The sequence below is a fragment of the Papaver somniferum genome, chromosome 6 (assembly GCF_003573695.1).
Source record: "Papaver somniferum cultivar HN1 chromosome 6, ASM357369v1, whole genome shotgun sequence".
Lineage (NCBI taxonomy): Eukaryota > Viridiplantae > Streptophyta > Magnoliopsida > Ranunculales > Papaveraceae > Papaver > Papaver somniferum.
Genome location: NC_039363.1, coordinates 113,543,042 through 113,615,130, shown reverse-complemented (window position 1 = coordinate 113,615,130; position 72,089 = coordinate 113,543,042). Strand labels below are relative to the sequence as shown.

The 72,089-nt window shown below is 36.5% G+C and overlaps 2 protein-coding genes across 2 annotated transcripts; both read left to right on the top strand.

Moving 5' to 3' along the window:
- The first annotated feature begins 37,676 nt into the window (after positions 1-37,676).
- LOC113288912 (protein NUCLEAR FUSION DEFECTIVE 4-like) lies at positions 37,677-41,794 on the top strand. The gene is made up of 3 exons (XM_026538065.1): positions 37,677-38,204; positions 38,869-39,737; positions 40,958-41,794. Exons 1-3 carry the CDS (start codon positions 37,863-37,865, stop codon positions 41,442-41,444), a joined length of 1,698 nt encoding a protein of 565 aa, XP_026393850.1. The 5' UTR covers positions 37,677-37,862; the 3' UTR covers positions 41,445-41,794.
- Positions 41,795-42,808: 1,014 nt separating this feature from the next.
- On the top strand, positions 42,809-45,695 carry LOC113291334 (anti-sigma-I factor RsgI6-like). Its single transcript, XM_026540881.1, has 7 exons — positions 42,809-42,843; positions 42,997-43,030; positions 43,143-43,311; positions 43,774-43,949; positions 44,060-44,161; positions 44,340-44,486; positions 44,592-45,695. Exons 1-7 carry the CDS (start codon positions 42,809-42,811, stop codon positions 45,564-45,566), a joined length of 1,638 nt encoding a protein of 545 aa, XP_026396666.1. The 3' UTR covers positions 45,567-45,695.
- Positions 45,696-72,089: the final 26,394 nt, after the last annotated feature.

Genomic DNA, 72,089 nt, shown 5'->3' with positions numbered 1-72,089 from the left:
AATTTCAAAATGAGTATGATTTCATACTCGATCTCAAAATGAGTATATGAATTTATACGTGAACAGAAATCGAGTATGAAATCATACTCATTTCAGATCGAGTATGATTTAAATTATGTTTGGTCTTTTTTTCTTTCCCATAATCGTTTTTTTGTGTACATTTGTAAAAACCGATTCTGGCTTTTTTTTGTGAATTGAAAAAATCAACGCAGAATCGGTTTATGAGAGCACGAACATATACCGATTTTGGTTTGATTTTTTTCAAAAAAAAAATCACGTTTTGATGAAGAATCAAGATTAGTTAATTTTTAGTTTAATTTGATTAAACATCAATTAATCACCCGATTAATGCTAATTAATCAAGAGATAAATTAGCCATTTTAAAAAAAAATGGATAAGGGGTGGTTTTTTTATTTTTCAATGACCTTTTTTGTCATGTAGTCGTAGGCCCAAATTAATGGGCATAGGCCCCAATTTAGCCAGGAAAAAATTTGCTCTCCCCTAGTTTCAACTAAAGTGATCTTATTTATTTCTTTTCTTTCAGCTTTTTCATTAAAAGTGATCTTATTTCTTTTTTTCCAAAGTAACTAGCAAAGTACAAACAACAACTATTTTAAAGTTTTTTTCTTTTTATCCCTCCACATTGTGTGACGCCAAGCGATAAATTTTGTTGAAGAAAATATTTAAAAGACCCCATTTAATGTTGAATGCCCTCGGAAAATAATTCCAAATCCACCAGGAGGATAGAATAATGGATTAAAAGGATGAAATACATGCCGACTTCTATAGAAAAGCTCTGCAACGTCATCCTGACGTATGCATTCTAGTTTCTCCTTTCATGTTCTCTGAAAATTTCTCCCAGAGATTCAACATTGCTAGTATTCTTCAATCCTTCATTCTCTTTGTAATTTTCATTAGTTGTTATATCATCTTCAAATCTCTACTGATTCTTATCACAACTCCAATTAGAAAATCAGTGCTAAACATTGTTCTTTCTTACATTAAGACATGCGAGTACTTCTTCATGATTCTTGACACAAAGTACAAACATTTCACTAAGTTCAACATTAAAAATTTCCAAAGTTTCATTACATATTGCAATCTATCAAACTTTCCAAACACTGAAACTCCAAAACACCAAACTACCGAATTTAACTTCAAACATCTGGATATAAACATTCAAATCCCAGTCACTACATATTTCCATACCACTAAAAAAAATACTCTCACCCCTTCCATCTTTATTACCTTAAAACAAAAACCCTCCCCGAACTTTATCACATATCAAAGCCAAAAACATCAAATAAATCTTACCAAACTTTAAAACGACAAAAGAAGAAGATTACTATCATCAGCAGTAGATTCAAAAAGGTCGGAACAAAGAATAATTACCAGAAAAGTTTTTTTGTTAAAAAATTATTGACCGTTTTCAAGCTGTATGCACAACCTGAAAATCTAGCCTCTCCTGGTAATTCTGAAGAGATTACCATAAATCCTCTTCATCGGTACCCCAACCTTCTTCCTCATAAAATTCGCTATCATCACTGTCAGATGGTGCAGGCGAAGTCCCACTGGAAGATGATGCATCCTCACTGCTACCCCCACCACCCTCTTCATCAGTATCATCTTCATCGGACTTGGCAATTAGCATCCTCACATTCACTCTGCTTGACTCGCCTTCATTCATGGTGCGTGCAAAGATCTTGGTATTGGCAAGCTCATATTCAAACCTTCTTTTCAAATTCCCTTCATGATAAGCCTCCATTTTGCGCTTGTCTTCTGCAGCATCAGAATCAAGGTCATTGGTGTCTATTTCTTCCACATTATACTCAAGCCCTTCAGAGGCCTCAAAATCACTCTCTGTTGCACTCTCATACCTTGGTGATTTTGTATGTTTCTCCGCCCATTCCTCATCCTTTCTATCTCGTCGCTCAAGGTATTTTGGTAGCCACACAACATAAAGATCATCGATCCTCCTCTCCTCCCTCCGACGAGCAGCCTCCTCCTCTTCCCTCCGACGTATTTTCTCTCGAATTTGATGATCGGTCTCAGACTGGACATCAATTCTTAACTTCTGCAATTCCTCTAAACCCAAAGAAGAAAGGAGTGATTTGGCTTGTGCATATCAGGCGATTCTGGTGGTGCAATGGGAAGCCCTTCACCGGCATTCAGTTGAACATTGGTTTGATTGGAATTACTGGAGCCCGCCATTCTCAGAGATCTTAAGCCTAATCTTTTCCCCTTCTGGTAAAATAACTAATGGATATGTTAATTCCATCCAAAACCAACCTTTTAAAGGGAAAATTGCCTTCATTAACTGGCATTTATGGTTGTTGGTAATCAGTCCCGTCGCCTGGTTACTCACGCCCCTTCAAAGCCATGCGTGCCTATTCCAACTTCCTCTTCATAGTTACTCTATAAACACCTATTTTAAAAACCTAACTTCTTCATTACCATTAACTTCCCACATAACTGCTTTCAAGTGTTGAATTGGTAGGTCACCTAACTCCCACAAAGTGTTTTGGGGTCTAATTAAAATTTTGTGTTTTATGCAGACTAGAAGAAGGCAGCATCAGTCGATAGGCACCATTGGGGTCTGGGGCATGTCTGCCAGATGGGTTACTAGCACCACAACCAAACCTATGTTGCCTATTGAACCACAACAATACCTTCCAAACCATCTTCAAAATTAAACATTTTCCCTCCATTTCTTTTTTACCTCTCTCCATATTCTTCTTCTACCATTAATACATTTGGCGGCTTGTATCAATATAATGATTTCTACCAAATAAAAGACAAACCAAATAAATATCCAACTATCTCAAACTACGTCATACATTTCTACCATAACCTACCACATAAAACACAACATTGTATTATTGGTTTTATCCATATATGGAGTGTTGTCCATACTACTCACGTGAATACTTCAAAATTGATAATGCCCAAGAAGCAAGGATATGAAAGCGACATTCTTTATGTTAACTCTATCCCCAAAAGTAAGCTTTGCAGTACAACAATAGCTACCTTACACCAAATTTCCCCTGAACCCTTTTCAGTTCATAGTCAATAATTTTCTTATTCCATTTTTTAAGGTTCAAACCCATAAACAAACAAACCCCCTGTCTCTCCTTCATTCATATTGTCTGTAACCAATATCAACACAGTACCAACAAGAGATTATTTTCTCTGCACCTGTATTTTATATTAGTTCTTTGGAGCATTGATCTCTATCAACCCATTGTCATTTATATCGAACTCTCTTACAGTATGGAAATCCCAAGTTCCTCAGAGAACACTCAAAACTTGAACCAAGAAATCCAAACCCTCTCGAATCAAATGGCTGAGAAACTAACTTTACCATCTATACTTGCTAAGCCAGTTTTCATCGACAAAAAAGTTGTTCTAGCTGAAGCCGATAGCAATTGAAAATGGTGTATGGTGGGATATGCTTGTTGTGAAACTTTGATTCCAACTTCTTCCATCAGGTTTTATATCTGCAATAACTGGCCTTTAACTCAACATCCAGCTATTACCACTTTTAATGGTCAGCGAAACAAAGTTCTCATCCGATACTTATCTGAAGAGGATTTCAACAGAATCAATTCTCAAAAGCCTTGGTTTGTTTGTGGTTATCTTATGCTGTTAAAAGTGGTACCAGTGGAAGGATGACCTGTAAACAATCAACTCTCCTTTGATGAAGAAATTATGTGGTTTATTCTGTGCAATATTCCTAACGAATATACAGAATTTGAGGATTTACAGAAACTCACTCTCAGTATGGGAGAAATACTTGAAGCACAAAATCCTTTTGGTAAACATCCCCTTAAAAAGAATGTCAAAGTGTGCATTAGGATTCCAGTGCAGAAAGCCTTACCAACATGTATTCCTCTCTTTACAAGTGGTAGAAGTGAACCCTTCCTTATTGAATGTAGACACATCATAGTTCCAAGGTATTTCTATATATCTTGTCGCATCCTTGATCATAAAGATCAGAACTGTCCTGCTTGGAAGTTAAAACAAAATAAGATCAAAGAACTTGATGCTTCCTGCAGTAAGTATGTTCTTCCAGCCGTTTCAAAGCTAATGATGCCCACTACAACCAAGCAAGTCAACACTTCTTCTGCAGCTATCAATGATACTATCATGCAACAAAATGACATAATACCAGAAACTCAGGTTGAATCACCAGCTATTGAGCTGCACAATAAAGGAAAAGCTGAAGCTACTGATCAAAGAATGGAAAACACTATCAAGAAGAGCTTGTCAAATGCTTCCCAGATGGGCCCTTTTGTCAACAGATCCACTACCCTGAAGATATTTGATGTAAGTCCTGTTCAACAACATTTAACTCATTTGGAGAATGGTCTGCCAATTATTCGCAAACAAGTTACCACTCAAAATGTTACTGTTGTTGCCTCCATCTCTGGTACTGAGCCAACCCCTAGTGGTCCGATTCGTACCACTAACTCATCAAGAAGGTTCAAAACTGCTGCAATCCCAAATACCAACCCTATCATCACTAGAAGATCAGTAAACTCAGCTGAACAAGATGCTCTAGCAAATCTCAAAAGAAAAATTAACCCCGGGGCTGATTTAAGGAAACGTACCACAGCTAATTCCAATTTGGCTAGCATTGTGGTTATCCCTGAAGAACAAGCATCTACTGATCCTGATTATGCTCAACTGTGTCCTCCAATTACCAAATTGGGGGATTTACCAGCTATTGACCTCTCAACATGTTACCTCAACACCCAACCGACGTTCAACTCCTTTGGAAGCTGTAATGTACCTGCTGACAATCCCTCAAGCAAAAATGGTGTTTATGACAACTCTCTTCTCTATGCTTCTAGTTCTAGTCTCGATTCCTCCCAACACACTTCCCAGAGTGGTTATGGTACTAGTACTTCTCTTGGTGGTAGATCTGACTCTACCACTCAGGTGGACTCAATACTCTCAAATCCTTCGTTTGATAATATCAATTATACTTTGAATGAATTCCCTATCAACAACATTAATATTGTAGCTTGGAACATTAGAGGGTTTGGAAAAAAATCTACAAATAAAGAACTTAGTCTGCTGTGTAGGAATGTTAACCCTGATATCATTTTCTTCTCTGAGACTAAAATGGGTAAAGATATGGCGACTAGAAAATTTAAAAATATGGGTTTTCCCTGCACCTTCAATGTCCCTAGTGTTGGTAGAAGTGATGGTCTGGTTTTGGCTTGGAAAAAGGACATTCACCTGAATGTTATCTCATCCAGCTTGAGGGGCATCTATGTTACTTCAACTGACATTCAAAAAATTGTCATATTCATTTTGTTTATGGAGAAACTAATAGTAGTCTAAGACCTGTTTTTTGGGAACAACAACCTAATGCCAACAATGCCAACAACCTAATGCTCCCATAGATGATCCTGTTTTCTTCATTTGAGATTTTAACACCCTTCTAGGAACTGAAGATAAAATGGAGGTCTTGAAGTAAATGATCCTGATTTTGAACATCTTAGAAACTTATGTTCTGTTTTTAACCTGTATGATCTTTGCTTTTCAGGTCCTAGATTTACTTGGTCCAATATGCAACAAGGTCCTGATTTAATTCTTGAAAGGCTTGACAGATGTTTTTTAAACCAAATTGCTGAAGATCTTTGTCCTAAATTTTGTGTTAATAACCTCCCTAGGGATTCTTCAGATCATTGTCCCATGCACGTAGGATTTAATTATGAGGATATTTGCATGCCTAGACCTTTCCATTTCATAGAAATGTGGATTGAGGATCCAACCTGCAGAGACATTATAGCAAATTATTGGTCTGTTAATGTTATATGATCTCCAGCCTCCAAAATAAGAGCTAAGCTTCTTAGTACAAAAAAAGGACTTAGAGATTGGAACAAATCTTCTTTTGGTAATATTCAAACTGATACATCTACCATCAGGAAAGAGTTGTTAGATTTACAGATTTCTGCCCCTACTGATACTACTGTTTCTGCTAGACTCAAATCCAAACTAGAGTACCTTTACACTCTGGAAGAACTCTACTGGAAAGAAAAATCTAGATAGGTATGGCTTATGGAAGGTGACAGAAACACACCCTATTTCCATAGAGTCACTCTTTTCAGGAGAAAGAGAAATGCTATCAGCTGGATCAAGATTCCTCTAATGCTATTCTAACTGATAGAGATAGTATTGGGAATTCTTTCATAGATTATTTCAAAAATCTTTATTCTTCTCAGCCACACCAGTTTTCAGGATGAAATTTTGATAATCTGCCTGTAAAATTTTCTGCTGAAGATAATGATACTCTAAACCTACCCCTTACTGCCGAGGAAATTAAAAATATTGTCTTTCAAATGGGGGGAAAAACCCTGGACCAGATGGTTTCACAGGCTTATTATATCAAAAAAATTGGGATATTGTTGGAGAAGCTGTTGTTGATATGACCCAAACATGCTTCAGAACAGGGCATACTAAAGTCTTCAATCTAACCAATATTGCTCTTATCTCTAAAGTCCCTTTCACTGAGTTGGTCAGCCAGTATAGACCCATAGGACTATGTAACTTCATTTACAAAATCCTTTCTAAAACTCTAGCTAACATGTTAAAACCCTTTATGAACAATATCATATCCCAAAACTAAAGTGCCTTCATACCAAAGAGGAGTATTTCAGATAATATTCTTCTAGCAAATGAAGCCATATATTCTGTCAATCATAATGAAAAAGTTGGGGATACTGCTGCAATCAAACTTGACATGTCTAAAGCTTATGATAAATTGGAGTAGTCTTTTCTTGAAAAAGTTTTGAGGAAAATGGGGTTAGCTGAAAATTGGATTAAACTCATAAACCAATGTGTCTCTACTGTCTCTTATTCTGTTCTTTTAAATGGTAGCCCTACTGGTTTTTTCCAACCTGAAAGAGGTCTAAGGAAAGGGGATCCTCTATCCCCTTACCTCTATATTATCTGTGCTGAGGATCTTTCCTCTTATATAGATAATCTTCAAAGGAAGGGTACCCTGAGTGGTATCAACGTTTGTAAAAATGCCCTGAGATGACTCATCTTCTGTTTGCTGATGATTCACTTCTGTTTACTTCTGCTACCATAGAAAATTTCAATACTATAAAAGACTACCTCCAAAAGTACTGTCTAGCTTCTAGGCAAGAAATTAAATTTGATAAATATGGTATTTTATTCAGTAGAAGAATTCCTGAACATAGGAAGTCCCTTTTGGCTAATATTCTGGAGATTTAAAGCAGAGATTTAGGGGAGAAATATCTTGGGACTCCTACTGTTTTCCAATCTTCAAAAATCCAAACCCATATGGGTATTCTCCAAGCTGTGGATGCCAGAATTACTGTCTGGATGCATAAGCTCCTTTCTCAGGCTGCTACTACTTTGGTCAAACAAATTGGTCAAGCCATTCCTTTATTTCAGATGGGGACTTTCTTAATCCCAAAACATCTTTGCAGACAGATGGATGCTCACCTTTGCAAATTTTGGTGGGGAGAGACTCTAGACCCAAAAGATAGGAAACTTCACCTTCTGGGTTGGGATACTCTCTGATCTCCTAAATCTGAAGGTTGGTTGGGATTCAGAAAAGCTGAAATAAACAATCTTGCTATATTAGCTAGGAATGTCTGGAAAATTATTGAAAATCCTGACTGCATGTTAGCCAAGATTTTAAAAGTTAGATATTTCTCTAAAACTGATTTTCTAAATGCTAAATGTCCTGATAAGTGTTCTTGGACCTGGAAATGCTTGCATGCTATAAAGGAGTTGATAAAACCTTTTATTTCCTGGATTGTTGGTGATGGAAAATTTATTGACCCTTGGTGTGATAAATGGATCCCAACTTTGGGTTCTGCAACCCCAAACCCTCTTGTCCCTCTTGACCCTAGTATTAAAGTTGATTATTTCATTGATGATAATACTAGAACCTGGAATGTGTCTATACTCATTACCTACTTTGATGATGCTTCTGTTAAGAAGATTGTCACTATTCCCTTAATCCATCTTTGCACTCCTGATAGGAGGGCTTGAGATCTTTCAAAGAATGGTAAATTTTCTTCAAAATCTGCCTACTTGGGACTCAGAGGCATCAAACCCTCTCCCCGTAAAAATCTTTGGTTGCATATTTGGAAAATTAGAGTTCCTTACAGAATTTAATTATTCCTTTGGAAAGCAGCAAAAAATGCTTTACCTGCTAGAATTGTCCTTCACACTAGAATGCCTATGCACTCTGTTGAATGTGCAAGGTGCAAGGATCCTCATGAAAACATCATGCATGCTTTAGATTTGTGCCCTTTCGCCTCTAAGGTCTGGTTTTTGTCCAGTTTCTGCATAAACAGTTCTTTATTTTCTCAGAAAATTTTTCATCGGTGGCTTATGTTTTGGCTCCTGGACTAAAATTCCAGATTGCCTGACGATTCTCAAAGTCTCTTTTTTGCCATCCTGTGGTCTCTTTGGACTAGTAGAAACAATCTGGTTTTTCAAAATTTGTCTGAAAATCATACTTTTGTCTTAGAAAGAGCTAGAGCTATGCTTCTCACTAGGAAAACTACCCCTGTAGCTACTCCTACTACCCCTGTTGTTCTAAGTCACAAATGGATGCCCCCATCGTTAGGTGGGATAAAATGTAATACATATGGAGACTTCGATGAAATTACTGGAGATAATGGTGCAGGTTATGTGATGAGAGACTTCACAAGCAAAGCCTCTTTCTGTGTTGCTGTAGTGTTTGAAGTTTCGTCTGTAGAAGAAGCGGAAGCTAGAGTTATCAGGAGAGTTCTTAAGAAAGCAGTGGAACAGAAGATGACTCATATCATCATATAAAGCGATGCTAAGAAGTTGGTGGAACAATTCTCTTCTGGTTTTTTTGATGGTGATCCTAGTACAGATGCCATATTTAAAGACATTAAGTTGTATTATTCTAAGCTATCTGCCCGTATCTTTAGTTTTCAACCTAGAATTTGTAATTCTGTTGCTCATGAGATAGCTCAATGGGAAACATGTAAGAAATCCTCTATGTACTGGTATGTGCCTCCTGCTTGGCTCGCACCAAAGGTTGAGAGGGACTATTAGCCTTTTTGAAGGCCTTTGATTATAAAAAACAAATTAAAAAATAATGGATTAAAATAATTTGATCTATTATTGCATCAATAATAACAATATCACGAAACTTGCATCCCACATGTTGCACCACAACATCCCTTGCCCGCATGCCCAAAAACTTTATCACCTTAAATTCTCGCATCACAGGAAGCAGAGAAGGACTTATCAGGGTGTTAATATGGCTTTTGCCTTAGTAGTAATCTCTCTAAAAAAAATCCTTCAAATATTTATTTTTAGAATTGGTTATTAATGTTAAAGAAAGTCCAACGGGAGAATGGAAAACGAATAAGTCTATCCCATGTGGATGGACAAACCTGAAACCCGGTTTTGGTCGGTGGTGAAAAGGTTTATTGTAGAAGATTGAGCCGACAATCGAAGATAGAGATGGTCATCTCAGCTTGAGACGAGTCTATCTTCTTCAATAATGGTTGAATTTCAAACGAGTATTATTTTTTTACTTCTATAAATAACACACCCCTTGAAACACTCAAATTACACAAAAATTCAATCTTCTCTTGAATTTTCTCCACCAAAATTCCTTCTAATTTTAGTTCTAGAATTTTGAATTCCTCAATTGAAATGTCTCAAAAAACTATTACACCTTTTTGTGAAGCCAAACTAGATAAGATATGTGTTAATTTTTTATTTTTTTAGTAAAGGGGGAAGAGTGGTACAACTTTTAGATGTTAATCCAGGAAAATTTTCTGTTAAAAAACAAAGAAGAGCTTAAGTTTTGAAAATTACCAACCAAAGTTGCAAAAACGAAGGAAAACTGTCCAAGAGCATATTAAATAGAAAATATGTCAGATGAAGATAACCATGAGGTCAAAGATTATTCGAGATTTTTATTAAAGTCCATATCTAAGGTTTTATTGTCAAAAAGTTTATATCTTGTAAAATATGAGGCAGTAATAAGTCAAGAATATTGTACGTTGTAATATTTATTGATTCAAAATATATATATATATATATAACTTAAGAATTGGATTTAGAACTTAATTCAAAAAATTGAGACTTCAAAATTTAATTAATCAGTACTTATTACATTTAGACTTATATTTAATTAACTTGGTTTAATAACGGCAAAAATAACACGAAACCACGTTTGATTAAAGCAATGAAATATGGAGTATTTACAGAGAATTCAAAGAGAGTCGTTGGATAACGATAATATCTATCACGGTTATATTTACAACGTCTAAATTTTAGAAAATTAACGACAGTATTTTTAAAATTACAAAACGGCTAGCTAATAACTGCTAAAATCTTTCTTATAAAAAAGCACACAAGTGAGCTTCTAAACACAACTTACCGAGAGCATTCTCAACCAAATCCATGTATTCTAAAAGTAAAGAAATATAGATGTTAGAGCACATCTCGGTCGAACTCGCAAGCGTTGCTATCTCAAGCTTGTCTGTCAAGTTTAGTTGATCAAAACTATATACTCGATTTCTATTCTACTTATAGCTATGTCTCGGATTAGGATAGAAGTATGTAGTTGAGCTTTAGACTTCACAGTGTTAACCAATTGAAGAAGAAGATCTATTGAAGATCTTGGAGAAACTTCATCAACAAAAGGTATGTGGAGACTAAAACTTATCTATCACTTAGAAGTATATTCTATTCTATATTCAATAAGACTAAGCCGTATAGCTATATAGACTTTTACATTATACACATTTGCAATTTCGATACGAGTTTATCTCGCTTCTCTATTTCTCGAAATATGTGTCAGAAGCTTTTATCTTTAACTAAGTTCATTGTATTCTTGACGAGTTTAGTTGGAGACAATTTATTTGTTGGAAACTAAATATTAAGTCAAAAGATGATCATGTGAAAATTACCTTAAACATCTTATATGATTTGTGCGAGACAATCATTTGATGTCAACTTGGGAAGTTTCGTATTGATCGATTAATCACTTGAAAATTACTTGAAGCTAGTTGTGACGGACCGCAAAATTATACCTTTGGCGCGTTTCCCCGCAGGCCGTAACTTCCATGATGCGCCATGATGAAGCTACGATCCGGGCCTTTAAATATAGGATTCCATTTACCCTTGCAAGCATGCTCGTGGAGCATGATGCGGCTAACTTAGCTTCCACACTATTCCAAACTTACCCTTATCCGCTAAAAGGTCTAGGGCCATAAGTCCAAGGCCGATGCAAATTGCTCGCATCTCTAGCTCTGCCTCAACGTAGGGAATTCATCACTGAATTTCCTATCTAGATGACCAACCGTCATACCGCCGAGTCTTGTCCAGGCGTGAGCCTTGGACTTTGGCGTAAGTCGCACCAAGCCCTTGTCATTCCCTACCTTATCTCATTTAACAACTCTACGTAGATTGATAGGAAGTATGAGCATCCATTTTTTGGCATGCAACTAAGCCTCGTCAAGCATGGCCGCAATCATCTCTTGCATCGAGCTACCGAGCTTAGATGATATGAGGGGCCAACGTGCTGGACCGGCAATGCTACAACTCATTGTGGATGCCTACGTACCCTTCCCTACTCTAAAGGTATCAAGCACATACCGTAGTTCATCCACGAAGGTACTGAAACTTAAACCAACTCGTTTGGGAGGCCGTGGCCAAGCACTAAAGGTAATGACCTAGTCCGTATAGGTTGTTTCGTCAAAATACATCCAAGTGATGCATGTTTGGTACGCAATATGGCATAACGATGCATAAGAATCAAATGCCCTCTTCGCGAGGCTATGCAACTATAAATGAGTCCTAAGCATCATTTATACTCTTCCGGCTAAGCTATGAAGCTTACTTGGTGCATAGTCCGCATATGCATCATCAACCAACTACCCTTCCCTATATATGTTAATTTGACATTTTTACAACTCAAATTGGGGGAGAAAAAGTCATTCATCAACTTCCCAGGCCATGATGGTCGCACCTTACCATTCTGGCCAACTGTGATGTACGGCCGTAATGGTTGTACATTCAGTTTTGGCTCACAGGCCAGTTTCAATGTCCGGCCATGACGGCTGAACATTTACTGAGTCGGGTCCCTTGAAGGGCCGTGATGGCTGTACTTCCAGCTTTGGCCCATAGGCCATTCCAATGTCCAGCCATGTTGGCTGAACATTGTCAACACATTGGCAAAGGGCTAATATTCCTTTTCCTAAGCAACGGAAGCTTTGGATGAAGTTTCATCTCGGGTCATGGCGCATCCTTTAGCATGCGCCATGCTAAAAACACGGGGTGTTACATTATTCACCCCTTTAAAGAATTTCGTCCCCGAAATTCAAAACAAAATTATTGTGGACAAACGCTTCGGTTTGGATTTCCTGAGCAAAAGTCCCATACCAGATGCTCAGAAATCACGGGTTTCTTCAAGTTATCGTGAACAACAATTTAGACCTTCTGAGAAATCGTCCCATACCGCCTGCCCAGGAATCCAAAAGTGCCCACAACAATACCAAGAATCGCAATTGTCCAGTGCCAAGAGGATATCTCGACCAGGTATCCCAAATGTGCATCCCATACTACACACTCAGGAGTCCCTAAAGTTCACAAGGTTGGTGCCAAAGGTTTGGCACGATTATAACGCAGCGGGCCACTTATTTTTGCAATACTGTGTGGAACACAACTTCCAATTGCCCTCTGTCCCTAACGGTCGTCCAGGTTGCCACTCGTAAATGGGATGCTAGCCGGACCTGACAACACACACCATTGGCCAGTTGCCAATATGTGGGGATGATCAGCCCCATTGTCTACCCACCGTCCCAGACGGTCTTCCGGATATCCACTCGTAAGTGGGGTGCCACTTAGGCCAAGAAAACTCACAACACTCAAACAATCTCAACTCGATTCGCATAGTAACTCGCATAACAGTTACAAACTCCTTTCCGAGCAAAAGTTAGCCTACTCTCCAACTTTATTTCCTTTAGAAGGAAACAGTGCTTGTTTGACGAGTCCACTCCGCACAAGTCCCTAGAGTTTTCTCAGAACTTGCTCTGATACCAACTGTGACGGATCAGAAAATTACGCCTTTGACTTGTTTCCCCGCAGGCCGTAACTTCCCCGATGCGCCATGATGAAGCTATGATCCGGGCCTTTAAAGATAGGAAAACTCACGTCCATTGGCCCTTGCAAGCATGCTCGTGGAGCATGATGCGTCTAACTTAGCTTCCACACCATTCCAAACTTACCCATGTCCGCTAAAGGGTCTAGGGCCATAAGGCCAAGGCTGATGCATATTGCATGCATCTCTAGCTCTGCCTCAACGTATGAAATTCATCACTGAATTTTCTATCTAGCTGACCAACCGTCATACCACCGAGTCTTGTCCAAGCGTGATCCTTGGACTTTGGCGTAGGCCACACCAAGCCCTTGCAATTCCCTACCTTATCTCGTTTACCAACTCCACGTAGCTTGATAGGAAGTATGAGCATCCACTTGTTGGCATACAACTAAGCCTCATCAAGCATGACCACAATCATCTCTTACATCGAAATACCGAGCTTAGATGATATGAGGGGCCAACGTGCTGGACCGGCAATGCTACAACTCATTGTCGCTGCCTGCGTACCCTTCCATACTCTAAAGGGATCAAGCACAGACCGTTGTTCATCCACGAAGGGACTAAAACTTAAACCAACTCGTTTGTGAGGCCGTGGCCAAACAATAAAGGTGATGTCCTAGTTCGTATATGCCGTTCCGTCAAAATACATCCAAGTGATGCATGTTTGGTTCGCAATATGGCATAACGATTCCTAAGCATCAAATGCCCTCTTCGCGAGGCTATGCAACTATAAATGATCCTTATGCATCATTTATACTCTTCTGGCTAAGCTATGAAGCTTACTTGGTGCATAGTCCGCATATGCATCATCAACCAACTACCCCTCCCTATATATGTTAATTTGACATTTTTACAACTCAAATTGGGTGAGCGAAAATCATTCATCAACTCCCCAGGCCATGATGGCTGCACCTTACCATTCTGGCCAACTGCGATGTACGGTCGTAATGATTGTACATTCAGTTCTGGCTTACAGGCCAGTTTCAATGTCCGGCCATGACGGATGAACATTTACTGAGCCAGGTCCCGTGAAGGGTCGTGATGGTTGTACTTCCGTCTTTGGACCATAGGCCACTCCAATGTCCATCCATGTTGGCTGTGCGATGCCAACCCGATGTCCAGCCATGTTGGTTGTCCTCTGCCAACCCGATGTCCATCCATGTTGGCTTAACATTGTCAACACATTGACCAAGGGCCAATGTTCCTTTTCCTACGCAACGGAAGCTTTTGATGAAGCTTCATATAGGATCATGGAGCATCCTTTAGCATGCGCCATGCTAAAAACACGGGGTGTTACACTAGTGGTGTATGTAAGGTTACCATTGTTGTCTTCCAAGGATGTTTCAATGATTAAATGGGAGTTTTAGAACAACTACCATGTCTGGATATATTACAGGTTGTATACTCTGTAACTAATTGATTATTGATTTTTCGTGGGGTTGTAGTAATGAGGTTCAAACTCTCAGACTTGTGAAGGTGAAGGATTTTTATATTTATAAAAATTATATACAAAAATATTGACAAATTGGTAGAGAGCTCTGGGACTAATGATTCGGCCAATCTTCATAACATACGGCTCAATGATTTATTCTCAACAATAATCGCTCAAAACATAAATTATATGGACTCTTATTTTGCCAAAGTGGATTCTCAAAACATTGATTGTAAATGTTAAGCATGGAACATCAAATCACCTAAGCTAAGCATGACCCATCTAATCAAATAACAACCAATTTAATTAAATCATATTTCAATTAATTTTTAATGCAAAAGTCTTAAAAAGAATTAACAAAATTACCCATGTATGAAGCTCGGCCTCCTCCGTCGTCCCAGTGATGGGTTCTAACTCCGCATATTGGAAACACGCTCAAAGGAATTTTTCATTGCTCAAAAGAGGTGTACAAATGATGAAATGGAGATAATAATGAAAATCGGGTGTTTGCAACGTTTATAATTGTTGCAAACACCGTTACAAAGAACGATAAATGAAAAGTGTTGTAGTATGCAGAATACTACGACCCTCAACTGAAAGTCGTTGTTACTGTAGTATGAACGACTGTCTCTGGTTGTCTAATGTTCTTCGTGTTCTTGAGTTGCAGCAGTAGAAATGGTGGCTCTGCAACTCGATTTTTCTTCACTCTGTAGCCTCCAAAGCTTCCCCAAACTCTCGACCACCCTTCTAGGACTCATGTATCTCCTATTTATACATTCCAGGCGCATCAAATCTCGCCATTAATTCCTCAAAATCTTCACAGTAAAGGAAAATTATTCTTGGGGATAATTTCTTATTTTCTTTCTCTGCATGCGTTAATTGTCTTGATAATATCCACAATCTGTTGATATGCAACCTAGGAGATATCTGCACTTAACTTCCACAACCCATGCAGCATCTTTACGTAATTTTCTTTCCAAGTTTAACCGGTATCTCTTCTTTCCTGCTTTAATCGAGAATCGATTATCTGGCCAAGTTTGATCGATCCCAACCACCAAAATATCTTCTTATATCCATATCACATATACCCATTAAGTTTCAGCGATTTAATCTCCTTATAACACCTTCAAAAATCGATTGGAAAATCTACCAGTGTATAAAGAAAATTTTCCCGCCAAAATTTATTTTTGAATTTGAGAAGAAGGGTGCCCCTTAACCAGAGCTGGGGTGCGAATAGCAATTGGGGTGGAAATAGTAATTTTTCTGGGTTCCTCAAGCATATTTTTGGGGCGTTTCCGGTGCATTTCTAGGGCGCTTCCGGCATACTTTTGGGGTACTTCCGGTTCACTGTTTACAGAGGTCCAAATGCCACATTTTCAGTCACTTTCGCCGCAAAACCTTATTTTTCCAAAAACACCTACAAATAAATAAAATACCATAATAAGTACAAAAATGGGTACTAACAATATATACAATTGGGCTATATTAGACACATAAATGCGTCTATCAAATACCCCCAAACTTATTATTTGCTAGTCCCGAGCAAATCAAATAGAAAATAAAATCCTAACTCACCGTCGCAGGCATCGTCGATTGCATTTAGCGTATGCAACAAGCCTTTAAACCCCTAGGTGGCCCTAGTGGCCGAGTTATAGTCTCGGGAGGGCTTACAAGAGATATACCCACAAAACCTTAATACTCCAGACCCTAGATATCTACAACGAACCTTGGAAGGCACTAAAGAATCTCCTTGGTTGGCATACAATCATTGACTATAGGAGGAAGTACCCTGATGCGAAATTCCAATTGTTGTACACGAGTTTGCACTCAAGCATACTAAAATTCATATATAAGTGACAGAGATCCACTCAGATAGTTGCACTATGGACATCATATTCGGAGTCATACTAATCATATGGATAGATCAAGAAGATGGATATAGAAAAACATAGATGGTTTTGATGTTTACTAAGTGAACGGCGTTTCCCATATCTGTCTGAAGGCCTCCGCCAAAATGAACCTATCCTAATGGATTGAGATACTAGTCTGACTAATATCAACACACTGGCATATACAAGGGTACCAGTGGTCGATAACCTAACTCTAGGTCAACACAACTGGCATATACAAGGGTACCAGTGGTCGACTTTATTGAATTTATTCCTTTTGGTCAAATGGTCTGGTCTCAATTTTTATTTTTATTTTTTCAATTTTTTTTTTCAAATTTTTTTTCAAATTTTTTTTTCAAATTTTTTTTTCTTTTTTTTTTTTTCAAGGTATCTCAATCACTCTAATTCACCCTAGCATTGGTAACAACTTGAATCGTGGGCCCCACCTATCACTTAGAGAAACATGGTTTAAAAACAAAATAAAATAAAATAAAATAAAATAAAAATAGAAGTGAAAAGGACTCAACGAGATATGGTGAAACTATCATGTTATTTCTAACACCTGAGCTCTGTGCTTTTATGAATAGACTCTATAGATGTTTCCATCTAATCAGATTGGTTCCTCAACTCCTACAACCAAGATGCTTCCATCCACTTAGATTAGTTAGTGCAAACCTTAATATGCATAAATTTCTAGGCTCTGGAGTTTAATAATTGCAACTAAAAAGTTTCTCCCATACCCCCAAACTTAAAATTAACATTGTCCTCAATGTTCTAAAGATGAAATTAAAAGCATGAACAAGGAGAGACAGTTACTATTTGAAGCAAAAGAGTGAAGGAAGGATATTACCGGGTTGTATGAGATTGGGTTACCTCACAAGAGGTGCTAAGTTTATAGTCTTCAGCAAGAATAAGAAAGGTTTAATCACCTCGAATCATATAGCAATAGCCGAAATAATTGTGGGTTACCGAAACCAAATAGAGCTATCACAAGTAAAAGGAATCTGCAACAAGCCAAGAAAATGAACATGTACTACATACCCTTATCTAGTTTCCTGATTAAGATACCTATGTCCCATTGTGGTTCAGGTTCAGGTTCTATGAAAGGATCTTGATAGAATATTTTCATTGGATGCACTTCCTCATAGCTAAGATCCAACAGTTCAGGTTTAAAAGTCTGGAAAAACTCAACTAAGAACTTATAAGCACATAACAACAACCTGAATAACTGGGGATCCTCTAAGTCAATTAGATTTGACTCACACAGCTGACCACAATGAAAGAGGTGGTCTTCCTTAAGAAAATGTGTCGACCCTAATATCCTAAAGTGATTAGGTTTAGTCTCAAAACTTAATAACCGACACGTCTTAAAATCAAAAGTTCCCACAATTGGTAGAAACGTTTTTGGTGGGAAAACAAAGTCAATCTTGGTATTATTTCCTGGGTTAACCACATCAATCAGAGGATGGGTTTCTAACAGTTGAGACTCGTGTTGAATATTATTAAGTTCGGGAAAACGAGTACGAAGATAGTCTCGTAAGATGGGTGAGGCATTGATGTCAAGTCCCAAGTGAGGGATATTTTTAAGAGTTAAAGAACATGGAGAATGATAATCACCCCCAAACTTAGAGTTTTCGGCATCTCTAGGTATACTGGTCATAATCTCCCTAATTTCTAGGTCATCAGATTCCTGAAAGTGGGCGATTGATTTTTCTAGGTCAGGTTCATCCCCGCTAATCTCTACGAGTTCTTCTAAGACTATTGTTTCTAAATCGTTTGACTCGAAAACAGTACTCTCAAGATAAACTGGTTCCTCTAAACCATCATCGGTTTCGTAATCATCGTCTAAAACGGGGGTATTTCTAGTCAAATCCTCGTCCTTTTGAATAGGTAAATAATTATTAAAATTATTTGGATTTGAACTAGAAATATCATTATAATCATCATCACCATCCTCCTCCTCATCATCATCACAATATAATTTTTGATATTCACGAATTCTCAAGCTTTGTTCCCAACTACATGGTCTATGTTTATAATATTTCTCATAGATCGTTAGAGGTGATTCCTCAATAAAAGTTGGAGTATCCATATATCGCTGCCCACGCATATATTCACCAAGAGTCATTTCTGAAGACGTCTCTTGATAACGAGAATTTCTAGACATATATTCTCGCAACGTCATCGCAGGTGGCGTCTCCTCAAAAGGATTCATCATCGAAGAAATATAAACTACAGAGGGATTCTATACAATCAAAAACAAGGCCGACTCGACTCCACCAAAGCAAACCTATATATTTCTAGCAAACAAAAAGCATGATGGATCCACTTAGATTGTTTCTAGACCAGCTTCTATCTCTCGAAGGGGAATTCGTTACAGTTTGAGCAACCCCTCTGGATCAATCCAAGTTAATGTGAGATGAAACTGAGGCGAGGGAAGATCAATGGAGCTTTGATACCCAAGGCCTCACCGGCGTTACAAGGCGGCTTGTTTCCTCCCAGAAGTCATCATGAACTTTGAAGTTGCTTAAAAGGTAACCAATATCCTTCGAAAATTTTTCCTAACAAGCTCGATACCCTATAGGTCTCTTTCTAATCAGATTTTAAAGCTTGGGTTCGCGTTAGGTTTTGTTTTCCTAAAACGGGCAAGAAGGGAACGGTGATGAAATCCGAACCCTTATCTTGTTTAGGCCAGGCCTTGCCCTTTACTAGGAAAATAAAGACAGTCCGATTCGTCCTCAAACAATTATCACCTTAAGGCATACAGTAACTCGCTTGCAGGGGATTCGCGAGTGTTTCGATTGGACTTACCTCCCGTACCATACGGGGGATGAACCGTTGTCGTCGACTCGGGCCACGACTCCTATCCCGTGTACGAACCCGAGGGGACGAGACGATATAGTAATCGTCGTCCTTCCCTACACACAGTTTATATAATTTTTTATTTTTTTAATAATAATACCCTTCCGTAGGGTTAAAAAAAGAATAAAGTCCAATTGTCCAGAATAAAGTCCAAATAAAAAGTCCAAAAATTACAAAAATTATGAAAGATAAAGCCTATTTACAAATCCTAAAAAAAAAATTATGTCTTTTTTTTTTCTTCTCTTTTAGCTTTTAGCTTTAAGCTTTTTGTTCCCAAGTCCTTAGTATTCCACTTCGAACCTGTAAATCAAAGACACAAAAAGAAACGTAAAAAGGAACAAATAATAGTAAAAATAAATAATAAAAACCTAAAAATTCTACCTAAACACAAATCCGCTTCGGCGGCGCCAAAATGATTAAAGTTTTTTTCGTGGGGTTGTAGTAATGAGGTTCAAACTCTCAGACTTGTGAAGGTGAAGGATTTTTAGATTTATAAAAATTATATACAAAAATATTGACAAATTGGTAGAGAGGTACTGGGACTAATGATTCGGCCAATCTTCATAACATAGGGCTCAATGATTTATTCTCAACAATAATCGCTCAAAACATAAATTATATGGACTCTTATTTTCCAAAAGTAGATTCTCAAAACATTGATTGTAAATGTTAAGCATGGAACATCAAATCACCTAAGCTAAGCATGACCCTTCTAATCAAATAACAACCAATTTAATTAAATCATATTTCAATTAATTTTTAATACAAAAGTCTTAAAAAGAATTAACAAAATTACCCATGTATGAAGATCGGCCTCCTCCGTCGTCCCAGTGATGGGTTCTAACTACGCATATTGGAAACACGCTCAAAGGAATTTTTCATTGCTCAAAAGAGGTGTACAAATGATGAAATGGAGATAATAATGAAAATCGGGTGTTTGCAACGTTTATAATTGTTGCAAACACCGTTACAAAGAACGATAAATTAAAAGTGTTGTAGTATACAGAATACTACGACCCTCAACTGACAGTCGTTGTTACTGTAGTATGAACGACTGTCTCTGGTTGTCTAATGTTCTTCGTGTTCTTGAGTTGCAGCAGTAGAAATGGTGGCTCTGCAACTCGATTTTTCTTCACTCTGTAGCCTCCAACGCTTCCCCAAACTCTCGACCACCCTTCTAGGACTCATGTATCTCCTATTTATACATTCCAGGCGCATCAAATCTTGTTATTAATTCCTCAAAATCTTCACAGTAAAGGAAAATTATTCTTGGGGATAATTTCTTATTTTCTTTCTCTGCATGCGTTAATTGTCTTGATAATATCCACAATCTGTTGATATGCAACCTAGGAGAATATATGCACTTAACTTCCACAACCCATGCAACATCTTTACGTAATTTTCTTTCCAAGTTTAACCGATATCTCTTCTTTCCTGCTTTAATCGAGAATCGATTATCTGGCCAAGTTTGATCGATCCCAACCACCAAAATATCTTCTTATATCCATATCACATATACCTATTAAGTTTCAGCGATTTAATCTCCTTATAACACCTTCAAAAATCGATTGGAAAATCTACCAGTGTATAAAGAAAATTTTCCCGCCAAAATTTATTTTTGAATTTGAGAAGAAGGGTGCCCCTTAACCAGAGCTGGGGTGTGAATAGCAATTGGGGTGCGAATAGCAATTGGGGTGGAAATAGTAATTTTTCTGGGTTCCTCAAGCATATTTTTGGGGCGTTTCCGGTGCATTTCTAGGGCGCTTCCGGCATACTTTTGGGGTACTTCCGGTTCACTGTTTACAGAGGTCCAAATGCCACATTTTCAGTCACTTTCGCCGCAAAACCTTATTTTTCCAAAAACACCTACAAATAAATAAAATACCATAATAAGTACAAAAATGGGTACTAACAATATATACAATTGGGCTATATTAGACACATAAATGCGTCTATCAAATACCCCCAAACTTATTATTTGCTAGTCCCGAGCAAATCAAATAGAAAATAAAATCCTAACTCACCGTCGCAGGCATCGTCGATTGCATTTAGCGTATGCAACAAGCCTTTAAACCCCTAGGTGGCCCTAGTGGCCGAGTTATAGTCTCGGGAGGGCTTACAAGAGATATACCCACAAAACCTTAATACTCCAGACCCTAGATATCTACAACGAACCTTGGAAGGCACTAAAGAATCTCCTTGGTTGCATACAATCATTGACTATAGGAGGAAGTACCCTGATGCGAAATTCCAATTGTTGTACACGAGTTTGCACTCAAGCATACTAAAATTCATATATAAGTGACAGAGATCCACTCAGATAGTTGCACTATGGACATCATATTCGAGTCATACTAATCATATGGATAGATCAAGAAGATGGATATAGAAAAACATAGATGGTTTTGATGTTTACTAAGTGAACGGCGTTTCCCATATCTGTCTGAAGGCCTCCGCCAAAATGAACCTATCCTAATGGATTGAGATACTAGTCTGACTAATATCAACACACTGGCATATACAAGGGTACCAGTGGTCGATAACCTAACTCTAGGTCAACACAACTGGCATATACAAGGGTACCAGTGGTCGACTTTATTGAATTTATTCCTTTTGGTCAAATGGTCTGGTCTCAATTTTTATTTTTATTTTTCAATTTTTTTTTCAAATTATTTTTCAAATTATTTTTTTCAAATTTTTTTTTCTCTTCTTTTTTTTTCAAGGTACTCAATCACTCTAATTCACCCTAGCATTGGTAACAACTTGAATCGTGGGCCCCACGAGAAACATGGTTTAAAAACAAAATAAAATAAAATAAATAAAATAAAAATAGAAGTGAAAAGGACTCAACGAGATATGGTGAAACTATCATGTTATTTCTAACACCTGAGCTCTGTGCTTTTATGAATAGACTCTATAGATGTTTCCATCTAATCAGATTGGTTCCTCAACTCCTACAACCAAGATGCTTCCATCCACTTAGATTAGTTAGTGCAAACCTTAATATGCATAAATTTCTAGGCTCTGGAGTTTAATAATTGCAACTAAAAAGTTTCTCCCATACCCCCAAACTTAAAATTAACATTGTCCTCAATGTTCTAAAGATGAAATTAAAAGCATGAACAAGGAGAGACAGTTACTATTTGAAGCAAAAGAGTGAAGGAAGGATATTACCGGGTTGTATGAGATTGGGTTACCTCCCAAGAGGTGCTAAGTTATAGTCTTCAGCAAGAATAAGGTTTAATCACCTCGAATCATATAGCAATAGCCGAAATAATTGTGGGTTACCGAAACCAAATAGAGCTATCACAAGTAAAAGGAATCTGCAACAAGCCAAGAAAATGAACATGTACTACATACCCTATCTAGTTTCCTGATTAAGATACCTATGTCCCATTGTGGTTCAGGTTCAGGTTCTATGAAAGGATCTTGATAGAATATTTCATTGGATGCACTTCCTCATAGCTAAGATCCAACAGTTCAGGTTTTAAAAGTCTGGAAAACTCAACTAAAACTTATAAGCACATAACAACAACCTGAATAACTGGGGATCCTCTAAGTCAATTAGATTTGACTCACACAGCTGACCACAATGAAAGAGGTGGTCTTCCTTAAGAAAATGTGTCGACCCTAATATCCTAAAGTGATTAGGTTTAGTCTCAAAACTTAATAACCGACACGTCTTAAAATCAAAAGTTCCCACAATTGGTAGAAACGTTTTTGGTGGGAAAACAAAGTCAATCTTGGTATTATTTCCTGGGTTAACCACATCAATAGAGGATGGGTTTCTAACAGTTGAGACTCGTGTTGAATATTATTAAGTTCGGGAAAACGAGTACGAAGATAGTCTCGTAAGATGGGTGAGGCATTGATGTCAAGTCCCAAGTGAGGGATATTTAAGAGTTAAAGAACATGGAGAATGATAATCACCCCAAACTTAGAGTTTTCGGCATCTCTAGGTATACTGGTCATAATCTCCCTAATTTCTAGGTCATCAGATTCCTGAAAGTGGGCGATTGATTTTTCTAGGTCAGGTTCATCACCGCTAATCTCTACGAGTTCTTCTAAGACTATTGTTTCTAAATCGTTTGACTCGAAAACAGTACTCTCAAGATAAACTGGTTCCTCTAAAACCATCATCGGTTTCGTAATCATCGTCTAAAACGGGGGTATTTCTAGTCAAATCCTCGTCCTTTTGAATAGGTAAATAATTATTAAAATTATTTGGATTTGAACTAGAAATATCATTATAATCATCATCACCATCCTCTCCTCATCATCATCACAATATAATTTTTGATATTCACGAATTCTCAAGCTTGTTCCCAACTACATGGTCTATGTTTATAATATTTCTCATAGATCGTTAGAGGTGATTCCTCAATAAAAGTGGAGTATCCATAATGCTGCCCACGCATATCCAGAGTCAACACCAAGAGTCAAGTCACTGAAGACGTCTCTTGATAACGAGAATTTCTAGACTATATTCTCGCAACGTCATCGCAGGTGGCGTCTCCTCAAAAGGATTCATCATCGAAGAAATATAACTACAGAGGGATTCTATACAATCAAAAACAAGGCCGACTCGACTCTCCACCAAAGCAAACCTATATATTTCTAGCAAACAAAAGCATGATGGATCCACTTAGATGTGTTTCTAGACCAGCTTCTATCTCTCGAAGGGGAATTCGTTACAGTTGAGCAACCCCTCTGGATCAATCCAAGTTAATGTGAGATGAAACTGAGGCGAGGGAAGATCAATGGAGCTTTGATACCCAAGGCCTCACCGGCGTTACAAGGCGGCTTGTTTCAACTCCCAGAAGTCATCATGAACTTTGAAGTTGCTTAAAAGGTAACCAATATCCTTCGAAAATTTTTCCTAACAAGCTCGATACCCTATAGGTCTCTTTCTAATCAGATTTTAAAAGCTTGGGTTCGCGTTAGGTTTTGTTTTCCTAAAACGGGCAAGAAGGGAACGGTGATGAAATCCGAACCCTTATCTTGTTTAGGCCAGCCTTGCCCTTTACTAGGAAAATAAAGACAGTCTGATTCGTCCTCAAACAATTATCACCTTAAGGCATACAGTAACTCGCTTGCAGGGGATTCGCGAGTGTTTCGATTGGATTTACCTCCCGTACCATACGGGGATGAACCGTTGTCGTCGACTCGGGCCACGACTCCTATGCCGTGTACGAACCCGAGGGGACGAGACGATATAGTAATCGTCGTCCTTCCCTACACACAGTTTATATAATTTTTTATTTTTTTAATAATAATACCCTTCCGTAGGGTTAAAAAAAGAATAAAGTCCAATTGTCCAGAATAAAGTCCAAATAAAAAGTCCAAAAATTACAAAAATTATGAAAGATAAAGCCTATTTACAAATCCTAAAAAAAAAATTATGTCTTTTTTTTTTCTTCTCTTTTAGCTTTTAGCTTTAAGCTTTTTGTTCCCAAGTCCTTAGTATTCCACTTCGAACCTGTAAATCAAAGACACAAAAAGAAACGTAAAAAGGAACAAATAATAGTAAAAATAAATAATAAAAACCTAAAAATTCTACCTAAACACAAATCCGCTTCGGCGGCGCCAAAATGATTAAAGTTTTTTTCGTGGGGTTGTAGTAATGAGGTTCAAACTCTCAGACTTGTGAAGGTGAAGGATTTTTAGATTTATAAAAATTATATACAAAAATATTGACAAATTGGTAGAGAGGTACTGGGACTAATGATTCGGCCAATCTTCATAACATAGGGCTCAATGATTTATTCTCAACAATAATCGCTCAAAACATAAATTATATGGACTCTTATTTTCCAAAAGTAGATTCTCAAAACATTGATTGTAAATGTTAAGCATGGAACATCAAATCACCTAAGCTAAGCATGACCCTTCTAATCAAATAACAACCAATTTAATTAAATCATATTTCAATTAATTTTTAATACAAAAGTCTTAAAAAGAATTAACAAAATTACCCATGTATGAAGATCGGCCTCCTCCGTCGTCCCAGTGATGGGTTCTAACTACGCATATTGGAAACACGCTCAAAGGAATTTTTCATTGCTCAAAAGAGGTGTACAAATGATGAAATGGAGATAATAATGAAAATCGGGTGTTTGCAACGTTTATAATTGTTGCAAACACCGTTACAAAGAACGATAAATTAAAAGTGTTGTAGTATACAGAATACTACGACCCTCAACTGACAGTCGTTGTTATCGTAGTATGAACGACTGTCTCTGGTTGTCTAATGTTCTTCGTGTTCTTGAGTTGCAGCAGCAGAAATGGTGGCTCTGCAACTCGATTTTTCTTCACTCTGTAGCCTCCAACGCTTCCCCAAACTCTCGACCACCCTTCTAGGACTCATGTATCTCCTATTTATACATTCCAGGCGCATCAAATCTTGTTATTAATTCCTCAAAATCTTCACAGTAAAGGAAAATTATTCTTGGGGATAATTTCTTATTTTCTTTCTCTGCATGCGTTAATTGTCTTGATAATATCCACAATCTGTTGATATGCAACCTAGGAGAATATATGCACTTAACTTCCACAACCCATGCAACATCTTTACGTAATTTTCTTTCCAAGTTTAACCGATATCTCTTCTTTCCTGCTTTAATCGAGAATCGATTATCTGGCCAAGTTTGATCGATCCCAACCACCAAAATATCTTCTTATATCCATATCACATATACCTATTAAGTTTCAGCGATTTAATCTCCTTATAACACCTTCAAAAATCGATTGGAAAATCTACCAGTGTATAAAGAAAATTTTCCCGCCAAAATTTATTTTGAATTTGAGAAGAAGGGTGCCCCTTAACCAGAGCTGGGGTGTGAATAGCAATTGGGGTGCGAATAGCAATTGGGGTGGAAATAGTAATTTTTCTGGGTTCCTCAAGCATATTTTTGGGGCGTTTCCGGTGCATTTCTAGGGCGCTTCCGGCATACTTTTGGGGTACTTCCGGTTCACTGTTTACAGAGGTCCAAATACCACATTTTCAGTCACTTTCGCCGCAAAACCTTATTTTTCCAAAAACACCTACAAATAAATAAAATACCATAATAAGTACAAAAATGGGTACTAACAATATATACAATTGGGCTATATTAGACACATAAATGCGTCTATCACTAATTATGTAAATCTAGTTCAGTTCCGGAACTATTGTTTGCGTACTGGTTTACCTGTGAAATGGTGCGGAGCTTATGTTCGCCTATCCTATTTGCGAACGGGCTAGACAAGGCCAAGTCCGGAGCTGGTGTTCGCGTACCATGTTTCCAAACGGATGGACAAAGCCAAAGTCCAGAACTCTAGTTCACGTACTCAGTTTGCGAACAGAGTGGTTAAGTTCTAAAATCGATAAAGTGTAATTGTCATACTCATGAACTCAGGTTCGTCTGCGAACTCAGTTTGCAAACTAAAGTCCCTGGAAATTTAATTTATTAAGGTATGTAAACTAGTTTTACAAACCGTGGCATTATGTTCATGATTTGGTTCTTGTATAAGTACTTTGTATTATTACAAACCAAATCGATTTTTTTTCAAATGATTCATATACATATTCCTATAAGATGATGAAAATTTGAACAACTCTCTTGAAACAAAATTAGATTCATTTGATTATCTATCATGATTGATTGATCATCATATTTTGGTCTAGAAGTGTTAGATGAATATGGCTAAGTTGTAAGTGTTAATATGGCTAAGTTCGGTTAACTATTATTGAGCCAACAAGTATACACGTCAGGGTACGGTTCATCCATATCTAAATATAGGTATATTTTATTTGTGTGTATCAAGATAATACCATCTAACAATGGAGATTGATTGCTTAATTTTTAATTAGACTTAGCTTGAATATTAAATCAGGGGTTCACCTAACGGTGAATATTGAATGCTTTGTTACTAAGCTATCTTAGCTTTGATTGTAAGCAACCCTGATTTGAAAGACTATATAAGGGAGAATTCTAGCATCTGGGAAACATAATCCCAACACTTTCTTGTGTCCTAGTTGAAAACTAGAGTCAATTCTCCTTTAGCATAGGTTTCCAAAACCATTATTAGGTTAACGACTTGAAGATTTCGGGATTCGTGAAGCCAGATCCAACTATTTTCTCTGTAGTTGGGTATTCTGATCTTACTTGTTTTATCGCATTAAGTTTTATCTTCTCTAAGATTTACTCGAGATTTATCTCCGATAGGTAAGATATAAAAAGTAATCACATCAGTTCTTCGTCCAAGACTCTTTTGATTCCGAGATAACATTTTCTGTTAATCAGTTGGGTTATTGTGAGGTGACTAATATTTCTAGGCTACTCTTCGGGAGTATAAGTCCTGGGTGTTAGTTTAGTTTCCTGTTCACCTTGATTTATCTAAAGACGGAAACAACAATCAGAATATACATATATGTGGGAGACAGATTTGTTTATAAGTCTTCGACTTTGGGTCCCAACAACTCTTAGTTTTGGGTGAGATCAGATAAGGGAATCAAGTGCGTAGAGTCCTGTTGGGATTCAAGATGCGTAAAGAATACAACTATACCTTATTCGGTGTGAGACTTGGTTAGGGCTTAACTACATTCCTGACCTAAGTTAACTTGTAGTAGGCTAGAGTCTGTAGCGTCTTAATACAGAGTGATGCTCAAAGCTGGACTAGGTCCAGGGGTTTTTCTGCATTTGCGATTTCCTCGTTAACAAAATTTATGGTGTCTGTGTTATTTCTTTCCGTATTATATTTTTTTATATAATTGAAATATCACAGGTTGTGCGTTAAGTTCAATATGTTCTTGAATCCGGCCTTTGGGTTGTTGATTGAATTGATTGACACTTGGATATTGGTTTGTGATACCGTCCAAGTTATTTCTCTTATTCAATCGGGCTCGCAAATTCCTATTTGTTTGATTGCGGATTGAATTAAGAAATTGAGATATAAACTCTTTGATATACTTTTCTAAATATTGAGTCTGACTGTCTAGTTGATTCTCTTAAAAGTATATTGGAGTTTGTCCATGCGAAAAACACTTCTGGAAATGTCCTAGTTATTCTTTGGTGGACTGGACTGATTAAGTGTAGAAACCGATTCACTTTGTTTTAGGTTTTATATTGGTGATATGTTGTGTTATGTGTTATACTGTGTTATCTTTATTTAATCAATGAAAATGTCGTTTTATTTGCACCATCAATATATTATCATAACTGATTTGAACATTTCTTATTTGTAAGCAAATTACATTGGATTAAAGAAAATTACACGTCATGAATCTTTTGTATAGATTGAAGCAAACTACGTTAGATCTCGTTAATTAATATCTTATTCATGGGCCAACTGGAGGAGCATATAGTGGAGAAGCATCTAGGATGCAAAAAGGGTTGAATATGTGAAGATCTCTAATGATGTTTAAATAAGTTTCTTAAACGAAAGGTTTGCTGTTAGATAACTGCCATAGGGCTAGAGTTATTTGTATCATCACTTCAGCAACACTTTCAACATTCAATCTATAGCGGTTAATATGCATTTCCTGACATAGGATTTCATGGCTAATTGTTTGAAAACAACCCGACAATACAGATGCATTAAGCATTTTCGGCTTCCCGTTTATTATACGAACACTGCAAAAAATATTCTGACAAAAACCCTGATGCGACATGACTTGGCAAACATTAGCTCTACAAATAGCTAAATCATTTTCTTGAGTAAACCTAGTAGGATGAACTATGGGATGCATTTTTAGTGAATAGAGTGAGATTAGGAAAAAACTGAAGTGAACTTATAAGAATTGCTGGGTGTAGAAGGTGTGATTGTAGAGTTGAAAATTGTTGAATTTATAAAAGATGAGATTAAAACTGTTGGATGGAGCTAGCAGTTGTTGGCTTATTCAAGGACGATCGGCTCAACTTAAGACGACCATCGGCTCAACCAAAACTGAGGCTCAACTTCACGTGTTGGTTGTCTCACTGATCAAATCAACTTGTGATAACATGTGCAAACTCTCAGGTTTGAGCATTTGTCCATCCATTTTCCCATGTAAAAAATAAGATAAAGCCAACTATCGGGACCCTCCCTGACAAAAAGTATTAAAACTTTCCATGTTAAGAAATAACAGCTTTAAATTTCACAAAAACAATTAAATCATCTGAATCCTAGTAACTGGGGAAAAAGTTGGATTCTCCATGAGAAAAACTTCAAGAAATGAAGATTAAAAAATAACGGAAGATTAAGCTCAGAAACTTGAATACAAGGAGCAAATAAAACATAAGATTCAGCAAAAGATGAATCAAGAAGTAAAGAAGACAGAAACTGAAAAACCGATGTGTTGCCTCTCATACCATAGTAGCATTTTGAGAAAAAAATTTTGTTAATGGTGTATGAGTTGTAACATAATATTTATACCTAAACATTATCAACAAAAAACCAAAATTTATTTTTAAGCCGAACAACAAAGAGCAACAAATAAAAATAGTACACGGATTAACACTTATGTCAGATACTATGAAACATAGGTGTAAAAGTACAACGGAACGAAAAGAAGGTGGATCCGCTCACAGTACCTCATACTTTGGACACCATATTAAAAAAAAATTTGAACGGTTATGAATATGAATCTAATATACTCATGACATGTTCCTTAGAAAGCTCTACGTTCTTACAGAAAATGAACATATTTCAAGATGTATAACACCACCATCTACTGCTTTGACAATCAATTTTTGCATATCAGTGGATTTTCAATTGTTAATAATTTGTATTGGTAAATAGTGACGAATGATGTTTCGGAATTCACTCATTTTTTTTAGGTATGCAAAAGAATCATATTACATGAGGCTTGAACCCAATAGGAATTTAGGGGCTTAATGTGCTTTGGGTAGCCAAAATATGGATAGAGGGAGATCTTACGTGATTTAAAAGTCAGATTTACCCTTCCCTAAAAAATCAATTTTAAAATCAAAACCTTATATAATCAAAACCTAATCCTAATTCAAAATCAAAACCCTTTCATTTTCTCTCTTCTTCTTCTTCTCAAAAACACTCTCCAAAATCTAATAATATCTCCCTATTTCTCCGTTGATTTTTGAAGCATCTCAATGTGATTCGATTCTCAAGTTGATTCTCAAGATGGCAGCAAGATCAAGAGTGACAAGATCCGGCCGATTGAAACCTGATTCTGAAACAGGGCAAGTTATTGATGTTCCTTTTAATGGAGATGTGGCGAACCAATATGTTCAAACACCTGGGAATCCTCCACAAATGACTCCTACTAGGTAAGATTCAAAAACCTACCAGTTATTTTACCATTAGATTGGAAAATAGGTTCGATTGATGATTTTAGGGTTTTCAAAAATGGTTTTCTGAAGCATTTACGACTAAGATATCATATCATCCTGGCCGTAATGTCTAACCAACGGTTGGGACATCAAGAACTCCCAGCCGTTAATGTCTCATGCGGTTAGGAAAATTCGAGATCCCAACCGTGAAATATTTTATACGGATGGGACTTTCCCAACCGTAAGTTGTCCTATGTTTGCAGAAGAAAAATGGGTGATGATTGTTTCGGCTAGGAATTTCCTCACCGTAAACGAAATTTCTTAACCGTTGTTTATATTTCCTAGCCGATACTATGTTTACGGATGGGTTGTCTGTATGTTTCTTAGACGATACCATGTTTACGATTAGGAAGTCTCACATTTCCAAACCGTAATTGTAGCACTCTGAGTGAATTGGTCCTATCTTTACGGATGGGTCGTCTGCATGTTTCTTAGCCGGTACTATGTTTACGGTTAAGAAGTTTTAATTTCCAAACCGTAACTGTAGCATTCTGAGTGAGTTTGTCTTATCTTCTGATATGTTTTTCACTATTTTTAGGAACCTTGGAAAGGAGAAAGAACCCCAGTAACTACCAATGTGTGATATTGCTATGATGATGGTACGTATGTTAAGTATAAGATTTTTTTTTTGTATACGTTCCTCAAATTATGTACCATTATCGATTGAAGGATGCGAAAATCGGTCAAGCGAGCTAAGTGGATGGACATGGGACTGATCCGTAACATTGAGGAGGTTTTATATTTGCATTGCAACCAACAAAAAACACTACTTCTCAGGCTTCAGGAGTTACATAATCCAACGAAGGATGATCTCTATACTAACGACGAGGATGATTTGATGAGTGGTTCCCAAACTCCCCACAACTCTTCATAATCTTCTGAGGATGTTCCTATGATTGTTGGTCGTAGTGGATGATTGTTTTATATATTTGTTTAAGTCATTTCAACTTTTCATTATGCAAACTTCCTTTTAGTATGTTTTAGGTTATGGATTTGGGTGATTTCGTTTGTTTTAAGTAATGGATATTAATTTACCTTGAATGAATGAATGAATACTAGTGTTTTAATTTATCAGATTCTTGTTTAAGTATAACAGAGTGAAATTTGATACTGACAATCCAGGATAACTTACGGCTAGGATTACCATCCGTAAATCTGTCTTACGGCTAGAATTACCAGCCGTAAATCTGATAGTACCCAGAAATATGGCTAGGATTTCTAGAATCCAGGATAACTTACGGCTAGGATTACCAGCCGTAAATTTGTTTTACAGCTAGAATTACCAGTCGTAAATCTGATAGAACCCAAAAATACGGGTAGGATTTATAGTCGTAAGTTTATTCATGGGTCTTTCAGCCGTAGTTCTGCGACACTGTTAGGTGTTTCAGCCGTAATTTTGTAAAAAGCTGATTTACCTGTTCATTGGGTCATTACGGATAGGTCCTGTCGGCGTATAACTTAGTCGTAAGCACCTCTAAATAACCATTATCTTTGGTTTTGTAAACATATAATAAGAATAAATTAGTTTGTTCATTTATAATGAGTGATTAAAAATACAAAGGTTCACACCACATTCTTATCATTTTAATCACCACCCTTGAAAAAATATTGTCATCATATTATCACTAACTTTCACACCACATTTACTCATTGTCATCCTTATCGGAAGTCATTACTACACACGGACCATCCCTCGACAATTGTTTGTCTCCCACAATTGAAATCTTTCCTCGAACCTATTACACCAACCCATTGGTATTTCTCCATCACCACCGTCTCCAGCTTTAATGGAGGTAATTTGCATTCTTCTTTCAATTGGAGGCCGAAATAATGGTTCATGTTTAAAAACCCCATGATGACTATCCTTGGTGATTCTTTTTCGGTAAAAATACGTCTTGTTGGTGCGTATGTAACACTATGTCCATAGGAGATGGAATGAATAACGCAATGGAATGAGTTGGCGAGTAGATAAACACATATTAGCATTCTCATCCAATATTCACTTGTCCATCTAGTGTTGCCCTATAAATGCATTTCAAATACTTGGAACTTCTCATTTAGCACCACCTCTGTTTCATCTCTTTCGAATCTCATCGTTGGATTGTAGAAATAGAGGAAACCACATAATTCAAGCAAACATTTTTCCTTTACATAAGTAATTTGGTATACATTCCAATATTTTGCATCTTTAAATGGTCCAAGTTGATATACGAACACATGGTAACTATAATTTCCGTCGCCCTCGATATCGTCGGTGGACTTCACTCATGAATAAAATGTGGTAAAAAGTGCATGTAATTTTTGTATATTGTGTATGTAGGTCGGATATAATTACCTTCCTCATCTATAGGGGGTGATGTCATCGGATCTACGTCCATATAAACCGTATTTTTTTCACCACCAACAACTATTTGTGGGGTGATTTGCGATGGTTCCACCATCGATGCTTTTCCTTTGACATCATTACCTAGGCTTCTCGCTAATTTCTTAATACCAACTACACCACCAACTTTTATTTGGACTCTACTACCTTCTTTTGTTGTAGAACCTTTTTGGGATGGAACAACCGGGTCTTTAATTTTGACTCCACTATTAACTTTTCTTTTTGAACCTTCTTAGGATGCATCAACCACCTTCTTCTTGGGGACTTTTACCTTCATTTCACTAGCTTGGATTGGTCCACCTTTTTCCATTTCCTTTTGTTTATGTTTGTTTGTAGCCGTATTTTTCGACTCGTTGTACAACTCGTTCAACTTCTCAAATTGAAAGATCTCTTCGTAATGAAGGAGTCAATTGTGAACCCTCTTGAACCTTTCTATTAGATCCTGCCATTTCCTTTTTCTCTGTTATTTTGTTCGAATGCCTACCCTTGCCCTTCCCCTTTGTAAGTTCAAAAATATCTTCTCTAGTGAATGGACGGTTGAATTTCCGGAATTCATACAACCAAAGTTATCTTTGTGCCGGCAATAAGGAAGCATACTTCTAAAAAAGTTCCTTGTGTATGTCGGTGTCGCAAAACACGTCCCCAAGACTTTGATTGGGTAATAGATCACTAAATGATATTTGTTTCCAAAATGGATCTATATCTTCGATCGAAATCATCTTTGTGGAATAACTGGCTACCATATGATTACATGGGAGGCCCAAAGCCGACTTGATGGGACAATTACATCTCATTCCCGGTGGAAAAATGAGTTTCCTCCCAAGCCTCCACTTCAGTAATAATTTTTAGGATTGCTCATTGAGGAACGTATAAACTTATTCTCCGGAGCCAAGGGCTATCCCTGTAATCGACAAGCTTTCTAGATTGGCTCTTTTCAAAATCCCCTTTAATTCTATCGAGATCACGCTTGAAATACTCGACCATAACTTCAAAAACAACAACGAATCCACCATCACGACCATATAACTTACTTTTGAACAGATAGTGAGACGACTCCACCGTTCTTGCGGTTTGATTATCATAATGTCTATAACGGTTTACCCATGCACTAACAAACGTTTCTTTGTGGGGATCCAATAACCCGTTCTTCAAATATGTTATACCATCCGGGTAGGTTGACCGTTTTTCCAATACAAAACGCTCCCTTAGGAAAAAAAACTTCTTCCGTGAGCGGCCATATTAGTTGTTCCCAATCACCTTGAAATTCCTCCCATTTCACATCGGTTCTTTTGTCATTCATCTGAAGCTTATCCTTCTCTTCTTGTTGTTTCTCCAATGGTAGTTTTTAATCCTCTCCATCTCGCCAAATAACCCTCTTGCAATTAGTTTGCACATTGTTCCGTAAATGAAACGTGCAAAGATGATGATGCGCGTCAGGAAAAACACGTGGTATGGCCCACATCAATGCTTGCTCCTTATCCGTAATCAACACCTTTGGAGTATAACCTTCTTGATACTATAACTTCACCTTTTGCAATGCCCGCATATTACTTTCCTTCGTCTCATCTTTCAAGAAACAAAATGCAACGGTAAACGTTGACTTGGTAGATGTTTGCCCGACAAAGTTCAATATCGACATGTTGTACTTGTTAGTTTTATATGTGCTATCGATAAAGAGAATTTGATGAAAGCATCTTGTCAATTATACACATTCCGCATTCGCGGTGAAAAGATATTCCATTTCCTTTTCTTCATTTGTGTCATAGGCGGTAGAGTACTTTGTCTCCTCAAACAAAAACAATAATTGTTGCATAAACACTTTCTTTTTCCATGTCTCATTTGTAAATTTTTCTCTTTCATTATAGATAGTTGCCAATGAGGATGAGTTTCGGGGATTTAACACCTTCACGCCACTAAGAATATCAATAGGTCTTGCGTGTCTTTTACTCAACACGTATACTAACTCCTTTTCTATAAGGATGATTGATCAAACTCTCCGGAATAGGATGATTATGATAATCCGAGACGAATTTCACCATAAACCACACTTTCTTATCATTGTTATATTTAAATTGAAGCTTAAAAGGTCATCCGTATTTCTTCGTATTATAATGTCCATTCTTCCTCGTGGTTTTTGGTTTATACTCACTACCCTTTTTCCAGTGGCTCTCATACTTTCCACTACACTCGCAAACCATTTGAAAGGTGGTGGCTGTAACTTGTTTATTCTGAACTATAATGCACATATTTTTCAGCCCTTGTGATCGAGCCCACTTGTTTGCATCTTCCTTATCTTTCCACTCATAGTTATTCGCATAGTGAGCATTTGCGTCCTCGGAAACTTGCGCAAGTGGGGGTTGATCTTCCATAACCACCTCTTGGCCTTCCATCGGAATGTATGGTACAATCTATAATAAAATGAAATATGTCACATCATTTGTGATTTTTTTTAAATACACAGAAACGGCTGGGTCGAAAAAGGAATATCCAGCCGTCGTTGAGTATACAGCTTGGTAGAAAAGCAAATTTCAATCTGTCATAGACTATACGGCTGGGTCGAACAGTGACATACCAGTCGTCATATTGAACACAACTGGGTCGACTAGTGATATCCCGAAACGTAAAAGGTTTGCGTCCAGGAATTTCGGGTCGTTAAGTGGCCTGTAACTGGAAGACTCAGCTTACGGCCTAGAAAACGAGCCGTAAAAGTAGATACATATGGGTAACCCAACCGGCGCCAACATTATTAAATAGCATTTAATATTTTCGGCCAGGAAACCTAACCGCCGCCGATAGTATTAAATGCTTTCCACGCACGTAGAAAAAACCTGGCCGTAATTTTTCAGTTACGGCCAAGAATATTTATTGTTCCATCCGTAATGTTTGGTAACGGCTGGGAGTTCATCAATAATGAACCGTAAAACAGAATAATAGCCAGGAGTTCATGGGTTCGAAGCCGTTATTGGACATGACGGCTGGAAACCTAGGGTTTCCGGAAAGAAAAATCGAAACTTCTTGCAACGCTGAGCTTAAAAACCGAAATTGGAGTTAGAACAGAGGTATACCTGGTAATCTTGAGCATTTGTTTCCTCGATTTCTTCTTCTTCTTGGGTTGGTCCTTTGAAATCATAGTAAGGTCTATAAGGGTTATTTTGAGTTTGACAAAAAATTTCATGATTTTCTGAAAAATCAGCAAAGAACTGATTGTTGTTGATGGGTGTAATATGTTATCGTATTTTGAAGATGCGGGTTCACCTACATCAAAAGTCTTGCTTGAATCACTCATTTCAAGTTTTTTCCCCAATTTCTTTTTCTCTTCTTCTTCTCTTCCCTCTGATTTTGTTTTTGTTTTGATTTTCATTTTCAGCACTTAACTTAAAGAAATGAACTAGCCTTAATTAACTAGTTAATAATGATTAGTGATGTTAATCAAGTTTATTATCTCAAATCAAATTGGGGTCATATTAGTCATTGTATAAATATTTGGATAGAGGGCGTTCACTATTATTATTTGGTGACCCTATATATCCCCCAAAAAAACCAAGCATTTTTAAGCCCAAATAATAGGATTCATACAAAAATATATCACAAAATTTTAATTTCAAATTCCTCGACATTCAATTTCTATAGAAGAATGACGTTGAAGATGTGAGAATAATGGTCAAAAGAAAAATATCTCTTATTTATGTTACTATATGTCACCATCACCAAGTTATACCCTAGTAATCCGTCTGATGGCACTATAGAATTTGGTTGGCTATAAAATCCCATAGGCATAGAGAGACATGGTCCTTTGGTATTTTGAACTTTGAATCAACCTAAAGCTACATAATTGTTGAAAAGTTAGAAAATGATATAAAGCATCTATTATAGCTTGTTTTGGTTCCTACAAAAAAGACTAAAAAGCAAACTTGTTCTTATTAGACCGATGTTGACCATCGGAATTACTATTCTATTCGCCACTGCAAAATTACTGAGATTTTTCATCCGGAAAAGATCTAGCACCTTTTGAATTTATCTGATGGTCTCTACGTCAAATACGTGCAGGTGGTATGAATCTGGAATGACCATAGACGACCGTTGAGCCTAAGTCTGTTTGGCATGGCTCCAAAGACGGACGTTAAGCGGCCTAAATCTGTTTTGCCCTATATGGATCTACATCTACTCGAGGAGGAAAAAACCAATTGAATATTTGATTACTTTAGTCATATCAAAATGACGCGTTAAACTGAATATTCGATTCTAGTTTTTGGTCATTTCAAAATACTAAGCAAGATGTGAGATGGTACGTCACGTTACTTCTCCATTTACCGGAACATAATTTCTTTACACTTTTGCTTTGCACCTCCGGTGAGCCAACAGAAGGACTAACTAAACAGGAGGACTAACTAACTAATAAGAAAATCACTGATGCTACTACGCACACCGTGAATTCTCGACCCTTATAACCCGGGACCCCACCAGGAGAAAAGAGGGTGAGGTTTTGCTTTTCAGTGGGTCCCATCATATTTTTTTTTGGTGAATCTAGACTTATTGTAAGAAAATAATGAAAGGTGTAAACTTCGAATCTATGGACTAGTAAGCAAAACATCTTTGCAAGCCGCCAAAGAAACCTTATATAAATGTACCAGTACCACCCCCTATTTCTCACCTATCACTCAACGCAACCCTTTCCTTGCCATCCCACCGTTTCTCCCTCTTCTCTCTCTTCCTCTTTAAAATTTCTCTGTTCCATTCCTCGAACCGATTGCTTTCCCATTCTCACAAGGGACCGCTTACTTTCTCCATTCTTGTTTCCAAAAAAAACAAGAAAATCTCATAAAATATGGGAAACCTTAGAGACGATATTTCCCTAACAAGATCTCCGGCAGGGAAATGGTTAGGGTTTGTGACAGCAATATGGGTACAAGCAATATCAGGAAACAATTATACATTTTCTAATTACTCAGATGCTTTGAAATCGTTAATGGCGTTAACACAATTGGAACTTAATAGTTTATCAGTTGCCAAAGATATTGGTAAAGCTTTTGGTATTCTTGCTGGTTTAGCTTCAGATCGTCTTTCTACTCCTGTTATTTTGTTGATTGGATCTGTTGAAGGTTTTGTTGGTTATGGTGTTCAATGGCTTGTTGTTAGTCAGAGAATTCGTCCTCTTCCTTATTGGCAGGTAACTAATTTTAACTCCATTTTACTCAATTATTTTTCTGTATTTTTTTTTATTGAGGTTCTTGAATTTTTTTCCAAAAGAAGCTGAAAGAACTACTACTGAGTCAAATCTTTATTCAGACCGTTTCATCATCTTATTTCACGGATCTTGTTAGAAATTTCTAGTAATACATACTGTGTCTGAGGTTTTCAAATGCTGAAAAATGGCTCCCAGATTTTCACTGTTGGAACATTGGGTGGCTTTGACTCGGCCGAGTTGTTTTCTCTGTTGCTGTTCTAGAAACTGTCCGACTAGAAAGTTGGTTTTTAAACTGCAAGTCTGCAACTATTTAATCACCGTTAGATTACAGTAAATTAGGTGAATGAAGCTTAAGAGTTTTAATCTCACGGTTAAGATCTACACGTTAACACGTGTTGAAAATAATCTGGCATGTTGTACATGTGGGCTGACACATGTGTGCTCAACCACAGGGTACTGTATTTAAATATTCGAATGTCCGTACAAGATTCTTTTACCTTGAGTCGGATGAGTTAACTAACTCTTACACGCATAATTTGTAGTGCTTTGTATTTACTTCATGAACAAATTTATTTATCAAACAGTAATGATCTGAACAGTAAAATAATTTTAACAGTGGTTTCAAATTTTCTTGTTTTTTTTTCAGATGAGTATATTTCTGTGTATGGGAGGAAATAGTACGACATGGATGAACACAGCAATTCTAGTAACATGTATGCGTAATTTTCGTAGAAATCGGGGTCCTGTATCCGGTATCTTGAAAGGTTATGTGGGTCTGAGCACGGCCATCTTCACAGATATTTGTAGTGCTTTGTTTGCTGATAATCCTTCAAAGTTTCTACTCATGTTGGCCGTGGTTCCGGCTGTTGTTTGTCTTGCGGCAATTTTCTTCCTTCGTGAAGTTCCACCTACAACTACAGCTGCCCAAGAAGAAGAAGAATCCAAATACTTCAATTTCTTTAATATAGTGGCTGTCATAATTGCTTTGTATCTTTTAGCTTATGATACCTCTGGGAAACATGGTCATTTACTCTCTATGTTTTTCGCTGGTGGACTACTATTTCTGCTAGCTTCACCATTATCAATACCTATATTTTCTGTTTTTAAGAACTGGGTTCAAACACGTTTAGATTCAAGCTCCAATGATGTTGAAAGTGTTCAGAGCGATGAAGTTCAAGAACCTTTACTGGTTCAACAAGATACCCAGACAGAAACTGAACCGAAATTGGAGGTAGTAGAAGGAAATTTGGAAGGTGATGCTGTTGAAATCATATATCAGAAACCAGTTCTTGGTGAAGATCACACAATTCTTGAGGCAGTTCAAACATTAGATTTCTGGATCCTGTTCACTTCTTTTCTCTGTGGTGTTGGTACTGGATTAGCTGTGATGAATAATATGGGTCAAATGGGTTTGGCGCTCGGGTATGTGGATGTATCCATTTTTGTGTCGCTGACAAGTATATTTGGATTCTTCGGCCGTATTGGTTCTGGAACTATATCTGAATACTTCCTCAAGTACGTTAATCCTCTCCTTCTCATATTTGTTTAATTACTGCATTTTGTTCAATTTCTCAAAGATCTTACACTGAATGAAGTTTGAAAAACATCCCTTTCTTTATTAGTCACCTTGTTTTTTTGTTCATAAAAACTATTGTAGCTTTAGTTTTTAGTGTATGCTCTCTCATGACTTTTTTGGTAGTGCGATTTTCTTATTGGTCCCATTCGTTATCAAACGTTAGGCCAGAAGTCAGGGTAGGTTTAAGTTTGTCAAGGGAGTGGGTAGGTTTAAGGGTATGTATTTTATGTGAGCTCACTGCTAATTACCATACACAACTTGGAACCATCTGTAAGATATGTGGTGATTTTTCATATCAGGAATTTGAAACAGGAGATGCATATTGCATAGTTTTGTAAAAGTAAATTTGCTCCCACTTAGTTAATTTTTCACAGCATCCAGAGGTTTGAAAACTTCAGAGGTTGACTAGGGGGTGGGTGGGGATCCATTAATGACTATGTGGGGGGGATTAATGATGGGCATTGGGGAACTGATCATTTATTTGCTACTGAACCATGCATGTTGTTTCTGAGAAGTTGCCTTGAGTATATGTCTTAGTAGACGGGCCATTTTCTTCGAATTTAAGATCTTGACATTTTGTTATACCTTTTTGATTTCTCTATAAGTTGCTGCCCTATGCAATTTCCGTGCAGCTACGTGTTGGGACCAGTGGGACTTCACATCATGTGTGACAGAAAAATCTGGTCCAATCATGCAGGGACCGGATTACGTCAAATCAGGAGTTGTAGTTATCTACTATTTACGGGAGTTATTCCTTACAAAAAAAGCTTGTTCAAGCATAAAACTTTTGGCATGACCTTCTGCAATAATTTACTAGTGCACTAAGATTAAACAGAGTCGCTTTTTTGGGAATTCAAGCTTTGTGTCTGATAACATTAGTCTAATCCAAGTTCATAATAACAAGTTGGCTCATATGCATTTTGTTAACATAGTATTGAAGTTGCCCTCTCTTCAATCTTGAGTTGACGTTTGCTAATTATTAAAGGCTAGTGGATTTACCTTAAGCTGAAGCCTGCTTGATTTCTTATGTTATTAGTCCTATGTTGGAAATGTCATTTCGCATTGCAAATGATTATATTGGACTACACAATTTGAAAATGCTATATCTTCGCAGTATTTCATATATCTGATGATTGTTTTTTATTCATTAAAAATGCAGGAATGCTGCAACACCTAGGCCACTATGGAATGCAGCGTCACAAGTTCTAATGGCCGTAGGATACATTATCTTAGCTATTGCACTACCAGGATCTCTGTATATTGGTTCAATTGTTGTTGGCATTTGCTACGGAGTTCGTCTAGCTATCACAGTTCCCACTGCATCTGAACTATTTGGCCTTAAAAACTACGGATTGATCTACAACATCTTAATTTTGAATCTCCCCTTGGGGTCATTCCTATTTTCTGGTTTGCTTGCTGGTTTATTGTACGACGCAGAGGCAACTAAAACAGAAGGAGGTGGAAACACATGTGTTGGAGCTCATTGTTTCAGACTAGTTTTCGTGATCATGGCTTTGGCATGTGTAGTTGGCTTTGTTCTGGACGTGATACTTTCTATCCGGACAAAGAATCTTTACAAGAAAATTCAAGCAAGTAAGAAATCTAGGAAATCAGGTTTCGAACAAAAGAAAACAATTAAAGGTTAATTAAGCGCATACTTCACTTATTTTATTTGTAACTTCTCTTTCATTGGTTTCTTTAGTTTTTTCTTCTGTTGAGATTGAGTAAATTTGGGATGCAAAGAGAATATCTCAACCCAGACCTTTGATTTTGGTCCATGTTAGGGTTGAACGAGGAGAAATAATACCTAAATGAGGGATGGGGAAGTTTTGCTCAAGTGACCTTTATAGGTTAATCATCCCATACACAGTACGTTAGGAGTCAACTTGAAGGTGTAAAAAATTAGAAGCATTTTGATCTTCTAATTGCTGTATCTTGTATGTTTGTAATCACGGTTGTTTCTTAAATTCAATATATTTGTCTTATGATCATAGTACATTCTTTCTTGGCTCTGGATATTCTAGCTAGTTGAGACGGTTTTTGTCATTTAACCCCCAGGAGTAAATGACAAAAACTGGCCTGCACTCCTGGGGGTTAAATGACATTGATTTCTCCTTCATTTCGCACATTGATGTTGGTACAGGACTTGGGCACATTTATATTGCACTAGAAGGCCATCACCTAGGCAACCTGGTTTCCTATGGTATCTAAACGCTGGACCATGTAAAATTTAGGTCGGTGTTCAAAACATAATTAGGCCTATCTATCAGATTTAAGATGACGAAACATACACTTGTGCTTTACGCTGAAGGATTCACTTTTGTCTTTTAAGAATGCGGTGGTGTTTCCCTCCTTGAAACGTTTTCTAGGTAACACGCATACGCATAGCCCAATTATTTACATTATCTTGGCTCTCTGACTCTTCTTGTATCACACTCACCAGTCACCATACGCATGCAAATTCAAGCCATTATTCAGACTTTTCTTACAACATGTGCTGGCTGCTGGATCATATCACATATGACCTCCACAATCGAGAATGGTCCTGGACCATACTCTTTTGTTTGCCCTTAGCTGAAGTCATTAGGATGAAAACCTCAGCGTAAAGCACATTCGTACACCAAGATGATGGGACATTGGATGGATTTACTACATGAAACTCTTCATGTGATCAAACACGGGTAGTACTAAATAAATTGGCTGTTCCACTCGTGATGAGTAACGAGGTTCAAATTTGTTTCTTCTCCTTATTTTTTCTTCTTTTCTGATATTTCATGGTAAAGTCCACCTCTCTCTCTCTTTACTCTTTTTCTCTCCACGCTCTCTCATTCATCACTCTCTTTCGCTTTCTTGAATCAAAGTAAACCTAACTCAAACCCACTTCTCTTTGATAAAGAAATACATTCAATATTCCAATTTCCATACTATATATATATTTGTAAACTCCGATATTCACTCTCATACTTTCAGTTTTCCACTGCTTCTCAAGCACATAACAAAGGAGCTAGCCATGAAATTCTTTTCAGTCTTGCTTCTTTTGATCAAGTTGTTGCTTTTTTTAAACTGCATTGCTCAACTATCTCTCTCCGCAGCTTATGGTTCTCTCTCTAATCTCTCATCTATTCAAATTTAGTCATTTAAGTTGAATACTACTTACAAATGCTGTTAGTAACTATGGAGTTGGATGGATTAATGCAGATGGACCCTATACGATTCTTCTGCTTACACGGAGGTACGTAATACTGTCCAAATTGTCACGCCGATGGCATTTTTTATTATGAGTATCTAGATACGGGCTAGATAGAACAATACTGAATGATATATGCAATTGTGCTGGTGTGTAGTGCAAAACGCAACCAGAGGATCCCCTGTACAATGGAGGAGTTCTCAGGAACTACGACCACAACAATGGCTTTAATCAAAAGACACTTGATTCCATCACAACTCCGGAGATTTTTTCTCCGGCCTTTGTATTGCAGAATCTTAATCAGGCCACCAAGTACTCCTTCTCAAGTGAGCCTCTCTAACTCTTTTTTCTGTCTATATATTTAAGAATTGCATAGTTTTCTTTAAGCAAGGAGATAATGGTGCATTGCGCTACTACTATCTCTACCAATTTTTAATCACTTGGGTGGATCACATGTGAAGTTTAAGGTCTTTTCCACATAGTAGTCCAAAAATGACCGTATATTATAAGCAATCCCCTGTACCCCGATTGTAAGTAGGCGGTGAGTTTTGTCGGATATTTAAGTTTGTGAAACCCAGTGCCACTGAAGAAAATGCAGAGTTTTCTTTATGTAATCTCTGAATTTTTTCAGCTTTTGACGAAAAAAAATTACCTTATTGCATTGTGCGCACGACCGAGAACTTGCAATATATGACATAACAATTGCAGGAAGTATTCCAGATGAGAAATATTCTGGGCCACTTCATCCATCACTCATTGGTATACAATGTTTAACGAGACATAAACAGGTTGGGTAAAGATCAATGGTAATATACAGTTGGCTATCGTAAGAGCAAATCTGTGGTCAGAAAATTCATCGTTTAAGTGCATTGGTTCTGTTTTGGCTAAGAGAGGATGCTGGTCATTTCCTAAAGGGGGTTTCGAAATCCACTCGCCGTTGAATTTATCAGTAATATACTTCCAGGTAATGCTTCTTGATAAAATTTTACCATTTACTTTTTGTGGTGTGTCTAACTTTCTTGATTGCTTATATATAAAAAAAAAAACATGTTTTTTCTTTTCCAAATATTGCAGAATTCTGAGGATTCAGGAATTGATATATCAATAGCAAGTTCATCTTTGCAGCCATTCACTGATCAGCAATGGAAATCAAACCAAGATTACATAATCAACAGTGTATGTGCTTAATTGCTCAACGTTTTAATCCCTGCGTTCAGTCTAATTTGTGCATGCACTACCCCAACAGCTATAGATTCCCTGCGACTGACAATGATTGCAGTCAGCTTTTTCTAATGCTAGGCTGAAATTCCTGAAGTTCTAGCTAGTAATGGGTCAATTTTTTCGATCTGTACAGGAAAGAAAACGTGCAGTCACCATTCATGTATCAGCCAAAAATGGAACTAGACTTCAAGGGGCTCAGATAATAGTTGATCAAATCTCGAAAGAGTTCCCGTTTGTCTCTGCAATTGCAAACACTATTCTAGGAAACTTGTCCTACCAGGTACGAACATTCAAAATTCTAATATAAAGGGAAAGCAAGTCATTGCACATCTGTATTATGAGCTTAACTAGTCACTTACCGAGCATTTTGACTTGACATTGTCAGAAATGGTTTGCCGAGAGATTCAACGTTGCAGTCTTTGAAAACGAGCTGAAATGGTGCACAACAGAACCTGAACAAGGCAAGCTAAACTACACGTTAGAGGACCAGATGTTAGAGTTCGTTAGAGCAAACCAGATCGCAGTCAGAGGCCACAATATCTTCTGGGAAGATCCTGCTTACACTCCTGCATGGGTTCGCAACCTAACCAGCGATCAGTTACAGTCTGCAGTTAATTCGCGTATACAAAGTCTAATGCATAAATATAGAGGAGACTTCATACATTGGGATGTAAGCAACGAAATGCTTCATTTCGACTTTTACGAGGAAAAACTAGGCCAAAATGCGACTTTGAGTTTCTTTGAAACTGCACACAAAGCAGACCCATTAGCAACTCTATTCATGAATGAGTATAATGTTGTCGAAACTTGCTCGGATGTCAAGTCAACTGTGGATACATTCATCTCAAGGTTAAAAGATCTGAAAAGAGATGATATTAAAATGGGTGGAATTGGGTTAGAAGGTCACTTCAGTGTTCCAAATCTACCTCTAATGAGAGCCACATTAGATAAGTTGGCGACATTAGGTTTGCCTATTTGGTTAACAGAGGTTGATATTAGCAAGAGCTTCAACAAACAAAAACAAGCAGTTTATTTAGAACAAGTACTGAGAGAAGCATATTCACACGCATCTGTAAATGGCATAATGCTCTGGTCTGCGATTCATCCGTACGGGTGTTACCAAATGTGTTTGACGGATAACGATCTTCGCAATCTTCCAACAGGTGATGTGGTCGATAAACTACTGCAAGAATGGAATACCAGGGAAATAACTAATCAAACGGATGAGTATGGTTCATTTAGCTTTTATGGGTTTCTAGGTGAGTATAAGGTGAGTGTTAGATATGGTGATAGATTTTCAAATTCTACATTTTCACTATTGAAAGGTGATGAAACAAAGCATTTCAACATACAATTGTAAAGAACAAACTTTGTACCATTGATTAGGTTAGTAATGTATAAAGCATGTCTAGAATTGACACTGCCTTCTCTTGTGTTGTGTACTATAAACCTTGGCCCTATGATTCTATACGGCAAGTTATTATGTGACTTTTAATATGCTAATGCACTAGAGATGTAGTAATGCAAGAAAATCCGTTTCCTTTACCTGTTGTGTTATAAGTGTGACTTCCAGCGTGTTTGTTCTTTTGCTCACACGTTATCTGGATCTGTCTGGCCCTAATTCGGCATGGGTCAGATGTTAAGACGGTTTATTTTTAAGTTTGAGTTAGATCCAACTAGCGATCTGACTCGGACCTAATTCGTGACTTGGACCCGTATTATGTCCTTTCTCATGAGAACAAGCTAGTAACTCGTAGAACCGTATCAGTAAAAAGGGAGCTTTCTGAAGGGCTCTGAGGATCGGGCAAAAACTGAGTTAACTCAGTTTCAATTTTTTTTTAATTTTCTCTTAATTTTCTTGTTTCCTTCCTATGATTAATGTTTGAAACCCTGTTTAATTTCTGATCATCTTTTTTCCGTTCTTCTTATCTGATTGATCAATTTTAATATTTTAATTATTTAACTTTTGGAATATATTTTGCTAAAAGTTTTCTTCTTCTCCTTTTGTGTTTGCAGTTAATGTTATCCCAAATGGTGTACCATGTTTATAGTTATGATTCAAGCATTTGCAGAGATTGTCTTGATGCTTTTTGAAGCTTTTGTGAATTCACAGATTGTCAATTTGAACTATCTGGTAAGTTTTTTCTGTCGACTCGGTTCAGTAACTCAGTGGGTTAGAGAATGCCGCGAAAAGATTTTCAAATTTCAAAAAGCCTGTTACAAAGTGCTTCTGTTTATGACCATCGTAATTATCGGAAATAATAACATCAATACACTTTCCTTATCTAGAAGAAATTTCCTTCTCAAAGAAAGTTATCGGTCAATTAATATCTTCCAATTACAGGATACTCGGATGAATTTTTGCAGGAAATCAGTTCAATCCCATATTTTTCTAGGTCTCAAAGTCTATAAAACCTTCTCAAAAATTACCACAACTCATTCCAATTACACTTCTAATCTTTATAATAGTAATTTTCCAAATTTCTCATTGGCGGAGGTAAATGAAAATTCAGTTTCTGATTTAGCCAATAAGTTTATGCAAGCAGCTTTAGATCTAGGAGATGTTCAAGAAGTCATTTATCATCAATCTGATGATGTAGAAGATAAAGATGAGGAAAAGAAGGAAATCAACCTCATTGGCAAAATTATCATTGAAGACAAAATGGGGCTGAAGACAGTCAAAAAGCATATTGGATATACTTGGGATTTTATTGCTGAAGGTGATCTTAAAGTGTTTGAATTGGATGACAATATTGTGGAATTTCGATTTAAGGATGAAGATACTCAAAAAAAGGTTTTTGATACAAGACCTTGGAGGATTAATGGTTATCTTGTCAATCTAAGGATATATAATTCTGGTATGATTTATCAAGAACTGGATTGGAGTAAGCAATGTTTCTGGATTCAAATTAAAAATATTCTACCAGAACACATGAATGTTAAGGCAATTACCAAAATAGGCAAAATTATGGGTGAAGTTTTAGCTATTGAACCTGAAGATGGAGTTCCAGCAGAAGGAAATACAGTGAAAGCTTATGTCCAAGTAGATATTAACTATCCTTTAAGAAGAGGCTTGATGGCTATTACCAATTCTGGATCAACTAAATGGATCAAGTTCTTCTATGAAAAACAACCCCATAAGATATGTCCAAATTCCTATATTATTAATCACACTCAAGGTGCCTGTAAAGCTGCTACAAATTTCTTAGCTAAGGCTCATGCTAAGCCTCACTTTTTTGGAGAACTTAAAAAAGGAGAAAGAAAGCAGATAGTGGTCTCCAGAGAGGGTGATCAAGTCCCTAAGTTGTCTCAGAAGAAAGTCAGTAAAGGAAATATTTTTGTGCCACCTAAGGATGGTTTTGTTGTAATGCCTAGATTTGTGAGGGAAGAAGAAAAGGATGATAATATCGATGAAGGAAGACTTGGTAAGAGGCAGAGAAATGAAAGTCCAGATATACATGTTTTGGAACATGCTGATGACAGTGCTGACAATCTTGTGAATTCACAGACACCTCATATAATCACAGCAAGGGATGACAAAACTGGAAGCACTAAAAGAGTTCAGGTATTTCAAACTCTCCCTGATTTTTATTATACTTTTTATTTATCTTTCAAAATGAAGATAATTTCTTGGAATGTGCAAGGTATTGCAAATGCTTTTACTAAACAACAACTCCAAAATTTGGTTAAAACCCAGAATCCTGAATTTATTTTTCTATGTGAAACTAAGATTGATGAAAATAATATGATTTCAGTAGCACAATCAGTTCACTATATCAATTTCACTTGTATTGATAGGGTAGGTTATGCAGGTGGGCTTATTTTGATGTGGAAGGATGGTATAGATGTTGAGATTATTGGTTGTGAAATTAATATCATTCATGTTTTTATCCACTTAGATCCTAGTAAACCTAAGGCTCTTGTCTCTTTTATGTATGGTTCTACCTATAGTGAGCCTAAGAAAACTCAATGGAATTTCTTGTCTGAATTTAGTAAGGATTTCAGCAACCTTGGCTAATATTAGGTGATTTAAACTTTCATTTAGATAAGAACAATAATACTTCTGATAGATGGGTTCAAAATAAAGTCAATATGCTGGTCTAATTGACATAGGCTACGAAGGTAAGGATTACACCTGGACAAGTAACTCCTATGGAACTAGCTCTAGGAAATCTATACTAGATATGGCCCTATGTAATAATGATTGGACTCTTAACTTTGCTTCTGCTAAGCTTCTACACTTTAGTTTTATTTCTTCTGATCACTGCCATGTGTTACTTATAACTGATCGTATTCCTAAGCATCTTTGGAGGACTTTTAAGTTTTTTAGAACCTGGATAGGACATAGTGGTTTTAAGGAACAACTTGATCAGTCTTGGGTTCTAGTTTTTCAAGGAAGTCATGCTTATCAGTTTAAGCAAAAGCAACATAGTGCTAGATTGGCTTTATCCCAGGAATTTGGTGATATCCACAAAAACATTAATAAATTGCAAGATACTCTAGATGTTGTTCAAAATGAACCTTATTCTGATACTCTATATGATAGAGTTAAGTCTATTGTTAATGATCTAGAGAAGTGGTATAGAATTCAGTCTGAATTCTATAGAGAAAAGTCTAGAGATAAGTCTGAATTGATAAAGACAACAATATTAGATATTTTTACGCTATGGTTTGTTAGAGCATTGCTCGGTTAAACCCACTAGCATTGGTATGTCAAGTTAGTTTTCAATTTTAGTTTCCAAAATTCATTCTTGATTTAGCATACTAAAGATAGTTTCAGACTAGATTAGGTATAAGAAGTTGAATCGAAGCTATCCTTAAAGGATGAAGATTGAAGACTACAAGAATACATCAACAAGTACTGTATGTGATTGACTACATTTTGATTCTTGTTCAATTCTACCTTTCTAATCTATCGAAATAAATGCTCACTCTATGGAACAATTCCTATGACGGTAAATGTACATTTATGTATATATACTTAAGGTTATTCGATTCATGACCTTGATGACAATAACCTTTTTCCTTATAAATGTTCTCATGTTATAGTGAATGAGCTTACGAATTCAATGAGCCAAGAATCACTCAATTCCGAGTTATAACGATGAAGTTATGAGTGATTTACTAAAGTAACAGTTATAAGTGTTGTTGTAACTGTTACAGTTCGTTAGTAGGAAACAATCCATGGACGGTTTGTAACGGTTCACGGACTTGGGCCCAATTACGTGACTAAAAGTCTTTTTTAGTCAAATTGGTGATGTTTCCTTATCTAGACAAGATGCATATTAATCCAAACATATTTGATTACCATATTAAAATTTGATTTATTCACATAAATATAATATTTGCTAATTAATTATTTGGCAAGAGTTTGTAACTTAGGAAAGACTCCCAAAATTAGGAGAGTCTTGAAAAAGGAAAATATCTTTGCGTAGCTTCAAGTTATTGTTCACTATAAATAAAGGGTTCATGAGTGCTACATGTTTTCATCCCCTTTGGAAAATTGGTGTAAGCTTCATAAGGTTGTTTTCCATGTGTTCTGTTCTTCGTGAACAAGAGTGAGATAAAAGTCTTTGTATTGGGGATCACAAAGCCGAGTTGGATTAATCTTCGTGATTGATTATATAACTTGTAATCTAGGTTTTTCACCTCGTGTCTATTCTAAGGTTTTCTCTTCTGATATAAAACCATTCAAGAGTTGTTGATCATAAACCCTAGGTTTTGATAGATTTCAGTTTTCGATCGTATACCAACACTTGTTAGTCGAAATCAGAAGCTAGAAAGAAAACTTCGATTAAGGTATCTCATAAAAAAACCTTAAGAAGTTTTAAACAATATATCTCTATATTTATTCTAGTTGTTCTTGTTGTAGAATCATTAGATTTCTCTTCCTTTATTGAAGAGTATAATAATCCATAATCTACAAGTTTGTTTGGTATTACTTTTACCTAGTAGTTATTTTTATCAAAATAAACACAAGATTTCCAAAACCTTGATTGACATCTAAAGGGAAATCAAATTGGTGTTTTGTGCAAACAAAAGATCGATTCGTATCAATCGTGTTGTTGTATCTTCTAAAGAGAGCCTTGGGTTCTGCTAGAAGATTTACGAGAAGAATTCCTAAAGACAATCGATGTTGTGCTAGGATTTTTATTAGTGCTGAAGCAGGTATTATATCTAGTCAGAATAGGTAGTAGTAAATTGGTGCAACGACTTTTAATCAGTGTGTGTTTATTCTGGACTAGATCCCGGAGTTTTTCTGCATTTGCGGTTTCCTCGTTAACAAAATTTATGGTGTCTGTGTTATTTCTTTTCCGCATTATATTTGTTTATATAATTGAAATATCACAAGTTGTACGTAAGTTCAATCAATTGTGAATCCGACCTTTGGGTTGTTAATTAAATTTATTGACACTTGGATATTGGTTTTTGATGCCGTCCAATTTATTTCTTATATTCAATCGGACTCGCAAATTCCTATTTGTTTGATTGCGAATTGAACTGAGAAATTGAGATATAACTCTTTGATATACTTTTCTTAAGATTGAGTCTGACTGTCTAGTTGATTCTCTTGAAAGTATATTGGAGTTAGTCCATACAGATTGCCAAACAAATTATTGGGTGTGGTTGTTAGACCCCCGCTTTTTCATGGTTAACAAAAGAATGCATTCTAATACTATCAATGTTCTTTGTGATGCTAATGGAAATTGGATTAGAGATATAAGTGATATTAGTAACCTTCTTACTAGTCATTTTAAAACAGTTGCTAGTACTTCCAATCTTGTTTTCACTGATGATGATTTTAATGTTATTCCTTGTGTCATATCTGATGATGATAATGCTGTTTTGAATATTATTCCCGCTGATTCTAAAATTGAAAATATTGTTAAGAGTATGCCTGCTTGGAGTTCTCCTGGTCCAGATGGTTTCCAAGCAGGCTTTTATCAAACACAGTGGCAATTAGTTGGTAAGTACATTATTGATGTTGTGAAAAGGTTTTTCCAAAGTGGTCACATGCCTAGAAGTCTTAATAAAACTTATATTTCTCTTATTCCCAAGTGTAAGAGCCCTAAATTGCCATCTGAATTTAGACTTATAGGATTGTGTAATGTTTCTTATAAGATTATTTCAAAAATCTTAGCAAACTATATTCAACATTTTTTGAAAAAATTGATCTCTCCTTATCAAGCTGCTTTTGTCCCAGGAAGATCAATTCATGACAATATTATTATTGCTCACGAAATGATTCATTCTATGAAACATAAAGATGGTATCTCTGGTACTATGACTCTTAAACTTGATATGTCAAAAGCCTTTGACATATTATAATGGAATTTTCTCAATGGTTTTCTAATGAAATTTGGTTTTAATACTGATTTTTGCAACCTTATAATGCAATGTGTTACTATTACCAGTATTAGTGGGATGTTAAATGGTTCTCCATGTGATCACTTTGAGCCAACTAGAGGTATAAGACAAGGAGATCCTTTATCTCCATATCCTTTTATTTTAGCTATGGAATACCTCTTTAGATCTTTGTTAATTGCTGAGAATAATAAGTCCATCACTGGAATTAAGGCTTTTAGGAAAGTTCTTCCTATATCCCATTTGTTTTTTGCAGATGATATCCTCATCTTTGGTCAAGCTAATATGCAGCATGTTAATAACTTTTTGAACATTTTGCAGGAATTTGGTAAGTTATCTGGACAGATGCTTAATTTTGATAAATCTTGTGTTTATTTCAGTTATAATCTTGATCCTGCTTACTGTGATACTTTTGATGGTGCTCTCAATATGTCCATTGTGACTGACTCTGAGAAATATTTAGGTGCTCCAATTTTATTAGGCCACTCTAACGTGAGATATTTTGAGCCCATTGCGCAATCCTTTGAGGCCAGACTAAAACTTATGTCACTATTACTCCTAACCAAGCTGGTAGACCAACTTTGATAAAATCTGTTTTGAATTCTTTACTTACCTACCAAATGGGTTGTTTTGATATTCATAATACTTTGATTAGAAAGCTTGATTCTCTCCAAATGAATTTTTGGTAGGGGCATAAGACTGGAAAGGGTATTAAATTCATAGCCTGGGACAGTGTTAACAAGTCAAAAGAGTTAGGAGGTCTAGAATTTAGAGACTTAGAAACCTTTAATACTGCTATGATCTGCAAATTGGTCCGGAAAATTATTACTGGGGAAGAGGAGTTATGGGTGCAAACTTTAACTGCTAAGTACTTTAAGGATTGTAGTATTCTTCACTTAGTGAAACTTAAAGAGAAATGCTCTTGGATTTGGAGGGGAATGTATAGATGTATTACTATCTTAATACCATTAAGGAAAATAGTTTCTGGGCAATTAGATGTGGCACCAAAGTCAAAATTTGGCTGGACTGTTGGGTTATTGGTTTAGAAAAACCTCCTACTCCAGCTGAAGGTTTAGTGAATACTCATGTTTATTCCTATATATCTGATCTCTTTATTGAGAATACTAGGTCTTGGAATGTTCCGTTGGTTCATTATATTTTTTCAGAGAGTTGTGCTAATAAAATTCTTGTTATGTATGTACCTGTTACTGTTAAGGATACTCTTATTTGGTTGCCAGATAGGAGAGGACAGTTCTGTGTCAAAAGTGTCTATAATGTCCTAACTAGAGTGTCTAACTCTACTGTAGTTCCTTCTACTGTTCATGTTCAGGTTTGGAAAACTCTTTGGCAAGTTAAATTACCTCATATGGTTAAATTGTTTACTTGGAAATGTATTAGGGACGTTGTTCCAACTAGAGATAAACTTGCTAGGTACAAAAATGGTATTGAGACTCATTGCAGTTTATGTAATTATGTTACTGAGTCTTGTGATCATCTTTTTCTGGGCTGTCCTTATGGAAGGTCTGTTTGGTTAGCTGTTAACATTAATGTTAGTACAGTCTTGTCTCAGCATGGTTCTTTTAGGAATTGGTTCATTTCTTGGTTCTCAGCAGGAGCTAATCCGGTTTTTGGCTCAGGTATTACAAGGCAGGAAATTAATAAAACTCTTATGGTCACTGCTTGGACCATATGGAAAGACATATACACAAAAAAAAAATCAAAATAAGAATCCTAATAGGAAATTGTCTCTTAATGTGATTAATAAGCTTATTGTTTTAAATGTGCATAGTTCTATTAGTAACCATGATCAATTGCAGGTTCAGAGATGGAAACCACCAGATAATGGTTTTCTGAAAGTTAATGTGGATGCTTCTTTTCATCAGTTTAATTCACAGGGTGGTATTGGACTAATTACTAGAGATTTTGCAGGTAATTGCATTGGAGTTCAAGGGGAATACTTTGATGGAGGAATGAGAGAAGGCATAGAAGTGGAGGAGTTAGAATGCAGGGCCATGCTTGCAGTTGTTAAGTTTGCAATCAACAAAAATTTGAGAAATGTTATTTTTGAGAGTGATAGTGAGGTTGTAATAAAGTCAATCAATGAGCAAAATTCTCATGTTCATTGGTTAAACCAGCAGTTAATTTTAGATATTAAGTTATTGTTAGGAAAATTTGAAGTATGAAAGTGTATCTCAGTTAAAAGAAATGCAAATGGAGTTGCTGATAAACTAGCTAAGAAAGCTAGAACTATGAAGTTAAATTTTGAGTTTCATACCTGATATTGGGTGAATCAGAAAACAATGTAACAGTTTAACTATTCAATACAATTCATTTTTGCATAAAAACAACAACTAGTAACTCGTATATTTTTTGAGTCAGTTAAGTCAGATTTGACACCAAAAGCGAATACATTGAGTCAAATCTAGATGATCCAAGTGATTACAGTCATATCCAGATGATTCAAATTCAAAAAAATAAATAAAAAACAATTGTTGCTAAATAAGGATCCTAGTGACGACAAATTGCTTTTTTAAGAGCCATGTGCTTGAATCTAACTCGAGCATATATGGTGCCCCAAAAATGCATAAAACATACACTGTGTTATAAACCATTATTTATTTACTAAGATGTCTGTGTCTAAATTAGGGTTTCTTCTATCTTACTTTTTTTTTGTTTTTTTGTAAATTGGGGTTTTTGGACCGTGGCCACCCTCTTTTACCTAACTACCCTTGCTGATTTCTACCAACCAAACCGTGCAAGAAAGGTTACAATCATAACTTGACTTAACAATAGAAAACCAGTTTCGTTTTCTCTTTCGTCTTCCGTCTCGGCTCTTCTCTTCTGAAACACCTCCAGCATCTCCACCATGGTTTCTGAAACAACTCCACCATGAAAGAAGAACAACAACTACGAAAAGTATGGAACCTAACAACAGATTTCAACCCAGGTTATTCGATTCTTAACCTTATTCTTCGTCTCAGCTCTTTTCTTTTCATGAAAATGTTTCTGAAACTCCTCCACCATGAAAGAAGAACAAAGGCTAAGGAAAATCCGAGGCTTCAAGTAATGTTTTAATCCAGGTTAGTCGATTTTGAAACTTATTCTTCTCTAATTTGAAAATTTCAATCACTGGTTTTAGAATTTTGACCTAAATTTCGAATTTTCCCTTCCCAATTTTAGAAACCATTGCAATTGATGTCCGTTTCTCATGCTACAGAACACCAAAGACTAAAACAACATATTTCAACCCAGGTTAGTCAGATTCCTAACTATAATCTAATTCATTTAAATTTGGGTGAATTCAAATCATGTAAATTAGGTACCAAAAATGAGGTTCAGGTTACTCAGGTGTTTTGTGAATTTTACTTGATGATGAACTTTCATTGCATTTAGGGTCAAGGTTGAGCATCTTGATCAAGCCAAGTTTGAACAACTCACTAAAGAAATTGTTGAATCTGCTGCTGCATTTTCCATCTCTTCACCAACACACATCAGTAGCCCCAAAACCACAGGTAAGTACTAAACTGAATATTTACTTTAGATGTTGATATTATTTTTTTACCACATTTTTTTCATGGGATTAGTTAGAGTTCAATTTTTCCTCTGCATTAGGAAAACACTAATGTCTTCCCAGCTTGCATTTATTTCTTGAAGAGCATGTTCAAAGTGTACAAATGTCTGAATAGTTTTTCGTCATGTATCATGAACTTCTTGCTTTTTACTATAGCTAGCTTTTGGGAATTGATGATTTTATCCACAGTCACATACTGAGTCCTGAAAGTCTAACCTTCCATGAAAGAGGAGAAGAAAATGAGGCACTGATAACAAATTTTACGTTCAAACATAAACTTGATAGTACTGTTATAGAATTACATAATGAACTGTCGTCACCTGTCTCAGTGACGGCCCTGTTGGTTTGTGATTTTCATAGCAAGTTTCAGAAATATTGCCCTATAATAACCCGCTCTCCCCTGTCATAATAGATAAAAAAAAAAATGAATAGCAGCATCTACATTTGTTGGTGGGTTGACAGTGCGGCACTGCCACAACACCTTCCTAGCCATATATTAATATGATGTTTTTTGTTAATATCCAGTTAGGTCATATTTAATTATAGTTATATATAGGTGGGTTCATCTTTAGGGATGAGTAATGAATTAATGGGTTTGCTGTAGTTGTGAAATTATGGTTTGTGGATGGTTGAAGCTGGCTGATATGGAGAATATGTTATGACAAGGACTAGATGAATAAGTTAGGTAAAAGTACGAACTATGCAGGTAAAAGGAAATTGTGATTGTAGGTGGTGGTAGTCTGAGGTAATGAATCAATATGGCAGTAAATGATGTTGTTGAGTTTAAGTTAGAATAGTAATTGCTTTCCATTCCTTCAGAACACGTGAGGCCTTACCTTCACATTCCAACTCAGGTTAGTCAAATTCCATAAAGAGGAGAAGAAAATGAGGCACTGATAACACATTTTACGTTCAAACATAAAATTGATAGTACTGTTATAGGATTACATAATGAATTGTTGTCACCTGTCTCAGTGACGGTCATGTTGGTTTGTGATTTTCATAGAAAGTTTCAGAAATGTTTCCCTATAATAACCCGCTCTCCCCTGTCATGATAGATAAAAAAAATGAATAGCAGCATCTACATTTGTCGGTGGGTTGACAGTGCGGCACTGCCACAACACCTACCTATCTATATATTAATATGATGTTTTTTGTTCATATCCAGTTAGATCATGTTTAATCATAGTTATATATAGGTGGGTTCATCATTAGGGATGAGTAATGAATTAATGGGTTTGTTGTAGTTGTGAAATTATGGTTTGTGGATGGTTGAAGCTGAGTGGTATGGAGAATATGTTATGTTAGGGAATAGATGAATAAGTTAGGTAAAAGTACGAACTATGCAGGTAATTGGAAATGAAAATGGAGTTGTGATTGTAGGTGGTGGTAGTCTGAGGTAATGAATCAATATGGCAGTAGATGATGTTGTTGAGATTAGGTCAGAATAGTAATTGCTTTCCATTCCTTCGGAACACCTGGGGCCTAACTATCACATTCCAACTCAGGTTAGTCAAATTCCTAACTACAATCTAATTTATTCAAAATTGGGAATTCCAGTCACCGATCTTCAAAGCATACAAATCGGGTACCAAAATTGAAATTCAGGTTACTCAACTGTTTTTGGTGATTCTTAATTTGGGTTTCCCTTTTCAGTTAGTCTGAAACCATTTAAATTGAGTGTTGTTAATAAAATAACTACACTTGCTTTCAAGATCTAAAAATTATTAAATGAAGAGAGTGAAATCAAGTGTAGTTATTACTTTGTAACACAGCATAGCTTGGAATCATCGAGCAACCTCGACTACGGTAGTGGATTGATACCACTGTTAGAGCATTGCTCGGTCGAACTCGCATGCATTGCTATCTCAAGCATGTTTGTCAATGTTAGTGATCAAAACTATGAGTATTGATTTCTAGCCTATTTAGATGTCTCGGACTAGGACATAGATTGTGTAGTTGAGCTTTAGCTTTCACGACGTTCATCATTTGAAGACGAAGAACTACTAAGGGGAGCTTGTGGAACTTCATCAACAAAAGGTATGTGGAGACTGAAGCTCATCTATCACTTGGAAAGTCTATTTCTACTCTATCTCCTATATTGAGACATAAGTCGTGTTACGATATAGTTTTATATTATACACATTTGAGATTTCGATTTGAGTTTAACTCGCTTATATATTTCTCGGAATATGTGTTTGCAAGCTTCCGCTTCGGCCAAGTTCATCTTACATTCGTGACGAAAGTCCGAATATGATCATATGAAAATTGCCGAGTAACATCCCACATGGTTTGTGTGATACAATCATTTGGTGAAGACTTGGAATGTTTCATTATGATAATTTCAATAACTTGAAAATTGCTTTGATGAAAAATAGTTTGTGAATAACAACTATATAACATCCTCTAAGAAAGTTTCAATGATGGAAATAAAGAGTTTAGAATCAAGTAACCATGTTTGGATATAAACATGGTGTGTTAATCACATTATTGTGCAAGTCCAAAACCGGGAGCCTGAAGTATGCGTACCCGTACGCGTACTGGCGGTTGCTGATGTCTGGGCAAGTATGCTACGCATACTGGTGGAAAGTTCACGTCCGTGAATTTCAGTTGGAGTTTGGAAAGTGTTGTAGTATGCGCACCCGTACGCGTACTGGCATAACCAAACTCATGTCCGGCTACTCAAGTATGCGTACCCGTTTGCGTACTTGAGTGGGTTACTTTCGAAGATCGGTTGTGTACATGAACATAAACATTTATATTATAAGGAATGTAATCTTTGCAAACCGTGGCTATAATGTTCATGAATTGATTCGAGCGAATCAAACCGATTTTGTTTCGATTGTGTTCTTATATACTTCTATGAGAATATAGCAATTGATCGACTCTTTAATTAGTTTCATTTGAGTCATTTGAACTAGTTATGGTTAAGATGAATATGGTTGATATGAGAATTATCATATGGCTAACTTCGGTTAATTATTGTGAGTCAACATGGTGTACACGTTTGGGTACGGTTCATAAACCTAAATGAGGGTACATTTCATTTGTGTGTAACATGATAAGTTCGATCTAACGGTTGAAAGATATTAGCTTGGTTGAATCAGGTTTTTCATCTGACGGTGAATAATGAATGCTTTGTTACCAAGGTAACTTGGATTGCAAACCCTGATTTGAAAACTTATAAAGGAGAACTCTAGCAACTGGGAAACCTAATCTCCACACTTCTTGTGTGTAACTAGTTGCATAAGCTAGAGTCGATTCTCCTTTAACCTTATGTTTTCCTAAACCTTGTAGGTTGACGACTTGAAAAACTTCATTGGGATTGTGAAGCCAGACCCAACTATTTCTCTTGTAGTTGCGTGTTCTGATCTTGCCCGATTATATCGTTTGAGTACTATCTTCTCTAAGATTTGCTCGAGATTAGTTTCTCCGATAGGCAACATAAAACGTGATCACAAGCATCTTCGTCTCATAGTTTGTGATTCCACAATATCTAGTTTCGCCATCATACGATTTAGATTATTGTGAGGTGATTGATAATACTGAGCTGTTCTTCTGGAATATAAGTCTGGATTATCAATCCTATAGACTTTTCTGTGTGAGACAAATTTGTTTATCAAGTCTCCGACTTTGGGTCGTAGCAACTCTTAGTTATGGGTGAGATCAGCTAAGGGGATCAAGTGCGTAGTATGCTGCTGGGATCCGAGACGTAAGGAGCACAACTATACCTTGAATGGGTGTGAAATTGGCTAGGGTTCATTTACAGTCCAGTCCGAAGTTCATCGGTAGTAGGCTAGTGTTTGTAGCGGCTTAATACAATGTGGTGTTCAAACTGGACTAGGTCCTGGGGTTTTTCTGCATTTGCGGTTTTCTCGTTAACAAAATTCCGGTGTCTGTGTTATTTCTTTTCCGCATTATATTTTGTTATATAATTGAAATATCACAGGTTGTGCGTTGTATCGATCAATTAGGAAATCCAACCTTTGGTTGTTGATTGAGATTAATTGATCCTTGAACATTGGTCTTTGGTACCGTTCAAGTTTACTCCTCTTATATTCAATATGGCTCGCGGATTTCTATTTGCTGATTGCGGATTGAATTAAGAGTTAGAGATATTACACTCCTTGATATACTTTTCTCTAGATTAAGTCTGAATGTCTATTTGATTCTCTAAAAAGTATATTGGAGTAAGTCCTCTCAGATTGCCAAACGAATTGTTGGGTGTGGTTGTTAGACCCCCGCATTTTCAATCACCACTTATTGCAGTCAACAATCCTTGCTCTACTTCGTCAGATGATTGATACCACAACGGATGCGGTCAACAATCCACTCTCCATTGAAGCCGTAAAATTATTTATGTAAATGAATACTCTGAATTGAGAAGTTATTGAAAAAAAAGTTTAATTCTTCGATCTTGAATTTTGATGTTTATCAGTCCGGAACAGAATGCAATGAAATTGTGGTTTTTTTAAGAAATGTTTATATGCAAGGCATGTTCTTACGGTTATGTATTACAAGTTTTGAAACGGGACAAAAAGAAGCAATACGCTCTTCGGTTCAGGAGGCAGGTGCATCCCACATGCGTGTTATACTAGTCTATATAAATAGAAGCATAATCTCGTACGTTTCACACACATTGATAGAAATCTATCTTTCTTTTCCCCTCTACTTTGTGTCTTTTTCTCCCCTTTCTCTATTTCACAATTCGTTATCACGCACGCCGCTCTAATCACTAGCAATTTTATTACAATTGATTCTTTTTTTTGTTTTTTAAAACACAGATTTATTTATTTTGGTGTTGAAATTAAACCCTAACTTCTAATAATTAGGTTTAATTATTTTGTTTACATCAAAATCTACATGAGATAATTTTTTAGTTCGTCTCATAATCACTAGATGTATATGAAAATACTTATGTTCACGCTGACTCCACTTTGGCGATCTAAAATATGATAATTTGTCTAATCATGTGTGCTTGGACCCTAATCAATCTTCCAAAGATATTTTCACGATAACATTCAGAATGGGTATCCTAATCCTTCTCATATAACTCATGCCGTAAGCCATTTTATAGTGATAATTAATTATTTACTGATCGACTTACTAATATTTAATATTTTATTTTGAGTTTTTTTAGAATATTTAATATTTAAAAACGGCTACTTAGCTCAGCTGGTCATCCCCGTTCCCGAAAGTTTCATGTGTTCCAAAAGGTCCCAGGTTCGATCCCTCAATGACGTAATATTGCAGAAATTAACATGGAAGGGTAGAGTTAGTTTTCCCCCCTTGTGACACAATCTCAGCCCCCATCCGCTTCGACTCTCTTGGTTAGATTACCCATGAGGCTCGCTGGTAGGCTAGCACAGCAACCTGTTCAATTAATGTAATAGTATGTTGTTGGAGCTTAGCTTGTTAAGCTTCCAACTAATTAATGTAATACTCTTTATCTATAATTAATGTTGGAAAATTAAATTGAGAATATCAATTTATTTATTTATTTATTTATTTTCAATTTTTTGTCTTATTCTTCATAAGAAACAAAACTCATTAAAAGATGATTTAAAGTATTTTATTCCTTTAATAAAATTGTAATCACCAAAAATTGGTATTATCATCATAATTTATGGGCTATTTTGCATTTCCTCCCCTCCCAAAATTGCTAATTAGCGTTTTCTCCCCAAAAAGATTAAAATTAGTATTTCCTTCCATCGTTAAGTATTCCATCAATTATTTGGTTAGCTGAGTCAGCACTACTGTATACGTGACATACATAAAAATTTATTTTGATGAAGTTTCTATAATACCCTCATCTTCTTGAGGTCCGTCACCGAAAGCTCACCATCATTGGAATGCATCCTCCTCTTGTTGTCCGTCACCAAAACACGAATAAAAATACTCTAAACCATCGGGTAACTCGATTTTAAAAATAGTGAATACCTAGTTAATCGGATTCTTATAAACAAAGCTTGATTACTGATTAGTGTTGTTGCAGCACCAGTGAGATAGCATCTTAGATTTGATTCTCCATTACCTGTCACGAATCACGAATTTGATCTTTATACACGTAACTAAACAAATCTCACCAGGAAAATCCCCGTAGCCGGCAAATAAACGTCATCATCTTCCCATTAATACCGTTATTCATTTTTATGAATACCCCCAGAAACATCAAAAGCATATTAATCTCGAAATTAAAACAAGATTTAGTACTCAAATACAAAATTGAAATAACCCCACTTTATAGAATTAATCGATCTTCATAACTTACACTTCAATTTTATCTTCAATTCAAAGAACTCTGACAACATTAATCCAATTTCTCATGTTTATATCATTCGATTCATTCCAAAAACCTAGACTTTATTCTAATTATTCAAACCTCAAATTATATATTTGAAACCTCGCAATCTTATTTCAGCAGAATCACAAATCCCATTTAGAGTAAGAAAACAAATCCCATTTAGAGTTTTTGATGAGAACCATTGGCAGATGAAAACCCTTTATTTTGTCGTCTGCAAGCTCAAGCTTCCTTCACCATTATTTCAAACCATCGAGTTATTTTCTTCCTTCACCATTTACTCGAGATATTAATTTCCTTCAACTGCAACTCTTTTAATCTTTCACGAAGAACTAACGATTTTTCTTTATTTTTTTGGTTTCGGACAGAGAACCTGTTGAGGAGACGAAGAGGTAAAATAAATTCCGATTGGACTTCGTTTAATTTAACGAAATAGGGAGGGTATTTTAGTAACTTTGATTAACACGTGTATATTTTTGACACGTGTGTATACCTGCTGACTCACCTAACTGAGATTTGGATGGCAAAATTAACGATGGGAGGAAACACTAATTTCAATCCTTTTAGGGAGGAAATGCTAATTAGCAATCTTGGAAGGGGAGGAAACGCAAAATAGCCCTAATTTAATTACCCTTGTGGTAACTAATTCCGTGCATGGTTGAAAAACATATGGCCAATTAAACTTGGTACTTTTGTCTATTAGAAAAGGATCACGTGATTTATTCCCATGGTTTCTATTTTTTTTTACAAGAGACCACCACAAAGTGAATATTCCTATGTGATAACTAAATAACAATATTTTTGATAAACGCGGGGTACCAAAATACACCATCAACCTTTTCTTAAGAAATTTGTATGGACAAATTTAAATACGATTCCGAGAGTTCAACTTAATGAATCTCATTCAAAGAATGGTATTTAGAGTTATATCTCGTTCTCTCACAATAGGAACGTTTATAGAGACAAAGTCTGTGAACCTGATTTACGTGTGAGAGTACTTGGACGATTCCAAAGATCAATATCCAAAGACCAATCAAGTCGTATCCAACAAACAAGGATGGATGCATCTACTTTGATTGATTTACGTACAACCTGTGATATTTTAGTTATAAAGATAAACAATATAATGCGGAAAAAGAAATAACACAAACACCAGAAATTTTGTTAATGAAGAAACCGCGAATGCAGAAAAACCCCGGGACCTAGTCCAAATTGAACACTAAACTGTATTAAGCTGATACATACACTATGTTACTACCAATAAGTTCATACTGGAATGTAGTTGATACCGAATTAAACCCTCACTTGAATCCCAGCATGACTCTGCGCAATTGATTTCCTTAGTTGACGTCCTTTACATCCTAAGAGTTGCTTCAACTCAATTGAAGACTTTAAACCAATCTTCCTCCCACAGATAAGCCTATATGTGTGATTTCCTTTTTGATCGTAGATCAAGTGAGATTGGAAATCGATAGCAATAAATAAAGTCTAGCTAACCTTAAAATCCGGACTTATGCTTCCCGAAGAGCATCTTAGATTATTATTCACCTCACAAAGTCTGAGCCGAAGAGGACTTTGCGATTTCTATCTATCTTGTTCGAGTAAGCAGCTCAACAATCAAACAAGACCAGGATACACGAACTATCAAGATAAAAGATAGTTGGACATGGCTTCACGAATCTCTATGAAGTCTTTTGGGTCGCTAAACCCTAAAAGGGTTTGAAGGAGACAACGACTCTAGTTATGCAACTATGACACACAAAGGTAGTGCTAGGATTAAAATATCCAAGTTGCTTGAGGTAGACTTTCAAAGCATAGGTTGCTTTAGGTTTAAGGTAAGATATCTTTGGAACCAAGCAAACGATATCCCCCGTTAGATGAATATTTGAACCTGATTAACATAACAAGATATACATTATGGTTAGGATGGACCGTCACCGAACCGTGTACAAAGAAAACGTTCATGAATGATTAGCCGAAACTAGCCAATTGAACTATAAGCTTGAGCATTTTCATATAACACTTACGACTTTAATCTTGAGTCATAATCATGTATGTGTACCCTTAAGACAAATTAGAGTTCTGAAACATACAGAACTTTTCCGGTATGCATACCGGGTATGGATACCACACCGGTTCCAAAATCGGCAGTTCTTTTTCAGTACGCGCACTGGTTTGCGTGCCATTTCGGGTTCACGAATTCACATACTTTTTAAGGTACGCATACTGTTATGCGTACCAAAAATTTGTTGTCGACATATAACTACACCGGTACATGTACTATGGTTCCGGACCTATAACAACTCTCCCTGTTTGTAAGACTGGAATGCATACTGTTTTATATCCTAATTTACAGTAATTCTATATTTCTCTCTAAATCAATTCGAAACATTCTCAAATAACATCAATGCCAGATATCATTGTTCCAACCTATTTCTGAATGATAATCTTGAATCACGATTTTAGTTGCGAACAATAAGTTGTTCTTAACCGAAATTCATCAAGTATGAACAAATATTCATTAAGCTTAATCATTATATTTAGAGAACTAATTACCAAGATAAACTTGACTCGAAATTCTTGATATGCTTAAGATAGTATAATTAGTCAGGCGACGATATCTCACAGATAGAAAGATGAATATAATTTGAGAAATAGGTGGTTCAGTCTTCACTTACCTTTTGTTGAAAAATATCTCCAAAAGCTTCAATTGATCTTCGACTTCAAATGGTAGAACGCAATGATGACTGTTGTGATGAGACTTGAAAAATAATTGAATAGAAATCAAGATATAGTTTTCATCAACTAAATTTGACAACAAGCTTGATATAGCAACACTTGTGAGTTCAACCGAGAAATGCTCTAACAGCAACAAACCAATTGCTATTGGGTTTTTTTTCCATCGACTCTGTAATGAGAAAATAAATTGCCATATTTTCTATAGTTTTACCGATATGGTTTGATTCTTCTTCAAATTCAAAAGAATGATGATAATCTCTCAAAACAAATCTTTACCGTCAAATATGGTTTTATCTAATAATAAACCATCAGTTTCTATTTCTTTCAAGAATCGTTCATCAACCGATATACAGATTTACATCTTCTTAAAAAGAGAAAAATGAAAATGTTTCGTTATTTTTTCAAGAAACCTTTTTCTCTATCAATCATTAAAAAAAATAATCTTTGTTATGATATTTTTTTTTTTTGCTAACAATTCCAAATACCATGAAATAAAGAATTCATGCATTCTTAAGAAAACTCAAGCAACTTTTTATTTTGAACGCGTAGTTGGGGGATATGGAAACTAATTGGGTGATATGAATTACTTCCCACAACCAAAGGTGTCTGCTAAGGGGTGTTTTTTGAGGCGAAAATACTAAAACACCCTCTGAACCCCAGCAGGATTCTACGCACTTGATTCCCTTAAATGATCTCACCCACAACTAAGAGTTGCTACGACCCAAAGTCGAAGACTTGATAAACAAATCTGTCTCACACAGAAAAGTCTATTGGAATAGATAAATTTGTCTCCCACAGAAATACCTATGAGTTTTGTTCCGTCTTTTGATAAATCAAGGTGCACAGGAACCAATTGATAAACCAGACTTATATTCCCGAAGAACAAGCTAGTATTATCAATCACCTCACAATAATCTTAATTGTATGGAAGCGAAACAAGATATTGTGGAATCACAAACGATGAGAAGAAGATATCTGTGACTACTTTTTATCTTGCCTATCAGAGATCACTCTCGAGAAAATCTTAGAGAAGATAGTACTCAATCACGATATAACAGGGCAAGATCAGAACACACAACTACAAGAGAAATAGTTGGGTCTGGCTTCACAATCCCAATGAAGTTTTCAAGTCGTTAACCTACAGGGTTTCGTGAAAAACCTAAGGTTAAAGGAGAATCGACTACAGTCGCAACTAGTATCACACAAGAGGTGTGGGGATTAGGTTTCCAAGTTGCTAGAGTTCACCCTTATATAATTTTCAAATCAGGGTTTGCAATCTAAGTTACCTTGGTAACCAAGCATTCAATATTCACCGTTAGATGAAAACCTGATTAGTCTCAAGCTAATATATTTCAACTGTTAGATCGAACTTAGCTTGTTATACACAAATGAAATGTACCTTCATTTAGGTTTGAGTCACTGTACCTAAACGTGTACACTATGTTGGCTCAACAGTAGTTAACCAAAGTTAACTATATGAACACTCTCATATCAATCTTATTCATCTTAACCACAACTAGTTCAAATGACTCAGATGAAACTAGTTATATTGTTGTTCAATTGTTATATTCTCATAGAAGTGTACAATAACACAATTGAAGCAAAATCGGTTTCATTCACTCGAATCAATTCATGAACATTATAGCCATGGTTTGCAAAGATTCAATTCCTTATTATATAAATGTATTAGTTCATTAGCAAACCGATTCTATAACAATAACCACTCAAGTATGCAAACAGGTACGCATACTTAAGTAGCCGGACTGAGTTTGGGTTCGCCAGTATGCGAACAGGTACGCATACCTCCAAACACAGAAGAAATTTCCGGACCCTAAACCCTACGCCAGTACGTGTACTAAGGTATTCGGACTTTCACAAACCAACAGGTACGCATACTATGGTTCCCGGACATGGATTGCATATATGCAAGTACGCATACTATGCTTATATCCATTTGTTCTAAACTCTATTTCAATCATTGAAACATTCTTAGAGGATGACAATAGCTATTTTCATGAACTATTAGCATCAAAACAATTTTCCAGTTATTGAAATAATCATTATGAAACATTCCAAGTCTACACCAAATGATTGTATCACAAAAACCATGTAAGATGTTACTCTGCGATTTTCACATGATCATCTTTTGACTTTCGTCAAGAATATAATATGAACTTAGTTGAAGCAAAAGCTTACCAACACATATTTCGAGAAATATGTAAATGAGTTAAACTCAGCTCGAGATATCAAATGTGCATAATCGAATACTATATAGTAATACGACTTTTGTCACAATATAGGAGATAGAGTAGAAATAAACTTTCCAAGTGATAGATGAGTTTCAGTCCCCACATACCTTTTGTTGATGAAGTTCCACAAGCTCGCCTTAGTTGTTCTTCGTCTTCAAATGATGAACGTCGTGAAGTCTAATGCTCAACTACACAATCTATCCTAGTCCGAGACATTATTATACTAGAAATCAAGACTTATAGTTTGATCACTAACATTGACAAACAAGCTTGAGATAGTAACGTTTGCGAGTTCGACCGAGCAATGCTCTAACAAAGACTCTTCTTTTGAGAACCCTGTTTTCGGAAACTTCAGTTTTGTGAACTTGTATTTGAGTGAGGAAAGTACCCCTAGTACTTCAGTTGTGACAGCGATGGCAACTTTGAAAGATTACGTGTTCCCAACTAGGTCCAACTGACCATCGTGCATTAAATTGCCAGCCACTACGACTAACTTTGAGATAAAACCTAGTATTATTCATATGGTTCCTATATTCTTAAGAAAAGATGAAGAGAACCCTTATTTTCATGTTAGGGACTTTGTGGAAATTTGCGGAACAATTAGAATAAAAGACCTTACTGTTAAAGTCCTGAAACTTAGGATTTTTCCTTCTTTTTAAGAGATAAGGCTAAGTCATGGTTGCATAACCTACCCTCTGAATCTATAAAAACTTGGATTAATGAACTTACTGCCGTGCTTTATCAAAAAGTTTACCCTAGGCATAGAACCACATCTATTAGGAAGAAAATTAGTGCCAGTGTGCAACAAGAAGGAGAATCTCTTTATAGGTTTTTATAGAGATTCAATGATCTCTTATCGCAATGTCCTCACCATGGGTTTGAGAAAATGAAACTAGTGGGGATTCTTTATGATGGTTTAGACTATTCGACCAAAGCCGTGGTCGAGTCTTTGTGTGCTGGTGGGTTTACGAATAAAACTGCCGATGAAGCATATTCCTTCTTAGAAGATGTAGATGAAAAATCCCAACAGTGGGAGTCTTGTGGTGAACCCCCTAAAAGACTATTGGTCAATAGAAGTAGCATCAATGTGGTTAATACGAGCTTTGAGTCAGATGCTAAGTTTTGTGCTTAGTCTAGAAGCTTTGGGATTGAATCAGTCTAAACATAGGTCTTGTGTTGAACCTGATGATAAGAATAGAGCCTTTCAAGTCTCTATTTGTGGAATAGAGCCCAATAACTCATTTTGGGAAGGTCAGGTTAGTGAAGAGCGAGCTCATGCTATCTATAACAACTGTAGGTTTGAAAACCGTCAGAAGTTTGACCATACTCAGAGACCTACCACCCTGGTTGGAGAAACCATCCAATTTTTTCTTGATCTAAGGGCCAAGTCAAGGTCAGTCTAATAATTCTTAGCCTCTCCGGGTTTTGGTTATACTGAGGACTCTTTAGATCCAGCCCAGTTCCAGAACCCTTCTGAGAAGAAAATGACTATCTTAGAGGAAACTCTTAATATGTTAGCAAATAGCCATGAAATGTTATCAAAGAACCAGGTCAATTTTCAACATAAAACCGACCAGACTCTTGCTAAGTTAGAACTTCAGTTTAGTCAAATAGCTAAGACTCTAAGCGAAAGAGAAAACGGAAGGTTCCCTAGTCAAACAGATCTGAACCCCAAAGGAGAGAAACAATTCAATCATGTGAACTCTGTAACAACCCATTAGGAGCGGTAAAACGGTAGACAATAAGGTAGTCATGCCTAGTGAACATACTGTAGTTCCACCTTTTACTTCTCAAGAGGAACCCGTAGCTGAGGAAACTGAAACAAACTTTAAGGATTCCCAGGAAATTCCTGATAGGACTATCTTTGTGCCTAGAGCCCCATATCCACAGTTGTTAGCCCCAACAAAGAAGAAGTCAACTTTCAACGAGATAATGGAAATATTTAAGCAGATGAACATCAACATACCGTTATTAGAATCAATTAGGCAAATGCCTGCTTATGCCAAGTTCCTTAAAGATCTTCGTACATGAAAGCGTAAGCTTAATGTCCATAAGAAAGCCTTTTTAGCTGGTTAAGTAAGTTCAACTCTTATGAACCAAACACACCCTAAGTATAAGGACCCTGGATGCCCCACCATATCTTGTGTGATTGGTAATCTTGTAGTTGATAAGGCATTGCTTGACTTATGGGCTAGTGTTAACTTACTCCCGTATCATGCGTACACCCAGCTAGGTCTTGGTAAGTTGAAACCAACCAAAATGACACTCCAATTATCAGATAGGTATGTTAAAGTCCCTCATGGTGTCATAGAAGATGTTCTTATTGAGGTTGATAGGTTCATATACCCAGTCTTGTTCTAGATACCAGCCTATTCAGGACCCGAGTGCTCAAATACCGGTGATTTTAGATTGCCCATTCTTAGCCACATCTAATGTTGTCATCAATTGTAAAACCGGGCTTATGAATGTATCTTTTGGTAATATGACTACTGAGCTAAATGTCTTTAATGTTATTAAGTCTTCTGAAATGGATGATTTAGAAGTAGTGAACATGATTAACACTTTAGTTCTTGATCCTTTAGCCTGCACTATATTTGATAATCCATTATTTGATGAACCTTTCAGTGATTAGGAGGAGGTAAGCATGACGAATACATTAGTTTGTGAGCCTATGATGGGGATTTTCTTTGATAATCCCTTATATGATGATGTTGTTCGTTTAGATGACCAGTCTCCCGAAGAACCTAGTTATTGTGCTGACTTTATGGACCCTAAAATCCATCCCATAAATTTTGGCCCATTTGAGGATATTGTTCACCCTAAGTTTGGGGGTAATGGTGATTTTGGCGATCGTCAAGTATCCCTAATTGGTTTCCCTAACTTGGGGCTAGAGCTTTGTGCCTCTAGGGTATTACTAGAGTCTCTTCAAACTCTGATACCCGATCCTCCAAATAATATCCATGAAGAAACCCAGTTCTTAGGAACCTGTTATTCGGTTGAACCTGTTTTTATAGACACTCATATAGAGACCAAAGTGACACCCCATACAAATCTAGTTTCCTTGAGAAAATCCCTAGATCAAGTTATGCTTTGTCTGCTCATTTTTCTAATCCAAGATGGTAGTCTTTCATTTGCATCTGCTCTACAGCTATTTCGACTATTAGTATATGACTTTGGATGGTGAAAAACCTTTTTTAGGTATTTGATGTCCAGATAAAGACTTTAAATTTAGCATTTTCTGGGAGGCACCCCACGCTCATGCATACGGTAATATCCTTCCCTATTTCTTTCCCTCAAGTGGTAACAGTTTCTCCTTGTTTATGTTTTCAATTTTATCTTTAGGACATTGAGGACAATGTTAAATTTAAGTTTGGGGGTAAGGGAGATACTTCTAGTGTCACATAGTATACCATTAGCTAAGTTTACATATTGTTTCTCACCGAAAATATGGAAATTTGAATTGCTATGGATAACATTTTAGTGAGAAATTAGAGAAAAATACATTATTGATAAATCATTGACGCTCAAGAGAGAGAATTTACAAGAGGGTAATCGTGATGGACCTAACTGTCCATGATGGAAAGAAAATTAGGCCAGAAGAAAATTCCAGAAAGACAAAGCAACCTCACAATGTAGTCTTAGTTACTGGATTACGACTCTCTCTCAGTAGAAACTTATCATCATCAACAAGCGGAGCGACATCAAAATCTACGAAGTAAGTTGAAGATGTTTAAGGTTTATAAGCAACAATAAAAAGAAAAGCATAATTGAAAATCAAAGATGAAGATTTAGTTACAAGAGCAAAAAAAATCATACGATATAAGTTGTTGAAGTTCAAGATACCAAGACATTACAAGTTACGAAGATCCAAGTGTTAAAGTCATTCTCTCATGGTCATATTAGTCTCGCTATTATTGTGTTATAACAACAACACAAAAAAAATGAAAAAAATAAATATATATATATATATATATACATTTAAATTTAAATTTTGGTGTTAGCCTTTTGTTCAATAAGGCCATAGGGAAGTAGAAATCTATAAGAAAGTTTTAAGCAAAAAATTGAAGATAAGAGTTAATTGTCAAGATTCTACTAGGTTTGAGAGTTTATCATCAACAATTGAAGCCGAAGAAGACGTTTTTTCTACTGAGCATTATGAGAGAGTCAAAGAGGAATGCATATTGGTTGCTTTGTTAGTCCGTTTTCCGTCTGGCACAAGATCTTTTCAACTCATCACACGTAATTTATCCAGTTGTGTAGCATATGTCCCTCTCATCTTTATCTCTCTCCTAATCTTATCCAGTTGTAAAGCGGATACATCTCATAATGTTTATCTAGTTGTATAGAAGATATCTCTTTATCCAGCTGCAAAGCGGAGTCTCCCCTTTTCTTTATTCAGCTGTAGAGCGGATACCTTTAATTTCTCTGGCATTCTAGTTATTTGGCGATAGGTTGAGAATATATATGTCCTCATAGCTCTTTGGATACTTGTGACCAAGTAAAAGTCTAGGTTTTGTGGGTACACCTCTAGTAAACCCTCCCGAGACAAAACTCGCCCACTAGGGCCACCTAGGAGTTCAAAGGCTTGTTGCACATGCTAAGTGCAATCGCGTTTCCTGCGACAGTGAGTTAAGATTTTGTTTTGTAGATTAGATTTTCTCGGGACTATCAAATAATAAGTTTGGGGGTATTTGATAGACACTTTTTTGTGTCTAAGTTGTCCTTAATTTTCTGTATTGTTGGTGCTCGTTTTTGTACTAATTTTGATGTTTTATGTGTTTGTAGGTATTTTTGGGAAACAATAATTTTTGGAAAATTCGGCTCGAAAAATTGCTCGGGGCACCTCAGGAGGACAATTGCTAAGCGGACTCCAATTTTGGATAAGGTGCACCCAGTCGATAAGGGGCACCCTCTGGATAAAGGTACCCACGGGTTGGATAAGGGGCAGCCCTTTTTCATCGTTCAAAAGCTTGGTTTGGGCGGGAATAAAATAATCCCACCTGCGATATTCCATGAATTGATTTGTGAAGATTTTTTCTCGGAGTTTTAGCTGGATTTGAATTGTTACTAGCCTGTTTTGATTTAAAAGGGCTGGTAATTATGTTAGAATCGAAAAAAAAGGGAAGTTTCCATGCATTCTCAATACAACAGAGTTAGAAAGATTTCTGGGATGCTGTCGACATATATTTGTGAGTTACATGAGGATAAAATGTATTTAACAGCTTTTGAACGCAGATGGAATGTGGTTGGAGTGTTTACAGCACCGGTAAAGATGTGACGTGGAAAAAAATCAGGGCAAGCTTGGGTACAAGAGATATTCTCGGAATTTTGGTTGATATTTGGAGGATTTGTGTGTGTCATTACAGAGTTTAACTCCTTCATAACGTGTTTGGACCGTGTTGAGAGGGTAAACAGTTGCAGAGCATCAGTACAGAAATAAAAGGAAAGGAAATCCTGTATTTTTGCATGGGAGTAAATCAAGAATATTTCGCAATTACCCACGGATTTTCTTCGCCTGTGGAGTTTAAATAGAGTTCTGGAGGTGCCGAGAGGTGCTACAGAGAGTTCGGAGAGAAGAGTTACGCTGCAGAGATAAGTTTGATCATCAACAGAAAAGAGAAGAAGGTGAAGAACAGCTGACAGTGAAAAATAGTCGTT

Excerpts from the sequence above, each read along its gene's own strand:
- LOC113288912 (XM_026538065.1), top strand. The coding sequence starts at position 37,863 with ATGGGAAACCTTAGAGACGATATTTCCCTAACAAGATCTCCGGCAGGG. Across the intron at positions 38,205-38,868 it reads GTCCTCTTCCTTATTGGCAG|ATGAGTATATTTCTGTGTAT; the intron begins GTAACTAATTTT and ends TTTTTTTTTCAG. Across the intron at positions 39,738-40,957 it reads ATATCTGAATACTTCCTCAA|GAATGCTGCAACACCTAGGC; the intron begins GTACGTTAATCC and ends TTAAAAATGCAG.
- LOC113291334 (XM_026540881.1), top strand. The coding sequence starts at position 42,809 with ATGAAATTCTTTTCAGTCTTGCTTCTTTTGATCAA. Across the intron at positions 42,844-42,996 it reads GTCTTGCTTCTTTTGATCAA|ATGGACCCTATACGATTCTT; the intron begins GTTGTTGCTTTT and ends GGATTAATGCAG. Across the intron at positions 44,162-44,339 it reads AAGATTACATAATCAACAGT|GAAAGAAAACGTGCAGTCAC; the intron begins GTATGTGCTTAA and ends CGATCTGTACAG.